Genomic DNA, 60,000 nt, shown 5'->3' on the forward strand with positions numbered 1-60,000 from the left:
CTGAGGTGCCCGAAGGTGTCCCACCCAAGGGCTAGTAAGTGGGGGAGAAGCACTCACCCTGGGAGACTCACCATAAGAGGACAGGCTGGAGAAGCTGGCACAGCGCCTCGACGTATGCCCCCCTGGCCCTGGATCGAGGGCGACGCTCGGTGGGGAAGGGCGAGGGAGCTGGGACGGCCGGGGGAGGGGCGGCCACGGCACCTCCTCCGTCCCGGTGGCCTGCGCCTGAGGAGGGCCCACGTGCCTGCGCAATGAGGGCCTGCAGCGTCGTCCAGTCATCTGCTGAAAGGGTTGGTAGCTGTGTCACTGTGCCACCCGTTGCTTTGCCTGCATTGCGCAGCTGAGAAGTGCCCCCGCCGTCCGTGTCCGAACCAGCTAAGGAGGCCTCTGCAGAGGGGGAAGCAAAGCGTGCGGGCTTAGTCCGCGCCCTGGCCGGCTGTGTCCTTGTCCTTGTCCCGGCTATGTTGCTGTCCTCGCGTTGACGCCATCCGTGCCCTCTTCCATGTTGCAGAAGTTGGGTGGTCCGGCTTCTCACCACTGCAGAAAGAGGGAACGTTAGTGACGGCCTGACTAACCTGGCGACAGGCAGGGAGAAAAAAAACCGGCTGCCGCACCTGCTAGCATAACATACACCACCGCAACTAAAAGCAAATATAGACACAATGCCGGGGATAGTAATAGACAGGAACCCACAGGCACGAAGGAGGGGGGAGGGGAAGATAAGCAGACGTAGGAGGTAACCAAGGTAACGGCTCCCACAGGCGTGCCCGCACGGCTGGGGGGGGGGAAATGGAAGTAACATAGGGCTGGGGAGAAGATAACGTCGCCGAGGCGCACTGAACGGCACCCAACCCGGTCTGAGGAAGGACATAGGCCCAAAGGCAAAGGCGAGTGGGCGTAAACAGCATAGAATGAAATGGAAGAATGCGGAAGAAGGCTGGTACCGAGTAAACAAGGGAACCGAAAGCCGCTACTCGTTCACCGAGCTGGCCTTACCTAAACGTACAGAGTCAAGGGGAAGACAAGCATAAATGTAACCCAGAAAAGGAAACATGCAGCTGGCAATGCATAGCCCGCAGAAGGTGAGTGGGGTTGAGGAAGACTGAACGAAACAGGACCAAGATAACTTAAAGCTAGGGGCATGAGGCCCGAGACACAGCAACGAGCCCAACGCGGCTGAAATTACCCAATAGCTTAAAGGCAAAAGCACTAGTTAAACACCCGTAATTGTAGACCAAGAACATTAACTATGCAACAAGAGCGAAGCATAGCTTGCGGGAAAATGTAGAGGTAAACTAATCCTACATGTAAGCCGGAATAAGCTAAGCAAGAGGCCAAAGAAAAAAGGGGGGGCCGAGAGCTGCAACTAGCACGACCTAGTTGACTTTACTTAATAACTTAAAGTCGGAAGCAAAAGGTAAACAACCAAAATGAAAACCCAGAGAAGAAAGTTAAACAGTAGCTTGAATAAACAAAGCAAGGGGCAAGAGGCCCGCAACACAGCTACCAGCACATGCTAGCTGACCTTACATAGTAGCTTAGAAGCAACAAGCGGAGATAAACAACAAATGGAACCGGGGGAAGAACATAAATAAACAGCGAGAGCTAAGCGTAAACGGGAATAAATTGAGAGGAACTAAACATAAATGCAGGGCCAGAAACTTAAAGCAAGAGGCGAGGGCCTGCGATACTGCATCTAACACATCCTAGCTGCCTTGAAAATACAACAGCGATGCAAAGGGAACAAACGAACTGTAGACACCTTACCTACATTGAGGTTACCTTGAGGTGCTTCCGGGGCTTAGCGTCCCCGCGGCCCGGTCGTCGACCAGGCCTCCTGGTTGCCGGACTGATCAACCAGGCTGTTGGACGCGGCTGCTCGCAGCCTGATGTATGAGTCACAGCCTGGTTGATCAGGTATTCTTTGGAGGTGCTTATTCAGTTCTCTCTTGAACACTGTGAGGGGTCGGCCAGTTATGCCCCTTATGTGTAGTGGAAGTGTGTTGAACAGTCTCGGGCCTCTGATGTTGATAGAGTTCTCTCTCAGAGTACCTGTTGCACCTCTGCTTTTCAACGGGGGTATTCTGCACATCCTGCCATGTCTTCTGGTCTCATGTGATGTTATTTCTGTGTGCAGGTTTGGGACCAGCCCCTCTAATATTTTCCACGTGTAAATTATTATGTACCTCTCCCGCCTGCGCTCAAGGGAGTACAGTTTTAGGCTCTTTAGTCGGTCCCAATAGTTTAGATGTTTTACTGAGTGGATTCTAGCAGTTAAGGATCTCTGCACGCTCTCCAGGTCAGCAATTTCTCCAGCTTTGAAAGGGGCTGTCATTGTGCAGCAGTACTCCACTCTAAAGAGCACAAGCGTTTTGAAAAGTATCATCATCGGTATAGCATCTCTAGTGTGGAAAAGTTCTTGTTATCCAACCTGTCATTTTTCTTGCAGTTGTGACGGCTACTTTATTGTGTTCTTTAAAAGTAAGGTCTTCCGACATGAGTACACCCAGATCCTTTACATTGCCTTTTCGTTCTATGTTATGATTTGCCTAAGTTTTGTACGTGGTTTCCGTTTTTATATTTTCATTTTTTCCATAGCGCATGAGCTGGAACTTATCTTCGTTAAACACCATATTATTTTCTGTAGCCCATAGAAAAACCTGATCTACATCTGACTGGAGGTTTGCCGTGTCCTCTTTGTTGCCTACTCTCATGAAGATCCTAGTGTCATCTGCAAAGGATGATACAGTGCTATAGGTTGTGTTCTTGTCCTTGACACGACCAAGGAAATAAACAAGAACATGGCAAATGCAACAAAGAGAAATAAATATGGTAGGCTAAATAGAACAATTCGCCCTATAATAAATAAATAGCAAATTTACAATAATAAATATAAATGATGCACATCATAAATGTAACCAAATAAGTAACATGAAATAAATTATGGTAGGCTAAATGGAACATTTCGCCCTATAATAAATAAATAACAATTTTACAACAAAACATAAATGATGCACAACATAAATATAACCAAATAAGTAACATGAATACTGCAAGAACTAAGTGTAAAATACTGTAAAAAAAATTTCCGAGGAAACTAGGCAAAATGCAGGGCCAGGAAAACGTAAAGCGAAAATAAGGGCCCGCAAATACTGCAAATAGCACATCCTAGCTGACTTTACTTAATAATTTACTTAATAACACTGCATCTAGCACATCCTGGCTGACTTTACTTAATAATTTATTTAATAACACTGCATCTAGCACATCCTGGCTGACTTTACTTAATAACTTAAGGCAAGGTAAAAGTGAAACAAACATACTGTAACACAGCAAACGTAAAATAAACATGCGACATGAGAAAAGCATCAAATGTAGGAGTAAATTATGGTAGGCTGCTTGGAAATGCGAATCCGGGGGAATCTGAAAGCAGGAGGCGTGACAATGCTGAAATGTAGAACATAATTATAGGAATAAGAGCAAGGCATAACACGGGAAATCTGCAAGTACAAATAAGGATATATAATCGGCATGTAGAGAAAAGTGAACCAACAGGCCCTGAAAGGAGCTGGTGTGTTCAAATGACAAGACAAACAATAAAGCACTGCCAAATTAGCATGGGCAGGAGGAGAAGCCAAGGAATAAAATCCAGGAGGAGAATAAGCGTAAGGGCACCTCCTGGCCGCCATTCTAAAATGAAGAAATAAGGTTAACGAGTGTAAATAAATAATTAACAGCGATAAATATGAGTCGCCCAACGGCCGGCCTCACCACAACAGGTGAGGACGCTTAGGGACAGGGCTGAGCGGGGAGGGAGGGGGGGGGGCTAAGCCTTCTCTCGACGACGCTTTGACACAGCCACCTGCTGAGAAAACCGGGCCCCGGGCAATAGTGTGGGCCACCACCCCCGCCCAGGGCTACTGCCCCTGGTTCTGGACGCCGAGGGCTTAACGAACATCGAGGGGGACGAGTCCTGGCTTGCCGGCTGCAACACCGACGTCGAACCCTGGACCTGTGGCGCTTACCGTTAGACGAAAACCTACCGTAGCGGCATCCAGGACGCCTGCAGACGTCGTCGGGCTGAACGCAGGACTGTGCTCCGACGCCAGCGGGCCCACTCCGACGTTGAAGAACGCCTGACGACGCAAGACGGACGGGCAGGCAGACGAACGCTAGACTTGCAACTGAGAAAGGAATCCGTGCTACAACGTACGGACAAGGCACTTGTGACGAACGCACCGGGCTACACCTGCCAGACAGAAGCGCCTGGGAAACAACCTGCCGGGCAACACCGGCCAGACGTAAGGTCTGGGAGCAACGATTCTGGCTACCCCGGCAGGCGAACTGGACACGTGCCTGTGGGGCCCCGGACCGACGAAAACAGCTTGATACTAACGCACCGGGCTACACTGGCCAGACGTAACGTCTGGGTACAACATGCCGGGCTACACCGGCCAGACGTATGTCTAGGGACACCATGCCGGGTGACACATCCGGGGAAAACGTACCTGGGGACTCCGGGCCGACAAAGTGGCCTGGGGCTAAATCCCCGGGCAACACCGGCCGGACGATCGTCCGTGGACGAACATGCCTAGCTGAGAATGCAACGCGCACGCCATGGACCCCCATGGCCTACCCACCAAGCATTGCCACAAGGCATGACTCATGGCCTAGGGCGAAGGGGGGGGCCCCCACACCAGCTCGCCCAGACGGCGCAGGGCAGCCTTAACCCCGAACGAGGGACAGCCGTGGCGCAAAGCCACGTGGATTAGCACCCAAATAAGGGAACAGGAAGGGCAGAACAAAGCCCAGGCGGGCGCTCCACGGAGCGCCGTGGCACATGGGCAGCACAACCAGCACGTGCGCCCCGGAGCAGGCCCGGGCGAAGAGCCGGAACCTGGCCACAAGTCGTCGCCGACGTCGACACATGGCCTCACTCAGGGAAACCTGGCCCCTCGGGACAGCCCAGGGATACCCAGCAGACTGGCAACAGGGAACACTCGAGGAAAGGGCGGGAAGGACGCCTAATCACGCCCAGACGACCAGACATGTGGTCGATGCCGGCAAGGCATGGGCCCCAAGGGCAGTGCCCAAAGGGTATAGAGCCACCCATGCCTGGCCACGTGGCAACGCCGCCAAGGGCTACGCCGGGCCGCCCTCGGGGCCCCAGGCAGGGCGCACACCTGGGCACGACACGCTGTGGGCCCCCAGGGCACGTACGGGCACGGCTGGACGGAGCCCCCACCTGGGCGGAGACCGAACGCAGTCCGCTAGGGACGCGGCCCAGCACACGCCGGCCCTAAGCAATGCCACACAGCAAGCACAGCACCGTAGCGCCCGACACGGGCCCAAAAGAGCGCCCCTGCGCTCCTGGGAAGCTTAACAGCAGAAAGCCCGAGGGACTAGCTAAGGCGGCACACACAGACCGCGAGGGGACGGCGCTAGGCACACGCCACACTGGGGAGGTCCTGACTAGAATTGAACAGAAAAGCCTCACCTTGGGGTTAGAAGTGTAGGGCAGGAGGCCCCTGCCGGATCAGTCTGGGATGTCGAGGGCCCCATAATGTCCGTGAGAGAGAGGTCAGGTACCGAGGCAGCTGGCGTGATGTCCATCTCGTGCGAAGTCGTACGTCCGGAGAGTGAGTTGCGAGGGCAGGCGAAGTGAGGGCCGAGCCCCTCTTTACCCCAGTATTTATATGGCCCCAGACTGCCCACGCAACGCCCCGGGACGCGCTGCGCAATTGTTTCTTTCTCCCCCATCAGAAACATCTCCGCTTGCGAAGCAGAGGCCATTTGTAGCACGTGGGTAAAGCACTTACAGCGTTGTGGTTCGAACAAAAGTCGTCAGTGATACAAGAGTTCTTACATTCTTGTACAACCATTCTTGTACAGCCATTCTAGTACTCATAGCATTTCGGGCATCTTCTTCACTAGAAGAAACAACAGGAACGTGGCAAGGGAGACCAGTTCTAAGTGGCTGCCGCACCTCAACAAGGCGGTATGATTTGCACAGCCCTCCTAAATCCCTTGCTACGTCTACTACCGGAAAGAATCCAAGATACGACGGATTTCCCCAAGAAAATTGCAGAAATTAGAGGCCCCGTCCCGAGAGGGCCCGCCTTTTCTCCATGGATGTGGTATCGCTCTACCCGAGCATACCACAGAGAGAAGCTGCAAAGGTAGTAGCATCTTTTTTTACAGGTAACAGAGCCAGAATCTGTTACCTGTAAAAAAAAAAAAAGTCCCCGTGGTGTTGTGGTAAGACACTCGCCTGGCGTTCCGCGAGTGCTTTGTCATGGGTTCGTATCCTGGCCGGGGAGGATTTACTGGGCGCAAATCCTTAACTGTAGCCTCTGTTTAACTCAACAGTAAAATGGATACTTGGTTGTAACAACGATTGTTCGCGGTGGGAATCGTATTCCAGGGACCTGCCCGAAACGCTACGGGTACTAGTGGCTGTACAAGAATGTAACAACTCTTGTATATATCTCAAAAAAATAAAAAATCAGACAGGAACTTCGAGACGCAGGAATATGGAGGACTCCCTCGAAAGAAACTCTTGAAGAGGCCATTCTCCATGTGATGAGATGGCCTGATGGATGGTGATCCCTTTTGCAATTTGAAGAACGAGCATACCGGCAAACCAAGGGTACAGCTATAGGAGCATCTAGTAGTGTGACAATCGCTGAAATATTTGTGCATGTAGTGTTCGAGAGGAAAAGATCCCACAGGAAGGACAGACCGGCGGTATATGGACACTGCCTTTAATGCAAAGGCAGTGGAGTTTCTGATCGGGAAGGAAGAGACAATTGCGCACCGCGTTCCGCAAGGCACAGTGCGGCCAGTCTGGATGGCATAAATAGCGTGGGAGGTGAGGTCTCGCCCTCACTCCATTCCTGCCACGGTCCGCGACTCACGAAGTGCCCGCCCTCCTCCCCCTTTCTGCTGGCTGCCAGCTTTCCCTGTTTTGACTACGTCAGTCGTTGTTCCTCACATCTTTCCTCCCGTTTTACTGGGGATTGGGGGGAGGGGTGCAGCGCCGGTCCCCAAGTGTTCCGCTGTCCGGAACCATAGGTTCCGGCGAAACCTATCTATTCTAGGTCCGCGACTCTAGAGGTTGCTAGGGTCACTAGGTCTCTAGTATTCTAGGGGTTCGACTCACGAAGTGAGTCGCAGACCGCTAGAATACTAGAGTCGCGGACCTAGAATATATAGGCTTTGCCGGAACCTATGGTTCCGGACAGCGGAACACTTGGGGACCGGCGCTGCACCCCCCCCCCAATCCCCAGTAAAACGGGGATTGGGGGGGGTGCAAACTCTTAGTAACAAACTCTTGCAGAAACCTAATGGCCTATTGTCTAGAATTAGCAGTGAGGCGAATGTAACAAATCTAACTCCAAGTATAACAGTCAGGACACCATAAGTGAACAACATAACATAATGGTAAACCCTAGCTGGAAAATGTTAAATAATCAGGCGGCAGAAAATTACATAGAGACTGGGAAACCCTGATATGAATTTGGAGAAGAAAATAACCCCAGGCCAGAGGCCGTGCTGCCATACCATGAATAATACTGTTTAATCTATCCATGAATATTATTATCTTAATCTATTTAACTGTTCAGCTTTTATTACAAGTATCTTTACTACTGCCTAATCTATTTAAGTGTTCAGCTTCAGTTATGTCTTGTATTTACTCCGCTAGGTGCCTAGGCTCCGCGCTCCTTGCTGCTGTTGCTCTCCTCCTTCGTCAGTTTCTCTCCAGCCCTTTTCGAGCATTGGCTATCTGTCCGATATTCTCACTCACTATGGTCACTTAACTTTACCTTTGCATTTGTTTACTTGTGTATGTGACGGTTGCTGGTGCGGCAGCTGGATCTCCCTGCCTGCTTTTTTCCCGTTAGTCCTACCGATGCTTACGTTTTCATCTTTCCGCAGTGGCGAGAAGCCGGATCACGCAGCAACTGCAACACGGAAGAGGGCTTGGGCGGCGTCGACGCGAGGACAACAGCGCAGTGGTGCAAGGACGCAGCCAGCCAGGGCCAGGACGAAACCTGCTCGTTTCGCTCCCCCCTCCTCGGGCGGTTCGGATATGGACGGCGACCACACTTCCCAGAGGCCCCCTGCCGGCAAAGCGGCGGGTGACACAGCGTCGCAGCCTCCACCCCTATCGGCCGACGATTGGACGACGCTGCAGGCGCTCATCACGCAGGCTCGGGGGCCCTTTCATGTCACAAGCCTTCTGGGCATGGGGACCACCGAGGCCGACCCTGCCGCAGGTGCCACAGCTGCCCTGCCCCCCTTCACCGACCATCGCCCACGGGCCAGGGCCAGGGGGCATACATCAAGGCGACGTGCGAGCTCCTCCAGTCTGTTCTTCTTCGATGAGTCCCCCGAAGAGGGGGACTCATCCCCTCCCCCCTCGCCCCCCCCCTCTTACTAGCCCTTGGCCGGGGCAACTCCGGGCGACCCCGGGCTCCAGCATCCCACTCGTGGGCGTGCACGTCCCGCAGGCCCTTCGGGAGAAGGTCTGGGCAAACAAGTATGTGGACCTCAGGCACTTGCTTGCCTATGAGCGGGAATCAGGATCTTTCGAGTCCCACTCTGCGCCAATCCCTGACGCCCAGGCGGCTGGTAAGAAGCAGCCGCCCCTGACGCCGGATCAGTGGGTGCATGGCCCTCGACATTTACGCGACTATCTACGTCGAGAAGCACCCAGCGGAGGCCCAGGCGCTGTTTACCTATGCACGTTACGTGAAGACCATGAAGACGACCCTCAAAGGCGACTGGATGTAGTACGACAAGGCCTTCAGGTGGGACAGGGAGAGGTCGGACTGTTCATGGTTGGACTACAGGCTGAACTTGGAATTTCGCTCGGTGCAACGCATCGCCCAGGCCGCTGCTCAGCCGACGTGGCAGGGGACAGGGCGACCGGCAGCCCTTACTCTCTCTAGCGCCCGGGCAGCAGGGCTCCCCCCGGGCTACTGCTTCGCCTACCACTCGAGGGGACCCGGCTGCACTTTCACCTCATGTTCATTCAAGCACTACTGCCCGCGCTGCCGAAGGAGGCACCCTGCCTACAACCCATGTCCTCCAGCACGGCCTCGCGACGAACTCACCCAGGAGCAGCGCCCCCGTCGCCACCCACAGGTTAGGGGTTCGAAGAGCTAGGCTTGACTCCAACTGGTTACGCCCCTCACTTTCTGGACTTGGCGGGGCCCTCAGCCACCTCTAGAAGGGCTTGCCGAACAGCGCTATCGCGGTCGGCAGGTGGGAGAGTGACGTTTTCCTTCCCAGTTCGGTAGCCGTAGTTGCTCTGCCACCCTGAGGTTTTCCCTCGCGGCCAGCGGGCACTCGCCCTTCGGGGGGGGGGGGGGGGGGTCCGGCCTCCTGGCCTGCGGGGTGGGGGTGACAGCGCCGGTCCCCAAGTGTTCCGCTGTCCGCAGCTACTACTTTAACTTTACACCCATTCTACTAGTAAGCCCTACCTTAAGTCAGGAAATTCTTTCTCCTTATTCCCTGGCGGCACGGCCTCTGGCCTGGGGATATTTTCTTCTCCAAATTCATATCAGGCTTTCTCAGTCTCTATGTAATTTTCTGCCGCCTGGTTATTTTCCATTTTCCAGCTAGGGTTTACCATTATGTTATGTTGTTCACTTATGGTGTCCTGACTGTTATACTTAGAGTTAGATTTGTTACATTCGCCTCACTGCTAATTCTAGACAATAGGCCATTAGGTTTCTGCAGAGTTTGTTACTAGGCTATAAGATTACTTTTATTTTACTACGGGTGTACAATTTAAGTTGTTTTGTGTACTTTGAGTTAGCCACGGCTATGTTATACATTTGTTAAGACTTACTTAGAAGCCTTCAAGCACGCCTGTTTTACTTCTGCAGAATTATTTATCCTGTACTTCTACGTAATAAATTACGCCCCCATACTGTTGGTGTCTTCCTTCCCCTGATCAGAAAATTTCCGTTACAGAGACGACATCTTCGGAATAATGGAGGACAGTTTCCTGCGCTTAGAAGGTTTCTTTTCATGGTCAAATACAGTTCATGAAAACCTTAAGTTTACCCTTAAACACAGTGACTCCACGATAAATTTCTTAGATACAACAGTGTATATAGACCAGCTAACCAGGGATCTGCATACGAAGGCATGCTATAAACCGACTAACCTTCACACGTATCTGAGATTGAACTCTAGCCACTCACTAGCCATGAAGAAATCACTACCCTACTCACTTGGACTCAGACTCAAGTGGATTAACAGCAAAGAAGAGACGCTATATCTCTGGCTTGATGACTTATGGGATATGTTCAGGAACAGAGACTACCCAGGGACAATAATACATGCGGCCCAGGAGAAACTCTGAGAAAAAAACAAGGGCAGAGCTATTCAGACTTAGAACACAAGGAGTGGAACACAAGAGATGGATCCTCCCAACCCTTTTCTTCCCCGGCCTTGCAGCACAGCTTAAGATAAAACTCCAGGAAGTATGGACATGGATGAGGGAAATGTACAGTGAACATCCATCCTGGGTAAAATTCCCACAAAACCCTCCCATGATCGCCTGGAGGCGAGGTAAGTCTATAAAGGACCACCTTGTTAGAGCAGGTGTGCAGGTAGATTATCTCAACTGAACTGGGGAAGAGGACCAGCCCCAGGTTACAGGTCAAAGAAATGAAACCTACGGACCCTAACCTAACCTGACACAGGTTTAGAGTGTGACCTGGCTTGAGGTGGAGTATGCAGAGTGGTTAGGAGGGGCCTACAAGTACAAGCCAGTTAAGCAAAACCCTTTTATCCATTATAGTATTCTATCATTTATTCCATGTGCCTGTAATTTCCTTGCCAGTCTTTCATGTGGTACCTTGTCAAAAGCTTTAGCAAAGTCCATGTAAGTTACATCTTCCGGAAGCACTTTATCTGAGTAGCTGGTTGCTGTTTCAAAAAATGTGAGCAGGTTTGTAATGCAGGATCTATTTTTAACAAATCCAAGTTGCATTGATTTTACAAGATTATTCACAGTGAGATAATGAATGATTCCCTTCCTTAGAATTTTTTTCATGAACTTGCAGATGTTTTTTTTTTTAAATAGGGGTGACACTTGCATAATGTATTTTACAATCTAGGGGAACTATCCCTAGGCTCAGATTGTCTGAAAAGGGAGTTTCAGTGGTAGGCATACAGTAGTTCATCTGCTAGTACCTTTAATACTTTGGACTGAATTCCATCCACACCTGGGACTTTTGAGTCTTTTAGTTCTAAATGATCTTCATGATTATGTCGCACATTATGGGTCTATTTATTTATTTATTTATTTATTTATGCATATACAAGAATGTACATAAGGAATGTGAGGATACAAATATGGTAATTACAGTCTTGTAAAGCCACTAGCACGCGCAGCGTTTCGGGCAGGTCCTTAATCTAAGAAAATTTTAAGGAGGTAAATACTTGCAAAATTATAGACAAAAAATGATAACAGATTACATGAAATGAAAAAAAGATGAGAGAAAATTGTAGGTACAGTATATTAAAGCACATAGGTAGCTAAGATTGATTGCAATGACAGCTTGAATGGTAGTTGACAAAAAAATTGGTAGGCATAATACAGCAGAAACAATATAAGATTGGTTGCAATGACAGCTTGAATGGTAGTTGACAAAAATTGGTAGTCACAATACAGCATATGGCTAGCACATAAAAGAAGACAGCAATGAACACAATGATAAGGTTGTTTGAAATTACATAAAAATTAGGAGATTGGGTAACACTAGGTACAGAGCAAATTTAAAGCTCAGTGTAGGAAAACTAAGAAGATGAAGTTAGGTACTTTTTGGTTTTGCTTTTTAAATAAGGCAAAAGTTTTACAGTTTTTCAATTCATTAGGGAGTGAGTTCCATAAACTAGGTCCCTTAATTTGCATAGAGTGTTTACACAGATTAAGTTTGACCCTGGGGATATCAAAGAGATATTTATTTCTGGTGTGGTGATAAATGGTCCTATTACATCTGTCCAGGGAGAGTTTCAGAGCATGGTTTGCATTTAAGAACAGGGTTTTGTAAATGTAGTTGACACATGAGAATGTGTGGAGGGAGTTAATATTTAGCAAGTTTAGGGATTTAAACAAGGGAGCTGAGTGTTGTCTGAAAGCTGAGTTAGTTATCATTCTGATAGCAGATTTTTGCCGTGTGATGATGGGCTTAAGGTGGTTTGCAGTGGTAGACCCCCATGCACAGATACCATAATTAAGATAGGGGTAAATTAGTGCATAATATAGTGAGAGGAGAGCAGAGTTAGGAACATAATATCTGATTTTGGAGAGTATACCAACTGTCTTAGAGACTTTCTTAGTTATGTGTTGAATGTGGGTGCTGAAGTTGAGTCTCTTGTCTAGGAATAGGCCAAGAAACTTGCCATCATCTTTATTACTGATGTTAATGTTGTCTATCTGTAGCTGAATTGCATTTGATGATTTGCTTCCAAATAAGATGTAGTAAGTCTTTTCGATGTTTAATGTTAGTTTGTTCATTGACATCCATAAGTGGACTTTTTTTAATTCATTATTCACAACATTATTTAGTGTATGTGGGTTGAGGTTTGAATAGATAAGAGTAGTATCGTCAGCAAACAGTATAGGTTTGAGAATAATAGAGACATTAGGCAGATCGTTTATATATATAAGAAATAGAAGAGGTCCTAAGATGCTGCCCTGTGGCACTCCAACGGTAATTGGTAGAGTGGACGAAGTTGTATCATTGATGGTTACATATTGGTGTCTGTCACTAAGATAGGATCGGATGTAGTCAAGGGCAAGGCCTCGGATTCCATAATGCTGGAGTTTAAGTAAGAGGTAGTTGTGATTAACAGTATCAAAGGCTTTTCTTAGGTCAATGAAGAGTCCAATCGGAAACTCATTTTTGTCAAGGGCTGAGTAGATAACGTCAAGGAGACTAATGATTGCATCGTTGGTGCTCTTTTGGGACCGGAAGCCAAACTGGCAGGGGCTGAGTATGTCGAATTTTACGAGGTAGGAATAGAGCTGTTTGTAAATAATTTTTTCAAATATTTTTGATAGAATGGGTAGATTTGATATTGGTCTATAATTGTTTATGTCCGCCGGATTGCCTCCTTTATGGACTGGCGTTACTCTTGCTTTTTTGAGGATATCAGGGAAGGTGTGACACTCTATAGATTTGTTGAACAGTAGTGCTATGGGTGGGGCAAGGGCATGGGAGGCTCTCTTGTACACAATGGACGGAATTTCACTGGTGTTCCCTGCCTTGGTTTTTAGAGAGTGTATGATGGACACAACATCTGCCGGGCTGATTGGTGAAAGGAGAAGAGAGTTTGGATAGCTGCCTGAGAGATATGTGTTAATATGTGTCTGAGTCTGTGGGATTTTACTGGCAAGATTAGCACCAACCGATGAAAAGAAACTATTAAATTCATTTGCCATTTCTAAATCAGTTGACGGTATATCCCCATCCTTGTAGAGTTTTATTTGGTTATGTGAGTGTTGCTTAGTTCCTAGGATACTAGAGATAGTTTTCCAAGTGTTTTTCATGTTGCCTTTTGCTTCATTGAATCTATTCACATAATATGCAAGTTTTGCCTTTCTTATGATACTGGTAAGCATTGATGAGTACCTTTTAGCTACTTCCTTTGAAACTAGGCCAATCCTAACTTTCTTTTCATATTCATGTTTCTTGTTGATTGGGTTGAGAATGCCACTTGTGAGCCATGGATTGTTTAATCTTTTGTCAGTTACTTGCTTTGTAAGAAGGGGACAATGAAGGTTGTAGAGGCTTAGAGTTTTGGAGAGGAAGAGGTTAGCTAATGAATTTATATCATGGGTATTATTGAATTCAGAATCCCAGTTAATATTGTGAAGTGCCTCTGTAAGATTGTCTAAAGCTGATTCACTGTGTAGCCTAAATGAAAGTTTCTTGCTTTTTTGTGGTGTTATGTCCATGTTCGCTATGAGAAAGGTAGGATAGTGGTCAGTTGTTCTGTCGTAGATTATACCAGATACAAGGGGAGCTGTTATGTTTGTCCATATGTGGTCCAAGGTAGTGGCTGATGTTTGAGTGACTCGGGTAGGTTTGGTGATAGTGGGGATTAGCATACAGGAGTTCATGCTGTTAAGGAAATAGTCAACTTGAGAGCAATTTTGTTGACCCAGGTCAATATTAAAGTCTCCTCCCAGAATGATGTGGTTTTTGTTGAGATTGTTGTTTATAATAAGATTCCTTAGGTTGTCTGAGAAAGAAGCTATGTTAGTATTAGGAAATCTATAGATGGCTCCAATAGTCAATTCTTTATTCGTTCTCTTCACCTCCTTCGAACATCTGTAGGTAATGGGATGTCACCTAATCTTTCTAGTGTGAACACTTACATATTCACTCAGTGTATTTGGCTACCCAAACCATGTTTGGTTTGGTGGACCAAGCTCTCACAAGTCAAGCCTGGCCTTGGGTCAGGCTAGGGGGAGTTGAACAACTTATCAAAACTCTTTTTACTACTGGGATCATCTATCTAGTTCCCATTCTTTTCTGTCTGCTTTTTTGGCACATACTGTATTTTTGAACTCAAAAATCAAATCAAATCAAATATTTATTCAGGTAAAGTACATACATACAAGGCGAGATACAAAACTGATGGATTTATAGATAGAGCTAGTACATACAATGCCAAAGTCACTATTACGTAAAGCGTTTCGGGCAGGTTCATAATAACCCATAATTCAGTGATGACCACCGTGACATTTTCCCATGATACTTCCCTGCCATGATCACCTATCAGTTCCCTCCAGGAGGTGTTTTACCTCTCATTCCTTGATAGTCTCCTTGAGGGTAATCTTGAAACTCATCTTCATGGACGTTTATGTTGGTTTCTATAATTGTAATACATCTTAGAGGGATAACAAACATCTTAGTATGTTAGACAAATAGGCTAACAATGCTTGGACAGCTGGTAAAATAAACTACAATAAACTATTAACTTTTATTGTCATTACATGACCATACTATATTAAACCAGACTGGAAACTATAACATTTAAGCCTAATATAAAGGCCCCTTTTTATGCTGGCTCTGTAATACTGCTGTAATATAATTAAAAAAATATATAAGTGGTAGAAATGGGAACACAGGAAAAACCATTCACAAGTCTCATATATTATATAACAAATAAGATAATGGAAACTACTTGCCAGCAAAATTAACTTGAAAATGAGGCACTCTCTTGTTTTAATCACCCAAAAAGATTGAGTCATTTAAATGCTCAAAGCCCCTAGAATGCAAATCTGCCATCAGAACATGCATTTTACACGTATCTGAAACATGAAATATTATGAACATATGAACATATGATAAAACTATAAGGACTCTGCTAAACATTTCATCTCCATTGACTTCATAAAGAGTGCAATGAGAGCTCAACCCCATAAAGCGGGGCAATGGGACTGACCCCCAACCTACCTGTGACAGTTGCCACTTGCTCACAAGTCACCCTGCAAAGTTTAATGAGGCTAGCCCCAAGCATCTGGTCTCCAACTTTGGACAAAGGAAAATACACACCCTATTTTATAAATATAGATTATGACTAGAAACTTAATCACATTTTTTTCTGTAGAGGATCTTACACTATTGGAAGTAGTTTCTGCTTTACATTAAGTTTGCTTTTCACCAATGAAATACGACGAATGACATCTGTACAGTATTGTCACTTGACACTGGATGCAAAACTAATTCAGAAAAAGGTTTCAGCAGATCAAAAGGACAGTGTTCAAGTAAATTCAATTAAATTCAAAGTTATTTTTCCTACAGTACACAGGTAAATACACATTGCTATTGCAATTTCAGCAATGTGAGCATCAAGTATCTAAAACACTTTTTTTTCTCTGTTACTTATAAACAGTTAACTGCAAAACTTTGTAAGTGATGGAAGACTAGGAGTGCTATGACCCTCTCTAATATTTCTTATAAATTAATTTACCTGAATTTATCTGAAGGCCACAATTTACCTAGTGGCCTTGACAACAGCAGGAAGCCAATAGCTTGTCCTGATGCTTTTATTGAGCTAGATTTTAAAATTCAGCAGTGTTTTGGCATTTACGGCTTCAGTGGGTACACGGTTCCATGGGTTTATAAACCTATGGGTACAAAGGCATCTCCTGTATTTTTTCCTACATTGTGACTTGTTAAGCTTGAAACCACTGCTCCTTGTTTGTGCTACATCTGACCTTTTAATTAAAAAGTGGTCTAGATCAATATCCTCCAAAATGTTCATTACTATATTTTTAAGTTTCAAGATAAGCCCTATCATGTCTTGTTTGCAGTGTTGTCAGCCCTGTAGACTTCAACCGTTCCTGGTATAAGAGTCGACTTAGTTCTGGGATGATTTTTGTTGCCCATTGTTGAACTTTCTCCAAAGCAGCTATATCTTTCTCAAGATGATTGGATACAATAAACCAAGTAGGGGCACACCAGAGATTTATACAGTTTAATAACTGACTTGTTTTCCTTTGAAGTCAGAGGGTCATTTGACTATTCCTAGGGTTTGACTAGCTTTTATACTGCTGCTCCCACTTGTTATGCAACTTTCAGTGATTGGTGGATTCTTACTCCAAGATCCTTTTCCTCATCAATCTGCTGTAAGGTAATGTTGTTAATTTGGTAGTATTGTTATGCCCCACATGCAAGGTCTTGCATTTTTCCAAGTTGATAACCCTTTGCCAGTCTTCTGACCATTTGTGAAGTTCATGTAGATTTTTTCATATGGCATCGATATCATTTTCATTTGGCAATATACCATAACTCTTAGTGTCATCTGCAAATTTGATCATGGGGCTTGTAATATTCTCATGTAATAAGAGTCACTGATGATTATAACAAAAAGGGTTGGCCCCAAAATGAACCCTTGTGGTAACCCACTTACCACACTTCCCCAGTCAGATTCATTGCTGTTTAGGACAACCCTTTGCTTTCTTTGTTTTGACTTCTCGAGGTTATCTTGAAATGATTTCGTGGCTTATTGTCCCCGCGGCCCAGTCCTCGATGAGGCCTCCTTTTTTGTTACACACCCCCAAGAAGCAGCCCGTAGCAGCTGTCTAACTCTCAGGTACCTATTTACTGCCAGGTAACAGAGGTGAAAGAAACTCTGCCCATTTGTTTCAGTCTCCACCGGGGATCGAACCCGAAACCTCAGGACTTCGAATCCGAAGAGCTGTCCACTCAGCTGTCAGGCGCCCAGCTGTCAGGATAAAACCGTAGTTTTATCCATTCTAGTATTCTACCATTTATTCCATGTATTAGTAATTTCCTTGCTAGTGTTTCATGTGGTACCTTGTCAAAAGCTTTAGCAAGTCCATCTACTGTATACTACACCGCCCTGGAAGTCCTTTGTCTGAAAAGTTGGTTACCATTTCTAAAAATTTGAACAGGTTTGTAAGGCAGGGTCTATTTTTAACAAGTCAATGTTGCATTGATTTTACTAAGATTGTTAAGTACAGTATTATTACTATATAAATTTGGTCCCATCCATAGCTCTATGCTGTAATGAAAATAAGGATAAGATCAACAAACCAGGTTTATTTATAGATACAGCATATATGCTTAATTCCTGTCAGAAAAACTATATGACTGTAATGGCTTGACTTTGGTTTATATGGCTGACCTTTCTATTAAGTTTCTTCTACCATACATTGTACAAAATCCATAGTAAAGAAAATATGTGACAGATGCTACTGAAGATGATGTATTGTAAATATAATGTGCATTATGTTTGATAACAGTGAAAGGCAGGGTGTGCTTTGTCCAGAAATCACCACTACAGTTGGGGTTGGTCTCGACTCTCATCCGAGAATCCTGGGTAGGACATAAATGGTTGTGCATTCTTCCTATTACCTAATGCCTTTATTTACCTAGCAGTAAATAAATATCTGGAACTTGGTCAACTGGTGTAGAGTTGCATCCTGGAGAGGCTCAGTAGTTTGACCTTGGGAGGACTTAAAGATAAACTTTCATTTTCTCTTTCACACACACACACACACACACACACACACACACACACACACACACACACACACACACACAGTGTCTGTATCTCAAGAAGCACATTAATAAGCTGGAAAAGGTGCAAAGGCATGCTACAAAATGGCTTCCAGAACTGAAAAACACGAGGAGAGGCGAGAGGCATTAATATGCAATATTTAAGCTTCCCACAGTAGTGGGAAGGTTCTCACTATTGGTTTTCACAATACTAGCAGAAAAGTCTCACAATACTGACAGATGAGTCTCACAATACTAGCAGAACAGTCTCACAATACTGACAGAAGGGTCTCTCAATACTAGAAGGTTCTCACAATACTAGCATAATAGTCTCACAATACTGACAGAAGGGTCTCACAATACTAGCAGAAGGTTCTCACAATAGACTAGAATGTGGTTCTCATTTTAGATGGTGACTGATGATACAATCGAGAATTTTGTTAAAACAGAGCAAATGATAGTTGTAAGCAGTTTATTCTATAATAAATTATATTCATTGATCAACAGGAATCTTCTGGGTGGATTAAGGGTCAGTTTATCAATAAGAAAAAGAAATGAAAGGGAGGAAAAGACAAAGAGAGCAAAATGGTAGATTGCATTCTAAAGAGGAAGTGATTGACAAAAGAGGGAGTGATTGACAACTGGTCCTACAAAAGAGGGAGTGATTGACAACTGGTCCTACAAAAGAGGGAGTGATTGACAACTGGTCCTACAAAAGAAGGAGTGATTGACAACTGGTCCTGGTCCTGCAAAAGAAGTAGTAATGTACAACTGGTCCTATATACAAGCAGAAATAATTGACACCTGGTTCTACAAAAGAGGAAGAAATTGACAAGTAATTAGCAACTGACCATTACTCCTACAAAATAGCAACAATTAACAACAGTTCCTACAAAACAGGAAATAGTTGATTAAATGGTCCACTAAAAGAAGAAATCTTATAATTTATCCTACAAAAAAAGGACCAACTGGGTACTCACCCTACAAAAGAGGAATCTATTGTCTAATGATCTTACAAAAGAGGAAGTGGCAACTAAATAAAAAAAAAGATGCAAGATATATGTACAGTGTTATTCGTGTATATAAATATATGGTATCTTTCATACTGGCGCACATTGGTTCCTTTACACAGGCTTGTCACTCGGTTATTCAGATTAAGAATTATAGGGTTTGGCAAGTAACTGGATGGGTGAGTACACGAGTAGTTTTGTCCAGGAGGACCTCAATGGGCCTAATAGGCTAACAGTCCTGGACAGTGTTATACCAAAATGGCTGGTAATGCCTTATAACCACATGCCCTATAGCAGCCACATTCCCTGTAACAGCCACAACCACATTCCCTGTAACAGCCACACCCTCTCTGTAACAGCCACACCTTCTCTGTAACAGCCACACCCTCTCTGTAACAGCCACACCCTCTCTGTAACAGCCACACCTTCTCTGTAACAGCCACACACCCCTGTAACAGCTACACACCCCTGTAACAGCCACACCCCCTGTAACAGCCAGATACCCCCTTCCTCATAACAGCCATACCCCCCCCCCACCATAACAGCTACACACCCCTGTAACAGCCACACCCACCCCTCCCCCACAACAGCCACACACCCCCAGTAACAGCCAAATATAGGGGCTCGTACAACAGTCAGTGGTTATACAGAACTGCCATTAATTGATTACACTGCAGAACACATCAAATTATATATGGAATATGAAGATACATTTACTATTAAAACGTAAGTGTTTTCATTACATTTATTTATACAAATTCTTTGAATCTTGTTCTAGTGATGTTTTATTATTTTAGCCCCTACTTTTAACAAATGGAACCCCTGAAATCATAAATTATACATATACAGTGTATTATATATATATATATGTCGTACCTAATAGCCAGAACGCACTTATCGGCCTACTATGCAAGGCCCGATTTGCCTAATAAGCCAAGTTTTCCTGAATTAATATATTTTCTCTAATTTTTTTCTTGTGAAATGATAAATCTAACCATTTCATTATGTATGAGGTCAATTTTTTTTATTGGAGTTTAAATTAACGTAGATATATGACCAAACCTAACCAACCCTACCTAACCTAACCTAACCTATCTTTATAGGGTTAGGTTAGGTTAGGTAGCGGAAAAAGTTAGGTTAGGTTAGGTTAGGTAGGTTAGGTAGTCGAAAAACAATTAATTCATGAAAACTTGGCTTATTAGGCAAATTGGGCCTTGCATAGTAGGCTGAGAAGTGAGTTCTGGCTACTAAGTACGACATATATATATATATATATATATATATATATATATATGTCGTACCTAGTAGCCAGAACTCACTTCTCAGCCTACTATTCAAGGCCCGATTTGCCTAATAAGCCAAGTTTTCCTGAATTAATATATTTACTATAATTTTTTTCTTATGAAATGATAAAGCAACCCTTTTCTCTATGTATGAGGTCAATTTTTTTTTATTGGAGTTAAAATTAACGTAGATATATGACCGAACCTAACCAACCCTACCTAACCTAACCTAACCTATATTTATAGGTAAGGTTAGGTTAGGTAGCCAAAAAAAGCTAGGTTAGGTTAGGTTAGGTAGGTTAGGTGAACGAAAAAACATTAATTCATGAAAACTTGGCTTATTAGGCAAATCGGGCCTTGAATAGTAGGCTGAGAAGTGCGTTCTGGCTATTAGGTACGACATATTATATATATATATATATATATATATATATATATATATATATATATATATTTGTCCCCCTCTCGAACAGATATTTTCACTAAACAAATTTGTTTCACTTAACAAATTATAAAATTTTTGTCAGCTAATTTCTACAATATACAGGCAATTCATAACAAAGAATAGCAGTCCATTCAAGTTGAACAAATATGTATTCAGCCGTGTTGGTGAAAAATATATACAGTATATAAGATAGAGACACATAACAACCGAGACATACGAAAAAATAATAGGATAACTTCAAAACTTTTCCTGGTCCCAGTTCCAGGGGAATACAAACTTCCCCATCTACCATTACAGCATAGTAATGTGTAATCCATAGACGTGCACCTGACAGGAGCGGTGAAAGGCGGTAGGCGGAATCCAAAAGTCGTTCAAGGCACTCTATCATCATATTTGGCATTACAGAATCGTCATTTTCTAAAAATTCTAATCCAAGTTCTTCTTTGCACTTTTCATATAAATCTTTTTCTTTGTCTCGAATACTGAAATGACAAATGAAATACAATCTCACAATGTATTTATCTGCTTAAACCTTCATTTCTCATGTAGTTATTTTCTAAATGTAGATTAACATTTGAGAAATCCACTTTCCAAAACATTACTTCAATTTTTATTAGGCCGAGATATTTTTATTTATATATAATGCTGAGATTTTGTTTAAGAAAAGCAGATTCATTTCTTACAAAGTACAGTACCAAAGTACAGTACAGTATATACTGTATTATGTTTGACAATGTCTACCTCATGACACCCTTTCTGGTAAAAAAACAATTAATGCTAGAAGACATACGTTTACCTCACACAGAAGTAAGGATGGCAAACATTGATATGTATAATACAAGTGGCCTTTGATCTGTACATGGGGAGACATTCCAGTAATAAATGGTAAATGACAAAATTGCTCAACTCGAGCTTAAAGATAAATACATGGCAAAATAGGGCTTTGTTCCATAAACCTGCAGGTCTAAAGTGTAGCTACTCAGAGTATACATTAGGGAAAATACTGAGGTGACCTTCCCATTAGAATAGAATACAATACAATACAGTTCTAGATGGTTTGGTTAAGTAGACAAAGTTTATAAAGCTGGCAAAAACAGAGTACAGAAGTGGAAAGTTAAAAGGTAGGAAGACAGAACAATGTGGAAGAATAAGGTGTTATGTACACATAAGAATGTTTAGTGGGAGATGGTGTCAAGGAAATAGATAGATTTCTTATGTTCATTAGATACTATTATCTACAACTATGAATGCAACAACATTACACAAGTTATCTATCGATTACTGCTACTGCTATAAACAACAAAATAAATAGGGTACAGTATGTATTCTATCATCAATGAATATAATAATGTTTTAAATCTCTTCCTGTTTACATTAAATTCAAACCTACTTCTTCCTACATACCTTTCATAATCACCAATTATCTTCTCTGCTTGCTCCATATTTTCTGTAATGAAGTTGACGAGTAGCCATGGCGGACACGAGGACGGAGCTAGAATCTGGCCAGTTGGAGACAGCATCAGTGGACCAGCGGCTCTACAAAATAATAGGCACCATAGGTAAATAATCCATTAAAAAAAAAAAGCGAACACTAATTTCTCTTCATAAATGTAAACCTGAGCATAGTACAGTGGTGTATGTCCTTGGCTCACAAGCGAGGGACCCGGGTTCAATCCATGGGCAGGACAGAATCAATTTGGTATGTTTCCTTTCACCTGATGGATCTGTTCACCTAGTGGTAAATAGGAACCTGGGAGTTAGGCAACTGTTGTTGGTTGCATCCTGGGAAAACTTAGTAGTTGGCCAAGGGAGACTTTGATAGGCATAAAGTACCGATTTCCTGTCCCCTGATAATTAGTTTAGTTAGGAATAACTTAACTAAAATAAAATAGACATCATGTAAGCTTATAGCTTATTTATTTTTTAACATTAAGTGCCTTACCCCCTCACACCTTTGTAAAAAAAAAAAAAAAACAGTGTTGAATGTAATGAAATGCCATTTTCTGGGCGAGACCCAGAGGCTCCCGAGCTATACCGGGCTGATGTGTATACAGTATATTAGACTGTGACAACAGTCAATCAAGGGAGTTCTAAGCCTACTGGGGACCACAAACCAGAACCTGGCCCCCTCAGAGAGACACAAGGAGCAATGGCCTATAGACACCCCAGTGTAGCTGGAAGCAGTCTATATCTGCCATCTACCAGGTCAGGCACCTAGAAAGGTACGAATTACAAAACAAACTACAGCTGATTAAAAATTGCAAACCGAAAGTCAAACGAGCAAGCAGAACTCCCCAATCGGAAAACAAGCAAATAAGCATGATATCACCATAGCCGCCACACTGCAGTCTGCACAGTTTCCCCCTCCCCTGTGAGGGGGCAAAGATGATGAGTGTCACCCTTAAGACAATGGGACAGAGCAGCCTTCAAACTCGCTCAAAGTGAGATGGGACTCAGAGGATGCATCCATTGGACCAATGAGCCCCAATGGGGGTTTCCAGGGCCCTTAGATTGACTACTAAGGGAAGCACAGGCAAGATACTGCTATCCAGTTATCCCAGAACTACCAAACAAACAAGCAAAATGCTGAATCCCTGCGACGTGTGCAATCACGAGGACCTAGTGGAGGACCACCAAAATCATACAAGTGGTCCTACAGCCAGACAAGGCTGTAGGACCACTTGCATGACTTTGACCCACACCAGGCAAAACAAAACAAAAGAAAATAAACACCCTGCAAAAGCACAACGTCTCCAGGAGGATCAGAACTGGCCGCTATGCGTATTATAAGACAGTTGCACAGTACTTTGCACCCCTGCCAGCGATGATGCTTCCTCCTACCCAAGGCCAAACAGGGGTAGAAAAAAAAACCTGACCCCAAGGCCGGGCAATCTCCAAGCAGCATAAAAAACCTGCGGAGGTAGCCCCCAAACAGTTTGTGGAAGGTAACCCCAAACTGCAAGGGCAGTACTTACAGGGCACATATTGAAGGGAACCCTAGGCGCATGCAGCCCCAGTACTTCTGGAATAACACCTCGCTCACACACCACCACACGGCACAGCACTGCTTAAGGATTGGAGCCAGAGTCGATAGACCCCCATATGAGACAACAACCTCAGAAAAGGGGTTGGGTGGCCGGCACAGGAAGTCTGGGGTCTCCTCTTAACCCTCCGGGGGAGGGGGGAAGCTGCACAGACAGCAGCGTAGCGGCTGGGGTGATGTCATGCTTGTTTTCTGATTGGGGAGTTCTGCTTACTTGTTCGGCGTTCGGTTTGTAATTTTTAACCAGCTGTACAGTAGTTTGTTTTGATATTCCAACCTTTCTGAGTGCCTGACTTGGTAGATGGCAGATATAGACTGCATCCAACTACATGGAGATGTCTATTGGTCATTGCTCCTCGTGCCTCTCTGAGGGGAGGTCCAGGTTCTGGTTCGTGATCTCCGGTAGGCTAGGAACTCTATCGCTTGACTGTTGTCATGGTCTAATATATACACATCAGCCCAGTATAGCTCCGGGGAGTCGAAGGAGCTCTTCACAGAAAATATTTTTTTGTCTATTTTTTTTTTGTTTTTGCCTGAAAAGCTTTGCATAATAGTGGCTTCATAGATTGTGCAACTCCTGTCCCGACAACTTGTACATTAATCTTATGTCCTTTGTACACACATTCTTTTGAATAAGCATTGTATTGTATTATATATATAACCAGTAATTGTCCAGACATATTGTTAGAGTAATCAAGATTTCACATGCAGTACTTACGATTCTACCACAAGCTGTAGAGAAGACAGTGTTTGTGGCCAAGATTTTGGGAAGCCTTCACGACCTTGATAATCTCCAAGGGATGTAACTAGACGTCTAAGATGCTGAATGTAATGTTCCACAAGCACAAATGGTTGGTATTTCCTGAAATTCAAATACATTTATAAATTTAAGGAATAATATATTTCTTACACCTCATGAACAAAAATTTTCTGCAAACAAATATTACCAGAATTTTACTGTCTGCATAAAACAAACTTCAGGCCTCATTTATTTTAGAGTCAACTTTATCTGAAGATAATAAAATATGTACGCTATGTATATGCAAACTGTATTATCATAACTGTATCCAGTGGATTCTTGTACTGTATCAGGATGGTATCATTAGCAGCTTACGCTCAGATGAAAATAAAAAATCAGTTGTCGAATGTAATAAATATCCTTTCTGATGGGGAGGGGGGGGGCCCTCAGGAGATATGCGAACACACTGATACTGTATAGCAAAGCCTTAGGAATTACACCAGATTCCGAGACTCGTGCTGACCCACCAGAAGCCAGGATCAGACTCTGGATCTCTCTACAAGGTGATTTTGGGAATTTGAGATCTATTCAAAACTGAGAAAAAAACCCTGTTGCTAGCCACTTTGCTCAGCTCCTCACCTTTCTGGTTACATCAGGCTCTTGCAAGTCAGAGACTACAGAATACCAAAAACCAAAACCTGGTCCGTGTACACCGGAAGCTCCCAGAACAGTCAGCAAGCTGATCTGGGGGCCAAAATGCAACACTGACTTACACAGGAGGGTTAATGTGGTGGCTGCCTGTTGCTATTTCACCATGGAGAACAAAAAAGAAAAAAAGGGGATTCACCAAGGGAGGAGGAAAGCATAAGTTCATGACCTCAAAGGAGAGGGAATTAATGGTGGGGTAACTCTACCCAGAGCCACTAAAGCCTAGCACAGACCAGAAACATATACCAGATAGACCCAGCAATGCACTATTTGAATGCCAAAACCCCAAACCTGAATATCAGCCAAAGTCACAGTTCCCCAGAAAAGTGGACAAAGTTGCATACAGTACTTCCTCCTTCCATCATGGATCTGAAGGTAGACCGCAGGCTGGTTAGACTTTGATACTGCACATGACCTACGTGAGATGGGCCCTGGAACAAGGGGGCCATGAACACCAAGTCAACAAACGTGTCCCCTGAAACATCTCAAGTTGTGTGCAAATAACAGTGGACAGCTCCAACCAGATATAAGAGATGATGCACCCCTGCCAAGCATACCAAGTCATATCTACCAAAGGACTCCCTTCGAAAGCAGATGCTGTATCTCATCCTTAGCCAGAAAAGAAGGCTGCAAAGGAACAGAACCCCTGCTTCCAAAGAGGGTTCTCAAGCCAGACAACCAGTTGCAGGTAAAGAAAAAATTTCGAGAAATAAAGTCACAGACCGAAGATGAAATGGAAAACTGAGGAAATGAACTAAAAACCAAAATCAGTCAAGAGATCAAGAAGACTAGGAGGAGAATGACCAGGCTGGGGTGAAAGAATGCATGAGAATTTGCAAAATGGCACTGACGAAGTGTCATCACCAAACGGCAACAAAAGCACCTCTGCTAGAACTGAGCAATAAGAGGTGAAAGTACTGTATTCAGTATGAGGTGCCCATCCGAAGAACACCCAAGACAAAAAGAACAGTACCACTGAGATAAAAATGGAGAGGCAACGAAGAGAAAGGAACAGAAAAAAGGATTACTAAGAAACTTCATACTGTTGCCATAACGAAAGATGCAGTTGGAACACTAACAGGGCAGCTACTAGAGGAACATGCAGATGGTGATAGTCCAGGATAAATAAAAGAAAATGCGAAGATTGGAGGAGAGCCTCAATCAGCAAGGAACGACTCCGGCCCAATCTGCTGTAAGAAGCGGAGATGTGGAAAATGTCATGGGTTCAGACAATGAGCTAGAAAGACTTGGAACCACAGCTGAGCCAGCCAATAAGGAAGCAGAAGACTATTCTGCCTGCAAAAGTCTCCAGTCTAGACAACAGAAGCAACAGCTGAACTAGTAGGAACAGATAAATGAACCTTCACCAATTACAGTTTAGCTGAAAAGTATCCACAATAAGAGTCTTGTAAACGGGGAATGGAGCCACGTAGGAGGGAAGCCACTGATTCCACGCTGATAGAAAGAGGTTCTCCGATTCCTGGTGGATGACGTAACTTTTCAGGGATCTGCCACACATTTCGTGTGTCTGATGGACATCATTGCATCTGTGCAGAACCACATGTTGCCTGTCTGTATGACCCCATTTCATAATCAAGATGCATCCTCAGTGGAGACCATGTACATAGATTGCAATTAGGAGATTATACTTTTGTTTCCTCCAGTCACACTCCTGCTTCGGGTCTTAGAAAAACTGGATACCGCTTTTTTCTGGGCAACATGATTTTGCCTGGCTCATAGTCAGTTCAGTCTAGGTTTCCTTGTGTTCTAGCCATGTGTTCCAGTCTGTTACCCTATCATGCTCTGTTTCTCTTGCAGTAAATTGAGTGGCTGTATTCATACTGTTCCAGACTCTTTGCCAATCTTCATAGATATGGAGTTTCTAATTCAGATCTATTGCAAACTTGTATAGCAAATAGTAGTGGCAGAGATCTTGCAAACCATAATTCAAGCAATATAAAGTGGCTTGGTGGCTTGACTTGCACTGCACAGTTTTTGGTCTTTCACTAGGAGTTGATTCTCTTTGTGGCAGTGCTTGTCATACTTCACCTAGATTTCAAGGAAAGATATCTTATGCAGAACACAGCATTGTTGCATGCTCTGGTGCTTGGTTTGGCAGGTAATTGGCTACTAGATGGAGACTTCATCTGGCCTTCTTATAAGATCACAAAGGAGAACTCCTACAAAGTGTTGAAGACTAAAGGTTGGTCAGAGCTTATCTTACCTTAAGGGCCAACCAAATGACTGTGCTCAAAAACATGTTTTCCATATTTGTAGTTACATGAGAATAATGTATAAATGGGAAGTTTTTTACTGTATGTAGTAACTGTTTAATAAATTAACTAAATACTGTTAAGCTACTTTTCTACCAACAGAGATAGGCAAAATATGTATGACCAAATTCAAAATAAATTTCATAAAACATTTAAATTAAATATACTGTAATATATATACAGTAAGATCTTCCAACACAAGCTTCCTGAATGGAAGAAAAATCTTACCGATGAGTTACTTGAATCTCTCGTAAAGCATTTGAAACAGCTTTCTGCATGCCAGGAATTCGCTGGATCATTGGATCTTGCTCAGGAAGTTTGCATATAACCTATAAATATATGCAACTTGTGAAAAATCATAATCTGAATAAACTTCACAAATAATAGTTTTTGTTTCTGGACTGCGTACTGCCTGCTCTGTATCTCCCTCAGCTTATGTCATCAACACTACCTTGCTCAGCCCCGGTGATAATCACAGCCCACTGGGAACAAACACTACACATCGTCTTGTTCCTTCTGAGGGGATTAAAGATTAACCCACTATTGAAGCAATTTGCCCACAAGAATTTAATAGTAGTAACAAAATAGAGTACTCAATCTCCTTTGAGAAATGTTTGGATATCACTGAACTACAAAATAATACTCTTTAACAAGTTCAGAACTCGCCACATTGTCTTTCCCTATTACCACCCAGGTGTAGCCTGACCTACCTTGGTGAGGCACTCGGTTCATTATTCCGCCTGGAGCTCAGAACAATATGTTACATAGTTCTAGTGGAGACTGCTGCTATACAGTATCTCTATCCTTTGGACTTGAAGACATCCATGTGACTGTGGTTCAATCTTAGAACGTTGTTATGGCCACATGGTCGTGGCCTCACACAAACAGGTACTGAAAACAAGCACCAGTGACAGCCATCCACAAGTACGTAGTTTAACCAAGTAAATGATTTTTACCGTATCTTGCGCCTTGCTGTCCAAGTGTCCCAACTGACAAGGGGAAGGTGGGGAAGAAGGCAACAAGCATTCTGAGATAGGAACTAGATTGCAGCGTGTAGATAGATGTTCTCAGGTAGATTCACTACTTTGTATCTTTGATATTATACATGTTTTAGATTGAGGATAGTGTGAATATTTCTGGTATTTGTTAGTGCATATTTTGAACAGTGATTCAGCTATTTGATGTGCTTATCACATGATTTTGCTGCTGCTAACATTTTGTTTATTATTTCAAGGCTTCACCTAATGTTACAATTTTTACATTATAATAAACAACAGTTAAAAATATTATATAAGTCAATCATTCTTTGTTCCTCCACACTGGCAATATTGTGCTGGCCTGTGAGGGCTGTCAGCACTTGCTGAATTATTCATAACAGTATATTCATGTGCACGTATGATACTTATATTGCACATATCTTCTGCCATAGTCCATTTCAGCTTTTGTTTCAGGATTATCTTTTCTGGGCCCTGTAGCAAAGACTTAACTACCACCTGGTGGCAGTAGGGCAAAACAGTTTGGCAGTTGTTAACTCGTTACAAAAACTTTGCTTGATAGTTCAATAATCTTTCAACATTTCTCAGAGAGTGGTTAAGTGCTTTCTGACTGCCTTTAAAGTCTGTAAGTAGTTCACCTTGATAGTTGGCTGATATTTGCTCCCCTTCATGCTCTCCACCCTATGGATAGGCAAGACATTATATTATTATGCCTGCCTCTGGTAGATTGAGGTATTGAGACAAATTTGGTATAGATGTAAAATTCCCCTAAGGTGCCAATGACATAATCTGAGAGCAACTACTGAAATGCTACTAAGTGACATTTAATTCTATTTATAGCAATTGTAATACAGTAGCACACAAAATTTCACTTGAAAAACTACAATACTACTAGATAGAATTGTATCTAAAGCATTTTATTATATTCATACAATGAGTCAAAATAGTGTAATTGAAGATATGTGACCAAACCACACATCAGAAAATAGAAAACGATGTTGTTTTGGTCCATCCTGAACCATTATCAAGTTATTTAACAGAAGAGAGGAAGGGACAAGAGTAAATAAAGAGTGAGATGAGAGATGAGCAGGTAAGAGAAAAAGGTAAGAATACCTTTCATCCCAATCATTGAATAGGATGAAAGTAAGAATAAGAAAAGGGGGAAAGAATAAAAGACAGGAGCAAAGCTTAAGTCTGCATGCTTGATACCTGCTTGATGGGGTTCTGGGAGTTTTTCTCCTCCCCAAGTCTGGCCCGAGGCCAGGCTTGACTTGCTCACGTTTGTTAAGAAGGTTAGAGCATTTAAGTACTGTATGTACTGTACTGTGAAACGGAAGAGTCAACAGCAACAAAGTTAGGGCTAAGGTTCATGTTGGGCATGTTGTGTATGTTGCTGATTTGACAAGACGACATCTGTGCAGAGTAGAGGCAGGAAATATTATTTTTTTAGAAGACCAACACTCTATAGGATGATTAGAGTCCCTAACATGACAGAAGAGTTGAATTCTCATTGTCAAGGACAGCTAGGAAACCTGTACTAAGGCTTGACAAGGTCTCAATAAACATAGGCCAACTTGTTGGAATAGCTGGAATTTTTTTAACGGAACTGGAATTTTTTTGTTGGCAGAATTGGATTTTTTTTTGTTGGTCTGGTTGTTTCTCCCTGTTTTGGCGGTGTTGGATTATGTAAGCAGAATGGTGGTCCTTCTGGCTCCTTGGTGGTTGGCCCGGCCTTGGTTTCTGGTGCTGCTTGCTTGGTATCCGACTTGGGCATTTTCTGTGGCTCTGTCTTTTTCAGAGGGTGGGCCTGGTTTTGTACTTTGCTGGTCTGATTTTCTTCACCACTCTTCACATCTGGTGTTATGAAGTGTGTGGATCACCCTCTCTATGATGATCAGGTGGTTTGTTAACACTTTCGCGTGCCCGGCAGGCGACACGCCGCGCACCACAAGGTAGGCCAAGTGTTGATCATGAGCTCACAAACCACTCAAATGTTTATAATCTTTTCAGCTTTCTCATCTCAATTTACATGCTATGTCATTCATATTGTTTGCAATATGAATGAAATTGTTGAAACTATCAAATTGTTTGCAATATCATGGTGCACATTTTAAACTCAGTCCAATAATATTCAGATAAAAAATGTAATTTTTACACATTTATTAATCCGCACAGTAAGCCGAGCGTTGGCCACGAGCGTACAAACCACTCTCAAATGTTTATACTCGTCTCACCTTTCTCACTACCTTTTGTACTACATCATTCATTGTGGTATCAAACTGTTCGCAATATCATGGTGCGCATTTTAAAACCAGTCCCATAATATGCGGACAATAAATGGAAATTTTATAAATTTATTAATTGATGACGGGGTTAGTCATCAAGGCCCCTGCGTATTTTGGTTTTATGACATCAAGACCATCATCAGAATTCAAAGTGTTAAGAGTGTCTCACCTGCAGTCCTTCCAGCGACAGTTTGTGTTGGCTTGACATACATTCCTCTGTTTTACCCCTTCAATGTCAAAATGTTTCCAAACTCAACCATTTTCATTTCAAAACACCAAGAGTGATGAAAACATTAAAAATCATTAAAATATAGCCTAATTAATAAAAAAAAAAGCACAACTCTCAGATCCCCTTAGGGTGCTCGGCGTAGTACAGTGGTTAAACTACTTGTGCTAACAAGAGATATTGCAAAAGTACTTCTGAGCTTAACAAATATTTTTTACAAAAGATAATTTATAACTGTAAACAACCGACCTTTAGCCATTGATTGCGAACTTCAGACGTACTAAGAATGACATTTCCCTCCAAACTCACACCAGTTTCATTCCCAAAATGAATTGCTCGACCTGTTGATAAAAGAAACCTTAATACTGTATCTTCAATATACTTCCTGCTGCATAGTGTGTTACTGATGCCAAATATGGGTAGATACTTTCATATACTGTACAGTGCAGAATAATCACAAAAAACATATGATTCGGTTATGAGTAAGTATCCACTATGTTCTGATGAAAGTTCCGAACGTTTTCGTGTTTCAACACATTGTCAAGAAAATAGGAAGGATGACATAAGAGTTTGGGATTATATACCCAACTATGCCTGGCTAGACAAAAAACCATAAGCTAAAACATCAATTAGTGGAGGTGAGATGATTAAGTGGATATTAACTGGGTATTCTTTCATTCCTACACTATTTTTATACCTTTCACAAATCTTACCAATTATAAAGATTTAATTTGTATAATCATGGACTGATATTAATATTATCTAATTTACTACTTTTTTGATAAATGATGATTTAATAATATTTCTTTCAGTAACTGATTTACAATCCACAATTTTGCATGAATTAACTCATTAAATTGAATGATTTTAATCTCTTGAGTGAAAAAATAATGCATTGCACTCTTGACCAGTTCTTATACTATGTTTATGTTCTTTTATTCTCTGGTCATGATACTCATCCTGTAACTACACTTAGGGAATTAAACTCTCACACACTCATTCTCACATTCACATTCTCACAATTTCACTTTCTCTCCACATTTGAAAAGTGCAATGACATGTAATCAAATTTTTCCAACCCTAAAAAAATAAAGAGAGCCACGAGGAGAGATCCAAGGCATTAAACACGCCAAAGCTAGTAGATAGAGAGCAATGAGGCGATATGATCACCTTATACAAAATGCCTTTACTAACTGGACTAAATCCTGTTGCTGATCCAGCCCTAGATTAATCAATAAGCATGTGCTTAGGGGTTCAAGTAAAGAGAGATCCCCAAAAAGTTTTTTTCCAGTGCCAGATTTACAATTGACCATGGTGCAGTGTGTTGTAGCTGAACCAAGACCCATAAAATAGTGGCCCATAATAAATTAAAAAATATTCATACAGTTTTAATATAATTATAGTATGTAATGTATCTTCAAAGCAAGAGGCAATGGAATAATAGGCATTTAGTTTCATATAAATAATGATATCGATTCATTAGAATATATATATACAGTATACAGTATTTTACAGTTTACTATCGTTTCTATTTTAAATTACATATAGGGTATATCGGGGTGCCATAATCTCTTCGCTGCTTAGGGCTTCAAAAATTCTTAATCAGGCCCTGTGCTGGTTTTTGTTAGGTCCTAGTGAAATAATTGTTAATAATTAATAATTGTTAGTGCCTGGTGTGGTACTGAAGGTTTGTAAGTTCCCCAGTGCGTAGCTCAGGAAAATGCCAAAGGGGCTCCTCCCAGAAAAGATTTGATTTGATGTATATATGACTTTACATGACATACTGTACTAACAATCTGGGTTTCACTGCATCCTCCTTCGAAATCCAGAATTTTTCTGAGAAATTTGAATTTCTCAGGAAAAATCTAGTGATCAGATCTGATCTGTTGTTTAGAGCAGTGGTTCCCAAACTCTTAAGGGGTCATTTCCCCTTTTTCATATAGCATCCTTATCAATCACTCAGTATTAAATTTCTGTTTACCATCCTGTGAGCTCACTCTACTACAGTAGCTGGTTATTTACCCCTTACCCATTGCATCAAAACCAAAGGGTAGGGAATAAAGCACTGCTTCATCTTATGGCCCCTTACATATTGCAAAAAGGCCTCCCCCCCCCCAATGGAGCAATGACCCCCAGTTTAGGAACCAGTGGTTTACAGGGTTTTGTTAAACGGAGGGGCCAAATTCTCGTGGGTGCATTGTACTGAACTGCATAACTTAAACTACATAACATTATATAGAAATCTTACAATTAACATTAGTCTAATAAATAAAGTGTGTTCACCCTGCAAAACATCCTTGATTTCCTGATGATGTGTGGTTAAAGCTATAAGTCCCTGAAGGCATCCTCGCAGGTGTGTTAGGCCAAGTCCTCGCTGCCAAGACAAGCGAGTCAAATTAAGCTCTTCTATCAACCAAAGTCGAAGTCGTATAATATCTTGACGAACTGGTTCACTGACAGCTAATCTTCGCTCAGCTTCCCCCATATTCTTGATGAGCCAGGAACTGCATTAATAAATTATAATCCAGTTCAAAGGTATAATGCTTTAATACTAAATTTTTTGATCAATGACACAGGAATGACATGTAGCCATATGAAATGTGCAATATGAAAAATATATAGAAGACTGAAAAATAGAAAAAGAAGAAACGCATAAAAGATTGAAGTGAACGATAAATACAGATTTTTCAAATAGAAAAGTATTTGAGGCTCTAAAACGTAGACTAGAATGGCAGAGGAAGAGTATTTGGATTTATATAAGAATAGAATAGAAAAATCATAGGAAAAGTATTTGGAGTTTTGTAAGAACATAATAGAATGGCAAGTGAAACTGTGTGAAAACCATTCCTGCTGGATAGAAAGACAGCAAAGTGGGAATTGGTAAAATGGAGATAACATGAAGAAAAAAAACACAATTAAATAGTGAACAAAAGAAGACAGTTCGATATGGTTCGTATGAAGGCAGTGACTAGTGTATTGTGTACGGGGGAGGCAATAATTACAGGCTAGTGGATTGTATACGGGGGGAATGGGGGGGAAGCAATAATTACAGGTGTGTAATGAGTATAGGCTTGTGCAATGAGGACATGTTGTAGGAAATATATACCAAAACAAGTTACTGTATATTTATATATTTATACAGTACCATGTTTTAGGTAGTAATAGAATTCGGTTTTTATCTTGGGATAACTGACTGGTGTTAGCAACTTTACCATACTGTACTATGGTACTTTTCTTTGCTTGGCAAACATTTTTAAACAAACCAAAAACAAAAAAGAAATTTTAAAAAACATCACAGAAAGCTTACTATAGTTTTTCTCTCCTGGCTGTATAGAGCTCATCTTCTGGGTTGAAGGGTCTTGTGCTATCATAAAATGGTCGATGATAGTTTATTTTCCTATCCGGCTGGTGCAGTGTCTCGGGAAGATTATCTACATATTTGGTAGGAAGATCAAAATCACTAAGAATTCTTTGCACAGTGTCCCGAGCTGATGTTTTATTCAGCTTAAGTGCTATTGTGTTTAGGGTACCTGAAAATAAAATTTCCATGAACACAGACATGGTTAATGATACATACTGATGATGTTCCAAAATGAGAAAATGAGCAGTTTGGAATTAATGAAAATGCAGTAATCTCAGATATACACCTGGTCTCTGATATTTGTGAAGGATGCAGTTTTTTAATTTCCTGCATATACAGATACAGTACTGAAAATACAGATATTAAACTTAAGTTTGCATATAATGGGAAAAAATTATTTTCCAGAGATTTAAAAAAAAAAAAAAATATGGAAGAAATCCTTGAGTAGCTCTCCAAGCTTAGCTCTATTAGGACCCAAACTTAGCCCAACACACGAGGACTTTGAAACCTATCCATTGCCTACTGGGAACCAGCAGTGGCAGCTCGCTCATAGGAACCGCTGAACTGTGGTCCCCACAGACACTCACTGCCAAGTGTATGACTCCAACCTCACACTAGAATAATAAGGAACAGACAAATTTGTCATAACAAAAAGTCTTTATACTGTATGTTATTTTCAATGTATTTACTGGATAACCAAATTTTGAACATTTTCATTAAAACGAGACATAAATAGAGGTTTCATGCTATATGATAGTGAAGCTTGCAGTGATGCAGTCTCTCCAAGCTATTTTTCCACAAGCTGCCACTGGGAACCAGAACCAGAACCAGTCTCACTTGTGTGAGAACCAGACTCACTCGACGATGCAAGAAGAGCTTGGGATCAGAGATTATCCACACAACTAGGGGAATCCTACCAGAAAGCATAGGCACAACAAAACAAGCAATTATTTGAAGAATATTAGGTACTCCCAGCAAAACTGATTTTCCAGGGAAAGTCACCACTTAGCTGAAAATGTGAAGCAGTTAGCAAGTCCTGCAGGGGCAGGTGTTGAGTCTGTGGCACCAGGTAAAAGCACAAAAGGGCAACAGGGCAACACCTTGGGAGACCCAAGCTACCATCTGGTGGTGGGCAGGTGCGTAACAGTTAGGGTATTTACCTTGTAGCATTAATCATTCACCTTGCTGACCTTGGGGTGCCTAATTTCCATCAACTAGTCACCTGTTTCATTGTGTGTACTTTCTGGTTGGTTTTTCTCAATTTTAGATTTATGTTCTGGTTAGTAGTAGGCAAGGATTGGTCTCAAAGGCATGGTGTGTTTAGCTATGGCCTGACAGTACCAAAGTTAAGTTTTAGAGGAAAAACTGACGTCCCTCCATGCCAATAATTTTATCCCCTTTTTATATATATAAATTAATGTGTAATTATTCACCATATTAATATGATCAAACTATATGTACAAAACAAAACGGTAACAATATTCTCAATATTTTTTGTTTTCAGATAACTATAAACACAAACAAAATTATATAAGAAATATTAGTTGGAGCCCCGCATAATTTAACCAAAAATTAATATTCATACCTTGTGTTTTCTTATTCTTGACATAGAACTGGAGGCTAATAGGCCTTGGTTTCTCATGTTTGATGAGAGAATCGAGATGGCTATTGAGTACCTTGAGGGAAGCATCATTAACATGTTGGGCTCTTGGATGCTGGCCAAAAAGATCCGGATGAACAAGAAAGTAGAAGGGCCGTAAGGCAGTTGTCACTTGAGCAGAAGACAAGTATCTATGAGAGTTCTCAATCTCATATGAAGACTTTCTGAGTAATCTGCAGGTTACAACATACCTGAAATAGAGTTATACAGCCTTTATTTCCAGTTTACTATATTCTTTCCATAATACTATACTGTATATACGGTACCCGTAAATACAAACATACAACTAAACTTTTCATGTGCTAATACAACACAAAAAAGTTTAATAGCCTTGTGAGAAGCTCATTTATGACCACATTTTATTAATTAAATATATTTCTTAGCTCTAAAAGTTTCATAAATTGCAATAAGGCAAGTTTAACATGTCAATACCAGCAATGCTGGTATTGGTATTTCTCACATTTCTCACCCAGGCAGGGTTATATTGTACAGTATAAGGACCTTGGGAGCACTGAGATGGAATCTATCCAAAGTTATCAAAGGCTCTTGGTCTGTATACAAGCTCAAGTAATACAGATTTAAAGTAACAACACACTCTTGATCTAATGATGGGAATTCTGGACACCAATCAACCACTCACAGCCCCCACAAGGCACACCTAACCAGTGCCAGGTAGAAATGCTGTATCCAGTCTGAAGCAGTTCTCACTAATCACTTCCCACTTCCATCCTGAATAACTATAGAAAAGTGATGGATGAATGGGAATGGGAGCAGCAGAGGTGATGTTGCAGTGAGGACATAGTTACGTAGGCAGCGATGGTGAAGTAGTAAAATGGTCAATGTAGATAACTGTTTTTTCTTTATTTTAAAAACATGTAAATACAATTAAAAGGCAAGGTACCGAAGCACCAGAACATCGGAAACACAGAATATATACAAATAAAAGTAGTAAAGCTGAAGAACAGAATCTGACTTAACTTTACACAAATCACAAAACAAAGCACAAAAACAAACAGGAAAACAGAAAAAGTACTGAAACAACTTCACCCACCAAACAACATACGTACGGGTACAAAATGTCATCAAAACACACAAAATTAATATATATAAGGGAACTTGACATCACAGATGCAACAGAATATTCACAAAATAAAAGTACAGTACACATAAGGGACCCCTACACACAGAGGCCGCAACCACCCACCAAGAGCAAACATAAAACGCTAAACTGTAATGCCAATCCTGACCTCAAAAGCTTCATAGAAGGTTGTAACAGAACCCATGAGCACCACGCCAGAAATAAATACAGTTTTGATATTCCTAGAGTATGACTTAATCAAACTAGAAATGCTCTACAAATCAAGGGACCCAGATTGTGGAATGACCTTCCCAACCATGTTAAAGACTGTACCTCTCTCAACCAGTTTAAGATAAAAACGAAGCTATACCTAATAAATTCCCTGTAACCTACCTTACCCCTCTATTGTCAACCAATGTCTTTTTTTTAAAGAGTGCTGCTTGTCGACAGAATTGTATTTGTGCTGCTTTTTCAGCTATGTTTTCATTCCATGTTTTCATTTTACTCTTTATGCTTAATTAGTATTAAGCTTTAGTCATTTAAGTTTTTCATGCCCGAAACGCTTTGCGTAATTGTGGCTTTAGGCATTGTATGTACTACCCCTAACTATAAATCCATCACTCTTTGTAAAATCTCTTGTATGTATGTACCTTACCTAAATAAACGATTTGATTTGATTTGATTTGATTGATTTGAACATACCAATTGGAAGCACAGCTCCAGCACTAAGGTAACTGGTGACCCCCCAACATTGAGGTTACTTTCTTTTTTTTCTTTTTTTCATAAAATAAGTATACAAATAAAAAATAAAAATACACCAAAGCAACACAGCTAAACCCAGAGAGCACAAAACACAACTCAAGGATAAACATGAATGTATACCAATACAAAAACTGTGTACCACAACATAGTATACACACAAATGACCCTGACACATCCCACTGCAGTACCCCTCAAACAAAAAGGGACACATGGAAGGCAAATTATCCCATACAAACCACATACAAAACATAACACAATGCAGACTAGAATACAAAATCACCACCTAAGCCTTAGGGGCCCAGCCAATCAGTACAAGTTGTAACCCCACACAAGGAAGCAACACCAGCCTCCAAAACGTCCTCGGGCATTACACACACAAGTCATAATAGCATGATGCATCAAATTAACAAATCCACAAGGGCCGTGACGAGGATTCGAACCTACGTCCGAGATCATCCCAGACGCTGCCTTTATCGACTGAGCTACGACATGGTCAAAAAGAGTTGAAACGAAGTTGTATAATGAAGTAAGGGTGAAGAGGGAGAACGGCCTATTGACATAGGTCGAGTGCATGGGGGAGTTGTGTAAAACCCTGGTTTGTGTCTCGGAGAGGCTGCAGGATCTAGTAAGTTCAGTAGAACTTCGGTTTCAACTCTTTTGACCATGTCGTAGCTCAGTCGATAAAGGCAGCGTCTGGGATATCTCAGATGTAGGTTCGAATCCTCGTCACGGCCCTTGTGGATTTGTTTATTTGATGCATCACGCTATTGTGATTTCTATGTGTAATGAAGTAAGGGCGAAGAGGGAGAACGGCCTATTGACATAGCTCGAGTGCATGGGGGAGTTGCGTAAAACCCTGGTTTGTGTCTCGGAGAGGCTGCAGGATCTAGTAAGTTCAGTAGAACTTCGGTTTCAACTCTTTTGACCATGTCGTAGCTCAGTCGATAAAGGCAGCGTCTGGGATGATCTCGGACGTAAGTTTGAATCTTCGTCACGGCCCTTGTGGATTTGTACACTTTTTTTTCTTCTGAACCCATGAGGAGATATCAACATTTTCTATTATATTTGTATAACATTTCAAAGTTCAGACTAAACAAGAAATCAAGTATTTCTCCTTGTGTGTAGACTTACAACATGACGCAGATAAGGCGACCACTCTAACCATGTCCAATATATGAAAAATACTCACTGGCAAATTACACCTACCACTTGGACAGATGGTATGAGTATAGCAGCGACATTAATAAAATTTAACAGCTTTTTTCACGAATTTTATAGCAATAATTTCTTATTTTTCCTAGGGACGGACAGAACCAAAACACAGCATCAGCTGGCGTAGGTAAACAATCCTTGAACGGCTACTTGTGCCGACTAGTTACCTATTTCACTCTGAAGCAGAAAACAAACAATAATAATAATAATATTTTATTTAGGTAAGGTACATACATACAATAAATTTTTACAAAGATTGGTTGACTTATAAGTAGAGCTAGTACATACAATGCCTAAAGCCACTATTACGCAATGCGTTTCGGGCATGATAAACATAAATGACAAGCTTAATACTAATTGAGCATAATGAGTAGATGAAAACAAGAAATGAAAACATAGATGAAAAAGCAGCACAAATACAAATATGTCGACAAACAGCGCTCTTTAAAGAAAAACAGACATTGGTTGACAATAGAAGGGTAAGGTAGGTTACAGGGAATTTATTAGGTATAGCTTCGTTTTTACAATAACAAACAATAATAATTAAAAGAATAGAGCCGCAAAATGATACACAAACATAATAATAACGGGACTCTTTATTATAATTCACTACAACGTGTCCAGCGTAGGATGACAAAGTTAATTCCGCAAATTAGAAACGGTCATGTGGGTCTCGGTAGTGCAGTCAGGTTCATTCTCTAAGCATAATCAAGAATTCCGGGTTCGAATTCCGATCGGAACAGAAATGGTTTAGCACATTTCATTTCACCTAATGCCTGTCATTTCACCTAGCACTGAGTAGGTACTCAGGAGTTGGTCAGCGTGTTGTGGGGGTTGCATCCTGGGCGGGGTCTAATTCGGCCTTGGAGGCTGGGGTGTGAGGGTGTGTAATTCGGCCTAACCTAACATAACTCCACAGTTAGAACTATAACTCCAGTCCCAGAGAGCACTCAGCACTCTTATTGAAATCTTGAATATGTTACATACCGAGTCGCTTCATACACTCTTAATTGTGCTGTATATATACAAAACTCTGAACTGTCATACTAATCCTGACCTCAAACGCTTCCTAGAAGGCTGTAACAAGGGGTAATACACGAGAAACAAATATCTATTTGATCTCCTAAATGAGATTAAAAAACTGTACTACTCTCAACAAGGTTAAAATATAAAAAAAAACTGCCTAATTAATATTATGTAAAGAATTTTACTTACATTTCCTCATCCTTCACGACAATGTCTTGCCGTTATTGTCAACACTACTTGTTATATGTGTATTATATTATATATTTGTATTGCTGCTAAGAATTGCAGTTTCTAAATTTACCTGAGGGCCACTAACTCTAGTGGCCACGACGAGAACAAGAAGCCGGCGGCTTGTCCAAGGTCCCCCAATTTGCCTTAATGATATTTTCAGTTGTATTTTAAATTTTAACATCTTTTTGTCATTTACGGTTTCGGTGGGTAGGCGGTTCCATGGGTTAATAACTCTGTGGGTGAAAAAAGCATCTGTTGTCAGTCCTACATTGTGGCTTGTTGGACTTGAAACCGTTGCTCCTTGTTTGTGTTACATCTGACCTTCTGAAGAAAATATCCGGATCAACATCCTCTAACTTATTCAGTATTTTAAAAGTTTCAATGAGATCCGCCCTGTCATTCCTGGTTTGCAGTGGTGTTAGCCCTGCGGCCTTCAAGCGTTCCTGATTCGAGAGATAACTTGACTCTGGAATGACTTTTGTTGCCCAGTGTTGCACCTTCTCATGAGCAGCCATATCCTTCTGAAAATGAGGTCTCCATACTTGGATACAATAATCTAAGTGGGGGAGCACCAGAGATTTATACAGTTGAACCATTACCTTCTATTCCTTATAGTCAAAAGTACACTTGATTATCCAAAGTATTTGGTTAGCTTTTCTGACTGCTGCACCCACCTGTTGTGCAACTTTTAATGAGTGGTGGATTTTGACTCCAAGGTCCTTTTCTTCATCAATCTGCTGTAATGTAATGCTATTAATTTGGTAGCTGTGGCGTGGGCTGTTATGCCCAACATGCAGGGTCTTGCATTTGTCGATATTAAAAAGCATTTGCCAGTCTTCTGACCATTTGTAGAGTTCATGTAGATCTGTTTGTGAGGCTTCAATATCATTGAAGCTTGTAAGGTAGGATCTATTTTTAATAAACCCATGTTGTGTCGATTTTACAAGATTGTTCACTGAAAGATGGCGAATGATTCCCTCCCTGAGGATTCTCTCCATGAGCTTACAGATGTGCGATGTCAAGCTGATCGGACGATAGTTTTCTGCTGAGCTCTTTTTACCTCTTTTTGAAAATGGAGGTAACATTTGCATATTTCTAATCTAGGGGGTACTACCCCTTGGTCTAGAGATTTTGCGGAAAGTAATTTCAGCGGTAGGCATAGTTCTTCTGCCAGTTCCTTTATGACTTTGGATTATATTCCAGCCACACCTGGGACTTTTGAGTCTTTTAGTTTGTTCATGTTCTTCCTGATTATGTCGCATGTTATGGGTATATCCCTAAATTCATTCTCTTCTCCACATTCAAACATTTGTGTGTGTGATGGGATATCATCTAACTTTTCTAGTGTGAACATTGATGTAAAATATTCATTAAGAGTGTTTGCTGCCCTTTTATCGTCCATTATACCTTGGTTAGTCTCATCTTTAACGGGTCCTATCGAGTCCTTTGTTTTGGTTTACTTCTTATCTAAGCATAGAACGATTTTGGATCTTTATGTTTTGGGCAAGTTTTCTTTCGTAGTTTCATTCGAAGCATCGCAAGGAATAAGTATTGTGCTCAGTAATAAACAAGGAGCTTTGCCTTAAGCTGCTGACTGTCTCATAGGCTGCTGACTGTTGAGCCAACGAAAGATCAAAGGTAAAGCTCTCAGTCTGCTAGCAGGAGTCAGCAGTCCTCAACCCACTGTAGAATAACAGTGGAACGGGGCTGAGACATTTGTATATTCACACTGTCTGGGGTCCCGTGGTCCCCTGTCAACACTCTTAATGTTCCACAGTGTTCACACTGTCTGGGGCCCGTGGTCCCTAGCCTCACTGCTGAGGGGCATTAAACAGCCTATCCTCCTGAAATGACTACTTATAGTGACTACTTGGTGCCAAGTACCAATATGTAGTGATGGACAACCAGTAAACCCCTTTTTGTACTATTACCTCTTACACAGTCCTGAAAGAATAATGCTAAAAAACAAACTTAAATATTTCTAGGCTTAGTAGAGCTCATATATGTACTATATTAGGCCCAAGATAGCATGGATTAAGGCTAGCATTGCTAGGTCAGGTCAGGTCTTATATTTATGTTGCCGATAAAACGTTTCCGGTTTGTCTTAATTAAATAATACAACGGTCAGCTCTCTGGTGGTCCATCACTACATGTTGGTAATTCCCACCAAATCGTTACTACGAGTACTTTCATTGTAGAAGGATGAGCTGACATTAAGCCTTAACAAACGCGAACAATGTTTCAGTCAACTGTTGTTGTCGCGTGGTCCTGTCACGTCTGTAACTACACTTTACCTATCTATTCAAAACCCTGTAGCTTGTCTTGCTCTGTAATTCTCAGGGCAGTCACCAGCATTTTAAAATAGTTATACCTTAATTTGGCGGGGTGACAACGACCATGTGCTAGCGCCCAGGAAATGTATATTTTAACTGTAGATTTTCCCTGCATTCTGGGACCATTCACATGCTTTTGGAGAAGGTCAAGGTAACATAATTGGTTATGGAATCATAACACCTGTCAGCAGAAAAAAGAAGAGTTTGACCGAGCCTAGCTGTCGAAGCCTAGTGAATTCGTCACTAGTCACTTGTGAGCGCTTGTTTCTTGTCAATAGTTCAGCTCGTTGACTAGATATTTCCTCGCTGTTACAGAATAAATCTTCCTGAAGGACGTTAAATTGGGAAATTCTTGCAGACTTCCTCCCTCAAGAAGTTAGGAAATGTCATCACTTCTCAGTTCTATTTGGAGTTCCTGTGAATCTCTCCAGCGAAATTAATGATCACTGGATGGAAACCGTCAATATATTTTGGTGGCTGAAAGCAGATTGGGAATTTTTTTTAAATAAAAAGCGTAGTTTTTTACCCCTATGATTTTCTTTGCATTTATTTCTTTATGTATCGTTGTGTTCCTTTTTATAATTTGTGTATTCATTATCCTCAACTATTCCAGTCAGTGTTTTCACTGTATTCCTCGCGTCTTGCAGGTCGGCGTTCGATCTCTCGATGGTCCATGAGTATGGGTAACGTTCCTTCCCCTATCCCAGCTCCTATCCTGCCTTCGTATCATTTCTATGTGCTATATAGTCATACTGACTGAGCGCTTTCTCATAATTTCATATCTTTCACTACTGACAGGCAAGAGCCAAGTATGTTGCAATGGCTACGTTGACGTCAGAGTAAGATTTAATTAATCATTAAAATTTAAAAAAAAAACAAAATAAATACAGTAATCTTCCTAATCACTGACCAAATCCGTTCGTCCACTAACTCATTAACCTATATGGCTGACGCTGCAATATATACAAATTTACATATATTACCCAATTTACCCAATTGACCCGTAGCAGCTCTCCTGTCTAAGTAGGATCCATCAAACTGTGTAGGTTGGCCATTATTAATGATAAATGTTTATTTAGGTAAGGTACATACATACAAGAGATTTTACAAAGAATGATGGATTTATAGATAGGGCTAGTACATACAATGCCTAAAGCCACTATTACGCAAAGCGTTTCGGGCATGAAAAACTTAAATGACTAAAGCTTAATACTAATTGAGTATAAAAAAAAAAATGTGTTGAGAACAAATAAAAATAGAGATAAAAAAGGGGGGAACATGGCTGAAAAAGAAGCACAAATACAATTAGGTCGACAAACAGCGTTGTTTAAAAAAAACAGACATGGGTTGACAATAGAGGGGTAAGGTAGGTTACAGGGAATTTATTAGGTAGAGCTTCGTTTTTATTTTAAACTGGTTGAGAGAGGTACAGTCTTTAATATGGTTGGGAAGGTCATTCCACATTCTGGGTCCCTTGATTTGTAGAGCATTTCTAGTTTGATTAAGTCGTACTCTTGGAATATCAAAACTGTATTTGTTTCTGGTGTGGTGCTCATGGGTTCTGTTACAACCTTCAATGAAGCTTTTGAGGTCAGGATTGGCATTACAGTTCAGCGTTTTATATATGTATAATACACATGAGAGAATGTGCAGTGACTTAATATCTAACATATTCAGGGATTTGAGTAGGGGTACCGAGTGATGTCTGGGGCCAGAGTTGGATATTGTCCTAATAGCAGCTTTGTGTTGAGTAATTAGAGGACGTAAATGATTTTGGGTAGTAGAACCCCAAGCACAAATACCATAGTTGAGATATGGATAGATGAGGGAGTAATAGAGTCACCAGGGCAGGGCGGGGTACATAATATCTGATCTTAGAAAGAATGCCAACAGTTTTTAAACTTTTTTTTATATATTTAGAATGTCCCTGGAAATTCAGCTTGTGGTCAATGAGAACGCCAAAGGAATTTGCCATCTAATTTGTTACAAATTTAGGTATTGTTTATTTTGAGATTTATTTGATTAGAGGATTTATTGCCAAACAAAATATAAAAAGTTTTGTCAATGTTTAGGGTGAGTGTGTTGGCAGTTAGCCAAAGATGGACTTTATTTAGCTCAGTATTTACTGTGGCATTTAGAGCAAGGGGGTCAGGACTGGAGTAAATGAAGGTTGTGTCGTCAGCAAATAGAATTGGTTTGAGGTGTTGGGAGGCATTTGGAAGGTCATTAATGTAGATGAGAAATAGGAGAGGGCCAAGTATGCTGCCCTGAGGAACACCAATGTTGATGTGTAGGGTGGGAGAAATTGAATTATTCACAGAAACATACTGGAGCCTGTCAGTAAGGTAAGATTTGAGGTATTGCAGGGAGTGTCCTCTGACTCCATAATGATGTAATTTAAGAAGAAGGTTTTGGTGGTTGACAGTGTCAAAAGCCTTACGCAGGTCCACAAATAACCCAACAGGGAACTCATTTTTATCAAGAGCTGCATGAATCAAGTTAATCATACTAATAAGTGCATCGTTAGTGCTTTTTTGGGTCTGAAGCCATATTGGCAAGAACTAAGTATATTGTGTTTGGCTAGATAAGAGTAAAGCTGCTTGTAGATTAGTTTTTCAAATATTTTTGACAAGTTAGGCAGGATTGATATAGGTCTGTAGTTGTTAACATCTGTGAGATCACCACATTTATGGACAGGTGTTACTCTCGCTTTTTTCAGAATATCTGGAAAAGTTTGGAGTTCAAGTGACTTGTTGAAGAGCAATGCAATGGCAGGGGCTAAAGATCTGGAGGCTTTTTTGTAAATTAAAGTTGGTATCTCCTCAAGGGCACTAGACTTGGTTTTAAGGGAAAGGATTACTATGGACAGGATGGCTGTGATCTGCAAGGAACACTGTTACAAATAAAAACTATTCTTTGGGGCAAAGCCTATATTCTATTTTGAATTTTATAACACGTGACATCCACACCACGATGGGAAGATTTAGTTTTATATTTTAATAACAATGGCTATGAAACTTTTCGTCTAATGAAACATCTTAAATTTTGTTTCGTACTTTATATTTCAAAGATTATAATTCTTATTGAGAAAATAATTATTAATGTACATCAAATTATTAACAAGTAAAGTACTTGTAGTAAAAGTGTTATATATTATCGTACCGGATGGATGCTCGCTTGACTGTTTTTGTTTGGATGCTCGCTTGACTTGTTTGTATCGTCAGATCAGCTGTGTCGTGCTTGTGTACAGGTTTGTGTCATGTTAACTTCTAGTTTAATTTCTGTATATTCTAGCTTTAGTCATGATCAGTTGGCTTATTGTTATAGTGAATAGACAGTGCTTAAACTGTGTATAAGTATAGTGTATTAATGGCTTGTGTTATTGCAGGATGTAACTGTACTGTAATTATTTGATCAATAAAGCCACATGTCTGGCGACGCTTCTCATTCACCTCAATTTACTGATCAAATAAAATAAATACAGCCAGTGAACATGGAGCGGTTACTACGGCCCAAGCGGTTTGCTACTGACCCAAACGCCACCAACGCCGCTCAAGAATGGCGTCACTGGCTCAAGACGTTCCAAAACTTCACTCGAGCAGTAGAAGATACTCCCACCGTGGACAAGCTGCGTCTCTTAATAAACTACGTTGCTCCACGTGTGTTCGACTACATAGCTGACTGCACTACGTATGACGCGGGTGAAAAAATCTCATCCAGAACTGTTTGTGAAGCCCAAGAATGAAGTATTCGCAGGGTATGTGCTTGCAACACGATGCCAAGAACCCGGTGAGTCGCTTAACCAGTTTCTTCAGACATTAAAGTTATTAGCTAAAGATTGCCAGTTCAAAGCAGTGACTGCTGTAGAAGCTAGTGAGAGATGCTTTCATTAATGGGCTAGGTTCTGCCACAATAAGGCAGCGCTTACTTGAAAATAAAACTTTAGACTTACAGTTAGCCTTTGACCAGGCTCACACTCTAGAAACGGCACAGAAACTTTCTGCCTCTTATGCTCAGCCAGGGGCTACAAACGCTGCCATGGCACTCTCATTAGACCTGAAGGACTCACGAGGACAAGAAAGTGTAGACGAAAAAAGTTGACATAGTTTCTGTAGCTACAACTAGTGGTTTAAAGTGCATCTTTTGTGGTCACACTCAACATCCTCGCAGTCGATGTCCAGCTAGAGAGGCTCTGTGTATGAATTTAAAGAAAAAGGGTTATTATGCTAAGGTCTGTCGATCTCTGAACAGACTAACAGCGCTTTAAACACCCAACATTCCGCTGCTATGCTCGCTACTTTAGCTGGGACTTCGCCCTCATGTCTCAATAAATCAGTGCTTAGTTCTAAGATGAATGGTATTCAGTCAGTGCACTGATTGACACTGGTAGCTCTGAGAACTTTATTCATAAGAATATTGCCGAGCAGAGTGGGTTACTCGTCTATCCTGACACTGGGGCAGTTTCTATGGCTACTGTATCGTTCTCTTCAAAATTCCTGGGTCAGTGTTCTGTAGACTTAGACTTGCAAGGAGAAGCTTACCATGGTGTGAATCTCAAAGTGTTACCCGATTTGTGTGCTGATGTGATTTTAGGCCATAACTTTTTACAAAATCGTTCTGTGCTCGAGATGGCTTTTGGAGGAGATAGACCTCCCCTTAGAATATGTGGATTAGCTGCCGTCAAAGTTCCGGCTCCATCTCTCTTCAGTAATTTAGCACCAGACTGCAAGCCGATTGTTGTAAAATCCAGACGCTATTCTGAGGCTGACAAGTTGTTTATTGAATCTGAGACCGCTTGGATGCTACGTGAAGAGATAATTAGACCCAGTCATTCTCCATGGAGAGCCCAGGTATTAGTAACTAAAGGAGATCATCACAAGAAAAGAATGGTTGTAGATTACTCACAAACAATCAACCGATTCACGGGGCTGGATGCCTACCCCTTACCACATATGGATGAGATTGTGAATAATGTTGCTAGATTTAAAGTATACAGCACGCTAGACTTGAGAAGTGCTTACCATCAAGTGAGTTTAACAGAGGAAGAGAAACCTTATACAGCCTTTGAAGCTTGTGGGAAGCTTTTTGAATTTAATCGTATCCCATTTGGGGTCACTAATGGAGTGGCCAGTTTTCAAAGAGTAATTGATGGCATCCTCGAGAAAGAAGGAGTGAAGGGTACCTTTGCTTATGTAGATGATGTCTGTGTTTGTGGAGATTCTGAGGAAGACCATGATAAAAATCTGAAACATTTTATGGACGTTGCAAGAAGGTAAAACCTGACCCTGAATCTTGAGAAGTGTAGTTTTCGACTCCGGTCTATAAAGCTGTTGGGATATCTTATACAAGAAGGAGAAATTCGGCCTGACCCAGAACGTCTCGAGCCACTGTTAAAACTTCCACTACCAAGCAACACAGGTTCTTTACGCAGAACAATGGGAATGCTTGCACATTACTCCCGTGGGGTGCTGGGCTTTTCTGAGAAGATCCGTCCTCTCTCTCATGCCAATGATTTTCCCTTATCTGTTGCCGCTGCAAAAGCTTTTGAAGGATTGAAACAAGACATTGCTGAGGCAGTGGTTCGAGCAATCGACCCAACAGCTCCTTTTGCTGTGGAAACCGATGCTTCAGACCATGCTATTGCCGCTACCCTAACCCAGAATGAACAACCAGTAGCTTTCTTCTCCCGAACACTTTCAAATAGTGAACAAAGGCACTCATCGGTGGAGAAGGAAGCGTATGCCATTGTGGAAGCCCTAAGGAAGTGGCGACACTATCTCATTGGACGCCATTTTCGGCTTGTGACTGACCAGCGCAGTGTTGCTTTTATGTTTAACTCTAAATCAGCTGGTAAGATTAAAAATGATAAAATTGCTAGATGGCGAGTCGAACTCTCCTGTTACCACTACGACATTGTATATCGCCCAGGTAAAAAGAACATACCAGCTGATGCATTCTCACGTGTATGTGGGGCCACCAGTGTGGATGAACTAAAGGAATTACATGACAATCTGTGTCACCCTGGAGTGTCTCGTGTGGCTCATTTTGTCCGATGTCGAAATCTGCCTTATTCTGTGGAAGAAGTGAAGAAGATGACTAATTCTTGCTCTGCGTGCTCTGAACTTAAACATCGGTTTTTGCAAGTTTGACTCTGGTCATTTGATTAAAGCTACTCAGCCATTTGAAAGACTCAACATAGATTTTAAATGACCACTTCCATCACATTCAAGGAATAAATATATTCTTACAGTTGTAGATGAATTATCTAGATTCCCTTTTGCATTCCCTTGTTCAGATATGGCTACTGGTACAGTAATTCAGTGCCTGGTGCAGTTGTTTGCAATCTTTGGTATGCCTGCATATATACATTCTGATAGGGGAACTTCCTTTATGTCTGAGGAGTTGAAAAACTTTCTACTCAAAAAAGGGGGTAGCAACTAGCCGTACGACTCCTTACAACCCTAGAGGAAATGGCCAGGCTGAGAAGTACAATGGGATTATTTCGAAGACAGTGCTGCTAGCTCTTAGGACGAGAGGCTTAGATGTATCCCAATGGGAAGTTGTTCTTCCTGATGCACTCCACTCTATTCGATCACTGTTGTGCACCTCTACAAATTGTACACCACATGAACGATTCTTCCGGCATACAAGAAGGTCTACTTCAGGGCGAACTCTACCTACGTGGCTTGCTTGCAGAGGCCCTGTCCTCTTAAAACGTCAAGTGCGGCAAAGCAAAAATGATCCTCTAGTTGATGAGGTTGAGGTCGTAGGCGTGAATCCGGAATACGCCCATGTCAAGTTTCCAGATGACAGGATTACCACTGTATCATTAAGACATCTCGCACCCATGGCCACTGAGGGCTGCGAGAGTTTGGACCCCAATTTCAACTTTCAACAGTAACACCCAGCGATTGCGAAAGCTGGGGTAAACCCCAACCCGCCTCATCCTGAACTATTTCGTCCCGAACCACCTAACCTAGAAACGCCTAATTGGGAATCTTTCTCTGACGTAACACTCCCCCGAGAAGGTGGTATGCAGGAACCGACTGGAACACTAGAGGCTTCAACTTTGCAGGAGTCCCTTCGACGATCTGGAAGGACGCGCAGTACCCCTACACATCTGCGGGACTATGTTACTTAAAGCTAGACGGGGTGAATGTAGTAAAAGTGTTATATATTATCGTACCGGATGGATGCTCGCTTGACTGTTTTGTTTGGATGCTCGCTTGACTTGTTTGTATCGTCAGATCAGCTGTGTCGTGCTTGTGTACAGGTTTGTGTAATGTTAACTTCTAGTTTAATTTCTGTATATTCTAGCTTTAGTCATGTGCAGTTGGCTTATTGTTATAGTGAATAGACAGTGCTTAAACTGTGTATAAGTATAGTGTATTAATGGCTTGTGTTATTGCAGGATGTAACTGTACTGTAATTATTTGATCAATAAAGTCACATGTCTGGCGACGCTTCTCATTCACCTCAGTACTTATGTATTAAATAAATATTAAGATATCTTTTTAGTTGTGAAAAATAGATATACAAGGATGTGAAAGTACGCCTCTTTACCACTACAGTAACGAGGCATTTACCGAGACTGTGATGATTAAGGGGGGGGGGGTAGAAATAGCCTAAGCTACTCTATTCCTTTGAGATGTATATCTTTCTTGTCTCAATACACATACTTGAACTTGAACTTGTGATGATTAAGAGCCTTAAATGGTAGTGTAAGTAGTGAGCTGCAAGAGACAGTCTTAATTAAGCTGACCAGAGGAGCTCTCCCCCCATGTAGGACACACGATCTATCAATCTATACATATTATATATAGTTTAGAATTGTAATTTGTCATTGTAAAAACCACTTCATTCACATTCTGCACTTGACTGTTCAATAATTCACTACACTGTGTCGTCTAACAAATACCTTCTAACCCTGTCCATGGAGGACAAAAAAATGTATGTACGTTAGTTAGAGTTGTAACCGAATGGCCACATCTGAGAGTTGTAACCGAATGGCCACATCTGAGAGTTGTAACCGAATGGCCACATCTGTAGTAAGAAATAAACGAAAAACAAAATCCTTAAGCTCATCACATTCCATTATTCTCGGCCACCTTAGGTCTACGAAAGCCCGAGTCGTTCACTAATGTTTTCTGACCTGCGAATTAAAGCGTAAGACGCACGTGGTGGGTGATTCTGCGCTGCGATTTCCTTACCTCCTGCTACTTTAGTTCCCCAATCATAATTAGGGCTGCAGTTAAGAGTGAGATATGATTGGTTGAGGGTTGGGTGGGAGGCGAGCCAAGCCCCGCCCCCGGGAGGCGCCGCCCCTCAACAGGTGGTGGGCGGCTACGCCGAGTCAGTTCACGTCTGGGAGAGTTAGTGAGAGTGTGTGCCGCGTGTGTCTCCTCCCGCCCAGGACTCTCATCACAAGTAAATATTATTCCTCCCGCTTCCCTGCCTAAGATTTCACCAGTGGTTAATGATGTGTGTTGTAACTTTATATCCAAGAGAGCTGACTGAAACTATCATTGACCTTCCCAAGAGCGATAAGTGAAGGACTATTTCGGGTAAGTTCACGTGTGTTCAGTTTTACAGAACTACTGAACATATACACTCTCACACACACACACACACACACACACACACACACACACACACACACACACACACACACACACACACACACACACACACTCACACTCACACACACACACACACACACATATATATATATATATATATATATATATATATATATATATATATATATATATATATATATATATATATATATATATATATTTTAGGCCCAGGGGAAGGGACCTTAATGATAACCCTATGTACAGGCTTTCTGTCCCTGATAGTGGAAAATGATGTAAGATTATCCGTGGTTACATTTAACTATTCCTATCACGTCTTCTCCACTAATTGCAGTTAAACAGGGTACTGATATGTCAAGAATGGAAGCATTGGAAATATTCTTTACTTGAAGTGCGTTTAATATTCTCCAAATTATATTCCGCGTCTGGTGTTTTTATTGTGTCCACGGCTGAGAGGCAGGTTTTTGCCTTATGCAGTTGTGTGCGTGTTTGCCTGTGTGTGTGTGTGTGTGTGTGTTTGTAGGAAGAGTGGGGGTGGGGGGGGGGGGGAGTCAGTACATGTTTGGGTCTCCGGCATGTGTGTGTGTGTGTGTAGGGGAGGGTCAGCGTGTGTTTTGATCTCCAGCATGTGTGTGTGTGTGTATGTAGGGGAGGGTCAGCGTGTGTTTGGATCTCCAGCATGTGTGTGTGTGTGCAGGTTGGGGAGGGTCAGCGCGTGTTTGGGTCTCCAGCATGTGTGTAAGGGAGGGTCAAAACTCTAGGGGAAGCACACCATACATTTCACACTTGACTATGAAAATCACATTGGTCTTGCCAATAAATGCTAATATTTCTTAATTCATTTAATATAAGCCTAATCAGACCAGCTAATGTATGCCCCGTACCCCAGACCATTCCCTCTGCAAATTTGGGCGAGGGTAACCCCAATCGTCTGCTCTCTAGCGTTGGACAGAAAGAGACAGGCAAACATTCTTATAGTATAGATTAAACGTATCAATTCTCAGGAAACTGCAAACAGGATCAGCGACAGTAAACCAGACTCAGTGATGCCACGCAATAATCATTCAGCTCAGGGATAGCAATTCTAAGTCTGTTATTGCTTCCAGTGATATCTTTCATTACCTTCCACCGCTTATATCTGCCTTCGAACTTATAAGCAAAAACAAATTAACTTGAACGTGTGCAGTTGAGATTCACTTAGATATTATAAGCTACAAAGTCTAAACTGCAAATTTTCTACTCTGGACTAATAATAAGGTAAAGCTGAAATAAATGCAGGTTCTTCAGAGATTGTGAGGTAAACTAAAGTCCACCGTTGTTTAACATGTTGGTAAGTTGTGGGGCGGCGGGAGAGGAAGTGAAGGAAGCCACAGGAGTGGACGCCAGCTGTGGTGAACGTCACTAAACATGTTTGAAGAAAAAATACTAACTATTATGAAACAAGATAAATTCGTTTGAATATTGTTTAATAAAAGCAACATCTGAGTAGTAAAGGTATTGAGTGAAATACCTGACGATGGACTAACAAGTTCTTGCCTAATAAGAGGGACTGAGTGTTGAGGCAAATTTCTCCTGCATGATGCATAAAAAGGTACAAAGTAACGTGATCGAGATATATGAGGCTATCTACCCATATATAAAAAAATCCTTCAGCGTTGTAAATTGGTAACAATTCCCCTGCGGAATGTTGTAGGTTGTAGGTTTACCCCATCTTAATGCTTTGGAAAAGAAATTAGAAAGACCTGAACAGAGCCATACTGCTGCACAAACCTTTAGTTTTCACATACCGCAGCAAAGCTCGACCTTAATGATCTCATAGCTTACACAGGAATACCACAGAATAGCTGAGAGCTACTAGCCTTACATACAAGCTGATTTTTTTGTTTTTTATTAACACATTTAGGTACATCTGCATTTGTGCAGCTGCCCTAGACTATATGAAGGGGAGTACAGCGTGTCAAAAAACTAGCTACGTGATGCTAAAAATCCCCATCACACAGGGTGGTTAGTCATACAAAGGCATGTGGTAACTAGTCTATACAAGCTGAAGAGATTGTATACATGACTAAATGTGTTTGAATCAGGCAATTCAAAGATGTATGCAAGAATGAGGTAGCATGCTAATACACAATTCCTCATTACACGGATGACGTTCCTGTGTATAACTGGGGAATGGTGGGCTATTTTGTGTTTACTTAGAGAGGCGCAGGTAAGCCTGTGTCCAACATCCTGTTCCGTGGTCTGATCTCAGTGTCTAAGCCGTATTAGAGAAAAGAGCTTTAAAGAAAATACATATAATGGTAATCCTTTGTTAGATATTACAACGAATCGAATAAATATATTTCAGATTTTAGTGTTTTTGATACACAGTTTTATATTGACAAAGAGCCTCCCGAGTCTATAGATGAGCAACACTGATGGCTACGACAATTGATGGGATATTTTCCCGGGTCAAACCAATTACAGCCCCTACCGGAGCCTAACTTCTGGCTCTTGCTGAGGGGTATTAAAGACCACATTTCAAATTTTAATTAAAATGGGTCTCACAATCCTCGGCTTATTCCTACACCTGTTTGGTATTATGTGATTGTTGTGTTTTTTTATGTTAAGGTGTTTAGCACATGCTTTCAGAGTTCCATTCACCTCTGTCAGTAAACGTTTTAGACTGTCCTGGTTACTGATGGCCGTTTTCCTAATACTATTTCAGTATTCTTTTGTAGGTTTAATTGGCGTGCCAGTGGAATTCTTACATGAATTTAATTTCATTCTTTTGACCTATTTAAAATATGAGAAACCAATGAGTTTATTAGCCTTAATATGTTAGCCTAAGTGTATACAATTTGGTATTATAAAATCATATGTATTTATATTTGGGAAAATTCCTGTTTTGAATGAACAGCATATTAAAATTGATGAATGCGTCTTTGGGGTCGACCGCTGGATGGAATGTACTTAATCTGTGGAGGGGTTGCTTGATTACATGCGCCCAATACATAAATCTTATTTTGTAATGAAAATGGTGTTATCGTCAACTTTTTCTTTACTTAATTTTCAGTGTATACAGAAATTTCATGTTGGGTCCTTTGAGAAGTTGTTTGTAAACAATAGTACAGACGACGAACTACGACCACCATATTTTGACCACCAATATGTGACGGTTTCGCTTGGCCTTAATCACATAACTTATTGTTCAAATTAGAAGCAGCGCTGATATGTGGTCTCGCCGCGTGGTCTCATGCTAGGGTTAATTCCTAGCTGGAAAAAAGATGTTAGAGTAACGTTTGGTTAATGTTGTATCAACATTTTCAACGTTGATTCATCGTTACATTTACGTCATTTGGCCACAATTGTTGGGGAGGACTGGATTGGTTTGGGCTTAAGGCATATCAATAGCACGAGGGTTATGATGACCGTGACACTAGCGTACACACCAACCAATGAGTATACTTTAGTCCAAGACTAAAGTAAACTTAGTGTCTGTGCACTGAGATGTTGCATACACCTCTTGATGTGTACAACCCTGTTGGTCGCTTGATCAAGGCGTCCAGTAGCACTCCTCCCTCCAGTGGTACTTTGAAGGATGCAAATGACATTAGATCACCTCATTTTGTATGTCATAATGTACCGTACCTTAAGGTGGTTCCGGGGGCCAATGCTTCCATGTTCTCTGGCTTCCTGGTTGACGGTCTGGTCAGTTAGTCTTGATCAAATTCCCTCTTGAATTCCATAAGAGGTCGGGTAGTTATATCTTACATTTAGAGGGAGGGTAATGAAAAAAGTATTGAGCCTTTAATTTTTAATATAATTTTATCCTATTGTACCCTGTACTCTTCAGTGGGCTATTCTGCACATTATTCTATGACTCCTAATCTCATAAGGCCTTATTTTAGTATAGAGATTTGAGGGATTTTAAGCTGTCTCAATACGTTAGATGTTTTATTGAAAGGATTGGGGCAGTTAAAGTTCTCTGGACGTTTTCCAGGTCAGCAACTTCTCCAGGTTTAATCTCCATTACTTCTTGTTGCTTGCACTGTGAAGGATGCACCACTTTACTGTCAAAGTGTAGCAGTTTTTATTCAAACTTCGTCCAAAGTGTGTATTTCTCCTCTTGATCACGACCACGATTTGTGGCCGCTGCTCATAGACGGCTCCGTCTGGTCATGATCACAACCAATTTGTCAAATTATTTTTGCCTCATTAATACATGTCTAACCGCGTGACCCCATGGTGGACGTTTGGTCAAGAAGGGTTGGCGCTTTCTTTTAATAATTACTTACTTAATGAAGCCCAATAATTTCCCATTGTGAGGACAGGATGCCTGTACTAAGGCTTATCGAGGCCCCACAACCCCTAGGCCAGCTATTGACCAATCTCAGAGTGTAACCCACAACAGTTGCCAAACTCCCGGATACCTGTTTAATGCTAGGTGAACGAAAGGAAACGTGCCCAACCATTTCTGTCCCTCCCGGGAAACGAACCCGGGATCTTCGAATAAGGCTGAGGTAAATGTCGTCAAACTCATTCCTAACAGTAAACGTATCATAATTTACTTGCTACTACAAACGCCTATTCGTAGAATAAATCCACTTGTAGCCGTTTATGTAATGATTCGCAGCTGTACAGCGAATATCTTCTATCAAGCCGATGTGTTGCTCGAAACATAATTTACATAGCAGTGTCTGAGCCTAATACTGTATATGAGCAGCGTGACGCGACTCGTGGATGACAAGTTTGACATGGTGTGGCTCGCAGCGTCTTGGCACTGTGATTGACTGACTGGATGTGGAGGAGGGGTGAAGGGCCCCACAAGTGTGTCTGACTCCTCTGGCTTTGTCTAGTCAAGGTCACTACCACCACCACGTCACCCTTGTTATTCTTGTTCATGTTTGAGACCCACGTACTAGGCTTTTGTTGTAGACTAACATGGGTCATGTTTGAGACCCACGTACTAGGCTTTTGTTGTAGACTAACATGGGTCATGTTTGAGACCCACGTACTAGGCTTTAGTTGTAGACTAACATGGGTCATGTTTGAGACCCACGTACTAGGCTTTTGTTGTAGACTAACATGGGTCATGTTTGAGACCCACGTACTAGGCTTTTGTTGTAGACTAACATGGGTCATGTGTGAGATCCACGTACTAGGCTTTTGTTGTAGACCAACGTGGGTCTTGTTAGAGACCCACGTTCTAGGCTTTTGTTTGAGACTAGCGTGTTATGCTCGTGTTGAGACCCTCGTACTAGGCTTGTCACTTTCTCAAGTATCACGTAGCTGGTGGATCAATTTAAAGCTATTCTAGTGGTTTATAAGATTGCATTAATGTATCTTAATTGAATTAATATGTGTAATGTACAAAAATATGTCTGTGCTAGCATACTTCATTAATTTAAGTTTAAAACTCGTAATTGTTAAGGCATCCAAGCTCATTGGAAAGCGTATAAAGATGGGTAACTAGGATGTTTCATGCAATTGAAAGGGGGAAAGACGAATCTTGAAAAGCTGAGACTCCTGTACGTCAGTACACTCATCAATTTATAACTTTTCGTGATTTCGAATAATAATTCCCGTTGTTGGGGACAGGAAGCCTGCACTTCGGGTTATCGATCGAGGTGCCCTTAGGATAACTGTTGATTTTCCCGTAGGATGCACCTCACACCAAGTTGCCTAACTCCCGCGCACCTCAAGCGAAAGGTACAGAAATGGGTTGTACCCATTTCTGGCCGGACGGGGAGTTGTACCCATTTCTGGCCGGACGGGGAATCATATCCGGGCTCCTCGATTGTGAGTCGAGAAAGTAGAAAACTGTACGTACACGTAATATCTTTCCATCTGGGCCCACTGTGATTAGGAATAACGTTTTAAACAGGTAACTTCAACAAAGCTTTCCGTGGATTTGTTCCTGATCCGTTTCCAATGGTAACAGGAACATGGAAGTGGCACCATAAGCGCTTCTAAGCATGATCTGGTAATGAATTGCTGTAATTATTATTTTTTGGGAGGAGGGTAAAATTTGGATTGCGACCAGGAGCTGATACTGGTAAGGTTATTTAGTGTTGTTTCCCTAGACCACGATCCATCAGTCGTTTTACACTTAGGTTATCAATTACTACCGTTTGGTGCACAGGAACGAGCAGTGAAGGAAAATGTAATAAACTAGGGTAGTGAAGATGTAATGACTATGTCAGTAAAACGCGAATTTGAAATCGCCTGCGTAATTTGCATACATAATTTGCATGCGCTAGCGTTAGTGATTTAGCTATATGCAGACTTAGCATTTCAATATACAAATGGAAGTTGAGTAGCTATTGATAGCCAAATGATGCATAATTAAGATTACTAGGCTGGGCTTATCTTTTATTTGAATATCTTTCAATATGCATTAATTTAAAATTAATTTTATATTGCACAAAATAAATTAATAATTAGTAGATGGAGCTGATAGGTCACATGTAAATATATGTAGGCCAAAGTACTGTAAATTTAGTTAGAGAAATTACGAATGTACAGAGTTTGAAATCTATATAGATGTTGGCCAATTTGTATATGATCTGTCAATGAGTTGAGTTATGATTATAGTGCTGAGGTAGAGTAAAAAAAAATTAGGAGGTAATTGTCAGAGAGATATTCTTGATCCAGTCAACTGTGTCAGTTGGCAACCAACTCGAGTAGTTGAAGGAAGAAGGGGGCAATGGTGCCTATTCTCTCACTTAACATTTAAAAAGACAAGTAGGTAAGTATTATATTCAGAAAACTGTTATGTTAGAGGTAAAGGGAATTTTGTGTTATCATTATTCTTTATACCTGTAGGTGATTGTCACTATTTAGTGATGTTATTTCACGGAGATGTTAAGGAGATAAGCTGGCCTAAGTGTGGCGCCCTTAGGAGGGAGTTTGGCCAGCTACTCTTCTGCTTGTGTTAAAAGTGCTTCAGGTGTAAATATTTAGTTAATATGTTTAGAAATACTCTGAGTGCTGCCATTTTATCATTGAATTTTCTAGGCTTATTTTTTCTTGGTGACCAGTGGTTCTAGAAATATTGTCCTGCAATTCTTTGACCCACTTGTTCCTCCTGCATACTGAAAATGGGAATTTTATTTTCAACGCTGTATCAGTAAGGCTCCAAGGTGTAAGGATTATATATGCAGATTTTAGTATGTAAAACATTTTGTTATTCATTACTGATAGCCTTATTTACCCTATTACCTTCTATCTACTCTTGGACAACAGGTTTTTCATATTATTTATCCAGTGCAAGCTGGAATGAGGGCTGAGGCAGGAAGGTGACAATTAAGACTCCATAATAATTAACACTATACAATATTGGAAAAAAAAAATGGGGGCCCTGGCCTGGATCACTATTTTTCAGTATGGTATAGTTGACTTCACTTCAGTGTTGAGTGAGCATGTTTCAACTGTTAGTCAACCTGTCAATGAATAGTCACTGGTGGAGTGATGTTATAAAGAAGGTTCAGCCAGTATGAGGCTGTTAATTGTTTAGGGCCTTGTGTGTATGTATCTTCTTGATGTTATCTTGAGATGATTTCGGGCTTAGCGTCCCCGCGGCCCGGTCCTCGACCAGGCCTCCTTTTTGTTACACATCCCCAGGTAGCAGCCCGTAGCAGCTGTCTACCTCCCAGGTACCTATTTACTACTAGGTAACAGGGTTATCAGGTTGAAAGAAACTCTGCCCATTTATTTCCGCTTCCACCGAGGATCGAACCCATAACCTCAGGACTTCGAATCCGAAGCGCTGTCCTCTAAGCTGTCAGGCGCTATATATATATATATATATATATATATATATATATATATATATATATATATATATATATATATATATTATATATATATACATATATATATATATATATATATATATATATATATATATATATATATATATATATATATATATATATATATATATATATATATCGCCTCCTATATATAGGAGACACGAACCATGGACCTAACGAGTGGGAGACAGAAGTACTATCCACCTTGCTATGAGCAATCTTCCCTCTCCATTTTGAATTCTCGTCTAGAAATATTTTTACAATTATATTATAATGATAATTATTGAAACAATTTGTGAAACTAATTTGCTTTATTAGTTGCCATTAAATTAAAAAATAAATCTTTATTTTAATGGCTCATAAAACTTAGATTTGATTTAATGCTCATTTGGGCCAGCGTGCAAAGAAACTAAATAAGAAAACCCAGGAGCAAATTCGGATAGTTTAGCGTGAAGGTCACCACGCTTACTAATGTTGAGATGTTCATATTTTATAGTGAACATGTCCGTAGCAGCACTAGAGGCACATACAACCAGGCTTGTTGCTGAGAAAGGCTGATCCTCTGTTGCTAATTTATTAGTTACATTTGGCAACAACTTGGGGCATCCAGCCACACGAAGTGTTGTTTTGAAGCATTGATCGGTTTTATTCCGTCAACATTTTGCATGTCCATGGATCTGATCAGACGCCATTTTAGCCAGGTAGTCATTATTAGTCAGGAAATCCAGACCCAGGTTGGTAGAAGGAGTAGGGGGAATATATAAGTCACACCGTGGAGAGCATAGCCTAAATAACTGAAAAAATTTGCACCTACATCATCATGGGAGAATTTATTTTAATATTAATATTATTAATACCTCCCTAAAAACATCTGC

General features: G+C 41.4%; 1 protein-coding gene across 1 annotated transcript; it reads right to left on the minus strand.

Annotated features, from left to right (window-relative positions):
* Nucleotides 1–21,022: 21,022 nt before the first annotated feature.
* On the minus strand, nucleotides 21,023–39,294 carry LOC123756857 (T-cell activation inhibitor, mitochondrial). Its single transcript, XM_045740238.2, is given in 10 exon segments — nucleotides 21,023–21,067; nucleotides 21,069–21,282; nucleotides 22,205–22,336; nucleotides 24,562–24,705; nucleotides 27,792–27,892; nucleotides 31,319–31,410; nucleotides 33,353–33,573; nucleotides 34,377–34,599; nucleotides 36,016–36,281; nucleotides 39,137–39,294. Coding segments are annotated over 10 exon segments (1,458 nt in total). The 5' UTR covers nucleotides 39,172–39,294; the 3' UTR covers nucleotides 21,023–21,037.
* Nucleotides 39,295–60,000: the final 20,706 nt, after the last annotated feature.

Source organism: Procambarus clarkii, chromosome 26 (genome assembly GCF_040958095.1).
Source record: "Procambarus clarkii isolate CNS0578487 chromosome 26, FALCON_Pclarkii_2.0, whole genome shotgun sequence".
In the NCBI taxonomy this organism is placed as follows: domain Eukaryota; kingdom Metazoa; phylum Arthropoda; class Malacostraca; order Decapoda; family Cambaridae; genus Procambarus; species Procambarus clarkii.